This window comes from Sorghum bicolor, chromosome 10 (assembly GCF_000003195.3).
Source record: "Sorghum bicolor cultivar BTx623 chromosome 10, Sorghum_bicolor_NCBIv3, whole genome shotgun sequence".
NCBI lineage: Eukaryota > Viridiplantae > Streptophyta > Magnoliopsida > Poales > Poaceae > Sorghum > Sorghum bicolor.
Window position 1 is genome coordinate 16,130,167 of NC_012879.2, and position 72,089 is coordinate 16,202,255.

Below are 72,089 nucleotides of genomic sequence, written 5' to 3' on the forward strand. Positions count from 1 at the left end.
ATCACAAGAAATTATTATACCCATCTGCCCAGGATGGGCAAAAAAAACTGGGTACAACACTAGAACTGTTAAAATGGAAGGCACAGAATGGTGTATCCGATAAGGCATTTGGGCAATTACTGAAGATCCAAAAAAAAATGCTGCCAAAGCCTAATGAACTGCCCACTACTACGTACGAAGCAAAACAGATCGTCTGTCCTTTGGGATTAGAAATCAAGAAGATACATGCATGTCCTAACGACTGCATCCTATACCGTGGCAAGGACTACGGGAATTTAGATGAATGCCCCGTATGTAAAGCATCACGGTATAAGATCAGGCGAGATGACCCTGGCGATGTTGAGGGGGAAGAACGTCCCAGAAAAAAAATCCCTACAAAGGTTATGTGGTATGCTCCTATAATACCACGTCTGTAACGTCTTTTTAGAAATAAGGACCATGCAAAATTATTGCGTTGGCACAAAGAAGACCGTAAAGTAGACAACATGTTGAGACACCCTACTGATGGGTCCCAGTGGAGAGCAATAGACAGGGAATTTCCAGAGTTTGCAAAAGACGCAAGAAACTTAAGGTTCGCTTTAAGTACGGACGGTATGAATCCTTTTGGTGAGCAAAGCAGTAGTCATAGCACTTGGCCTGTTACACTATGTATCTACAACCTTCCTCCATGGTTATGCATGAAGCGAAAGTTCATTATGATGCCGGTGCTCATCCAAGGCCCGGCAACCGGGCAATGACATTGATGTCTATCTAAGGCCATTAATTGAAGAACTCCTTCTTTTATGGAGTGAAACAGGTGTTCGTGTGTGGGATGAGTACAAACAGGAACACTTCGACCTACGAGCACTGTTGTTTGTGACAATCAATGATTGGCCTACTCTAAGTAATCTTTCAGGGCAGACAAACAAGGGATATAATGCATGCACACATTGTTTTGATGACCTTGATAGTATATATTTGAAAAAATGCAGAAAGGTCGTGTACCTTGGGTATCGTCGATTTCTTTTTATGAATCACCCAGTTAGAAAGAAAGGAAAGCATTTTAAAGGTAAGGCAGACCACCGATACAAGCCTCGCAATAGAACTGGAGAAGATGTATTTGAGATGGTTAAGGATGTGAAAGTAGTTTTTGGTAAGGGACAAGGCAGCCAACCAGTTCCAAAAGATGCAGCGGGTCATGCACCCATGTGGAAGAAGAAGTCAATATTTTGGGAGCTACCCTATTGGCAAGTCCTAGAGGTCCGGAATGCGATCGACGTCATGCACCTAACAAAGAATCTTTGTGTGAACCTTCTAGGATTCATGGGTGTATATGGTAAGCCTAAGGATTCACTTGAAGCACGACAAGACTTGCAACGCATGGAAGAACGAGACAACCTGCATCCAGAGAAGACAGATGATGGACGCCAATATTTAAGACCTGCTAGCTACACTCTTAGCAATGAAGAGAAAGAAATCATGTTTGAATGCTTAAGCAGCATCAAGGTCCCATCTGGATTCTCCTCTAATATAGAAGGTATAATTAATGTGCCTGAGAAGAAATTTCTGAACTTAAAGTCGCATGACTGCCATGTGCTTATGACGCAATTGCTTCTAGTTGCATTAAGAGGAATTCTACCTCCACATGTACGTCTGGCCACCGTAAAGCTATGTGCATTCCTCAATGCAATTTCTCAGAAGGCAATCAATCCACTAGAACTAGCTGCTCTACAGAATGATGTGGTTCAATGTCTTGTCAGCTTTGAGTTAGTGTTCCCACCATCCTTCTTTGATATCATGACACACCTCCTAGTTCATCTGGTCAAGGAGATCAATATTCTGGGTCCTGTGTTCCTACATAATATGTTTCCCTTTGAGAGGTTTATGGGAGTTCTGAAGAAATATGTTCACCAACGTGCTCGGCCAGAAGGAAGCATCGCCGAGGGCTATGGGACAGAGGAGGTCATTGAGTTCTGTGTTGAATTCATTCCTGAACTTGACCCAATTGGTGTTCCTGAATCGCGCCACGAGGGGAGACTGAGTGGAAAGGGAACACTAGGAAAGAAAACATACATCGGTACGGGGGACGATTCTTTTAATAAAGCACACTACACAGTTCTTCAAAACTTATCCGTGGTGGAGCCGTATGTCACGAAACACAAGGACTTCCTACGATCGCAATTCCTAGAGAAGAATGAAGGTTGGCTTATGCGTCAGCACATAGACACTTTCAGTGATTGGTTACGAAAAGAATGTCAGGGTAATGACCAGATTGATGAGCAACTGTATTTGTTGGCTAGGCAACCATCATGGCACATCTTCACGTACAAAGGGTACGAGATAAATGGAAATACATTTTACACCCTAGGCCAAGATAAAAGAAGCACGAACCAAAATAGTGGAGTTCGCGTAGACGCCATAGACCCGAATGGAAACAGACAAACATATTATGGTCGTATAGAGGAGATTTGGGAACTAGACTACGCACCTAATTTTAAAATCCCTTTGTTCCGGTGCCAATGGGTGAAGGTTACCGGAGGCGGGGTGACAGTTGACAAAGACTATGGAATGACAACAATGGACCTCAACAATGTTGGTTACAAAGATGAACCATTCGTCCTTGCTGCTGATGTGAATCAGGTGTTCTATGTGAAAGACATGTCTACAAAACAGAAGAGAGGGAAAAATGACAACAAATCAACAAACGAGCCAAAACGCCATATAGTTCTCTCAGGGAAAAGAAACATTGTGGGAATTGAGGACAAGTCAGATATTTCAGAAGATTATGAAAGGGATGACCGAATCACGCCTTTCAATGTGACCAAAGATCCGAGCATACTGATAAATGCTGAGGACACTCCATGGTTACGTCAAGATCATGACCAAGGAACATACGTCAAAAAGAAGATCACTATTGTGCCCGCCTAATAAATAGATTGCAATATAGTATGTGTATGTGACAATTGTAACTTAAGATGTTTATATTAGTTTTTCTTATTTTATATCATTTCAAATAATGAAATGACATTTAAGTTTGCTATTATAATAAATGTGTCATTTATTTGTCAAATGCAAAAATAGTCAAACTTGGTCAAATGACAAACTAAATTACTTAAAATGAAAAAATTTTGAATAACAATTTGTTAGATATCATCAAGATCTAAACTTTTTATATAGACAACTTTTCTATTTGAGAAAGTTTAAGTTCACAATACCCACCAATTCTTGAATCTCACACAAACTATATGAAACTACATGTGTCAATTGTGGATTTTGAACTACACCTTCGCAACACTTTGTCAAATGCAAAAATGGTCTATATATTAAATGTAGATTTTGATGAGTGGAACAATATTGGTATTCATGACTTTTCCGTTCGAGACCATCTAGGGTTCCGAAAACCCATGCGTGGCTATGAATTCTATCAAAATTCAAAATTGAGTGGTTCAAACTTTTCCAAAAGAAAAGTTGACCATTTGTGGCAGAACCCCCTAAGTGTTTGGGCCCACCGGCACCTGCCATTGTCCTAAGGACCTCTGACGGTGATGCCGGGAGTCCTCTCACTTTAGAAGTCCGATGAGCCTTACTGTGCGCTCATTCCACTGCTACCTGTGGCGTACCAAGCTGACTCGTCCTGACCACTGATAATGGTCAAACAACGAGAACTGCTTCTTCTCGCCCTTACAGAATAGCAAGTGGCCACCTTAACACCAGGATCATTCGTTGCGAAGATAAAGCAGTGACTCAACGACACAAGACCAAAATAGTATTTCAGAGTGAAACAGCGGAAGTATTACATAACATAATTTACAAAAGGAGTTCTTCCAAAAAGTAGAGTGTTATTACAAGCCTGGTCCAGCGGAGCAACTTAAACTTTAGTATAGACAGAACAAATTTACAGACCCTGCCCATGGGTCACGCTCACTCTTCTTCGTCGTCAACCTCGACGACGGTCACACAACAGGGTCCGAAACAAGTCGGCTCCTGAGCTTCACCTGCAACAGGGGTATTGAAACCCTGAGTACGGGAGTACTCAACAAGACTTATCCGACGGGAAAAGAGGAGAATTTAGGGATGCAGGCTTAGGGTAGACAAGGGGTGGCTGAGCAAGGATCCAAAGTGTTTTGCGGAAAAGCTTACTAGTAGTGCATCCTTATTTTCAAGTTTTACCCTGAATTCCTCCCTCGCAGAGGCAGAAGAATTCGAGGATAGTCTAACTAGTTGTTCCCCACAGACGAATCCGTGAGTTCCTAACCCTATCATTAAGTATTATTTATCGATGGTCATAGCTTCATGTCGCTATGAGTCCGGGAATTGGGATCCGAACCTCATGAGACATTTTCCCCTTTCTCATTATATCACTTAGTTGCATATTTAACTACGATGAGGGTCGGAGGAATTGAGTCTCCCAATCGGGGAGCAACGACGATTCGAATCGCTTAGCAATCCAGCTGGAGTTCCTAACCACCCGACATATGTAGAACCAAATCTTGCATATATCAACCCAAATCAAGCTCTCCCCAAATTTGACCAGGTTCGCGGCACCCGAGAGCACAGTACTCCACCATCCTACAGCCGATCTAGATGTTTCCCGGTCATCTCAGATCCGTAAGGTGGGTACACACTACTCTCGCCATCTTTCCACTCCCAGTGCGCGAGTAGCTGTTCGCGTCGAGGGATCACAAGACCGGGCTTACCCGTGGCAAGTGGCTAGTACTATAAATTCTCAACCCAGCAGGCCATCAACGGACCGGTCCTTAACCGACACAGTTGGAGACACTACTTTAAGACTCCATTCTTAAAGCAAGTCCACCGACCGGTCTCAAGTTGAAACATCATTGGCCATAAGTGTATCCCACAACAACCCTTCAAACTTTCTTGTTTGAAAACCTATCTAGTAGCAGGGCTAAGCATCGCTACGCAGTTTTAAAATAAAACAGGTGTCAAGGACAGGATATAGATATCAAGGTAGTAAATGCAGCAAGTAGGTTAACCCAATTCTCAACTACTTAATGCAGCATTTTCAATTCATAAGTGATAAAAGATTTAAAACATCCAAGGAGGGGTTAATGCATCCGGGGCTTGCCTTGGTTGCAGGGCAGAGAGGGACCCTCGAAGACTTCCCAAGTCTCGGATCCTATTTCCTCGAACGGAGCACCGACCTCGGGGTTCGGTTCAACGGGCGCTCCTTCGGTCACGGACACTATACGCAAAATGATGAATGCTTATGATATGCGTATGGCAATTATGCAAGATGGACCGAATTAAGTACAATTTGCCTATTTAATGCAATACAGAATTGTCACTAAATAAAGTTGTTTAATAACTTAATATTTTTACCCAAGAGGTTTCATCTGTAAATTAAGACTTTACTTACTTCATAATTATCTTACATTAAGTAATTATTAAACCTATTTACCTTAATTAATTCTTAATTAATTACTAATGACAGTAATTAAGCATTAAGGCTAAATAATAATTAAATGCCAAAGGTCATTAGGGTTAATGACCTCAGGTCATCACACAATCCCAAAATCACTCAACCCTAATTATGAGGATTTAAATAATCACTATATAATTATTTTGGAATTAATATTTAAGTATTAAATAAGGGTTTATTAGTATTCTAACCTAACAATATCCAAATGCCACCAAATTTTGTGTGGAGCCAGGGAATACCACTCAGAGGCTCTCCACAATTTTTGGTGATTTTTGGACCTCCTAATAAATTACTAAAATTCCTAGAAGTTTTATTCACTAATTAAGGAATCAATTTTTATAGACATGCAAACTATCAGAGAAATAAATTCTAATATTTTTCCTAGGCCCTATACCTTTCCTGGAACCTATCCAAAAAGTTTCACTATTTTTGGACCACTACACAATTCAATATGTAAATTCAAATATCAAACATTTTTAAACAAAAAGGAAAAAGAAAAAGTGCACTGTGCAGTGCTGGCGGCCTGCTCGGACCCGGCCCCAGACGGCCCGCGAGTCCTCCCGCGCGGACCGCGCGCTGCGGCCCACAACCGCGCTGCGCAGGCGGCCCACTGGCTCGGCCCACGCGGGCGTCGCGCGCGCTCTCCCCTCTCCGCACGGTCACTGACGAGCGGGTCCCGCTCGTCAGTTTCGCCTCCCTCGCTCACGGCGGTGCTGCCGCCGCTCCGGCGACCGCTAACGGGTTCCACGGCTCCCACGCGCGTGCGCACCAGCACCGCGCCAACCCTGCGACTCCAAAGCTACCACCCACGGACGCTCTCTCGCTCTCTTTCCACCTCAACTACGCAACTGGCGGACGGCCGCGTCGGTCGCCGAGGACCGGGCACGACGGTTCGGTAGAGCGTGAACCAGTAGGTCCGGGAGGTCCGGGAAGGAGTGGGGATCATGGTGCTCACATCACCACGGCGGGAGAAGCAGTAGAGAGGCTTGGCGACGGTGGCCGTGCGGTCGGGCTGATGCTCCGGCTCCGGCGAGGTTGCTCCGGCGATCCTGTTGGCGTCCAGTGAGAAATAGCGAGCGCATGAGTATCGGGGAAACAAGAAGAATTCAAAACGGCCGCCTTCAGGGCGTGGTACCGACTGGAGCAGCGTGCTCACGTGAAGGTTTCCACGGCGGTGACGCCGGCCGGACTTAGAAAAGAAGGAGGAGCTCCGGCGCTTAAGGGGGTTAGAGCGTGAGCTCGGGGGTGCTCTGGGTCCGCAAGGAGGTGGCGAAGACGCTGGGTTGCTCAATTTGGCTCGGGAAGGAGTGGTTATGGCGAATTGAAGAGGGGAGCTCGTCGGGGTTCTCTGGCTTAGGATGGAGGAAACGCGCGGCGGCGTCCACGCTGGTGCTCAAAGGGGAGAAGGGAACGAGCCTGGGGCGTCCACGTCGCCTGGCGACGCAGGCAAGCAGGCAGCTGCGTGCCTGCGCGCGCGCACGCGGCGCTGCGCGCACGGCGGCCGCGCTGGACAGGGAGCCGGTGATCCCTATCGGGTCACTGTAGCAACCCTTATCCCCTCTTTTCTGGATTTTGTGAAATTCAGCCGAAATTTGAACTGGAGTCAAATTTGTGTCAAAACAAAAGTTGTTCCAAATTTTGTAAGCTACAAATCATATTTAGGTGTCCCAAGCTGATTCCCAATGGAAATAGGTTAATTTTGCCGGACAGTTTGAAAATCAAACTCAATTCAAAAGAAATTGAAATTTTTGATTTGGGGACAAAACAGAGTTTCCAAAATTACTTTTGTTTTTCCTAAACAACTTGAAAAACTCCCAACATGAAAGTTGCTCAACTTTTTGTGCTCTACAACTTTCATGTTGACCACTTTTCCAAATTCCAAATGGATTTTGAATTGGGGGTTTAATTTGGAAAAGGGGACACTTTTCGGAAATCTGTATTTTCAAAATTACTTTGAATTTTGTATTGAAACTTCAAAAACTCAAAACACCAAAGTTGTACATCTTGCCAAGAGCTACAACTTTGCTTTTGAACTCAACCTCAAATTTGGCTTAGTTTTTGAATTACACAAAAGGGGGCAGTTCTAGGGTTCAAAAATCAGGGTTTTCCCCCCTTAGCTCTTCGGAAATCTTTCGCCCTAGGGTTTTAGCATCCAACACAAGCATCCAAACACAATGTAAGCACACTTTAATTCCCTAAGCACAAGCACTCAAAGTAAACTTATTTTAAGTTGATGCATACTAATGTGCTTTAACAATTATGATTTGCAATGCTCATGATGACATGATCCGTTTTTAGTAACCGTAACATCAGGGATGTTACACCATTAGACAAAATGTAGAACTTGATGTGTGCAACAAACTTTGTATTCATTACTTTTCCATTTGGGACCATATAGGGTTCGGTCAAAGTGTGTGTTTCTAAAAACCAATGCTTTGACTTTGGTCAAACTTGGTCAAATGACCCATTTGATGACTTGAAATGAAAAAAATTTGAATACAAAGTTGTTAGAGATCATCAAGATGTACATTTGATATATTGTCCATTTTTCTATTTGGATAAATTTGAGCCAATCCTAAGCACATTTGTTCAAAATCCAAGACGGGTATTGGTCAAACTTGGTCAAATGACAAACTAAATTACTTAAAATGAAAAAATTTTGAATAACAATTTGTTAGATATCATCAAGATCTAAACTTTTTATATAGACAACTTTTCTATTTGAGAAAGTTTAAGTTCACAATACCCACCAATTCTTGAATCTCACACAAACTATATGAAACTAAATGTGTCAATTGTGGATTTTGAACTACACCTTCGCAACACTTTGTCAAATGCAAAAATGGTCTATATATTAAATGTAGATTTTAATGAGTGGAACAATATTGGTATTCATGACTTTTCCGTTCGAGACCATCTAGGGTTCCGAAAACCCATGCGTGGCTATGAATTCTATCAAAATTCAAAATTGAGTGGTTCAAACTTTTCCAAAAGAAAAGTTGACCATTAGACAAAATGTAGAACTTGATGTGTGCAACAAACTTCATATTCATTACTTTTCCATTTGGAACCATATAGGGTTCGGTCAAAGTGTGGGTTTCTAAAAACCAATGCTTTGACTTTGGTCAAACTTGGTCAAATGACCCATTTGATGACTTGAAATGAAAAAAATTTGAATACAAAGTTGTTAGAGATAATCTGATGTAATGGTCAATATTGTTGTAAGCATAAATAAATAAGAAATAGAGAAAAAAATTTAAAAAATAATTCGATGCATTGGTGAATATCACGTATATCATGATTTTGGAGATAAATGATGATAAATAAACAAAATTTACGTTTAAATATTGCACAAACAAATTTTTGTATCAAAAACATCTGCTTTAAGATATTAAAATTAAATAATACATTTTTGCTTTAACAAAATACTAATTATTTTTCATATTTAAGTTTGTTAATATAAGTGATGAAAAGATTTTATGTTTCCAAATTTATTATGTAACCAATTAGACAAAATGAAATGAAACTATTATTTTTTAACAAATTAATACCTATTATTCTATTTACTATGCAGTTAACAACATTAATCTAATTATTGTATGCATAAATAAATAAGAAACTGAAAATACATTTAGTCTCGGTTCCTGGCTAGAACCGGGACTAAAGGTCCCCCTGGGTATTTAATCGAGCAGTCGTCTTCCTCTTGGATCTCGTTGCCCTAATTCTTCAACCGCCGCGCGCCGCTCCTCCCCGCCGTCGCCTCGCCCTCGTCCCCGGCCGAGCGCCGTCGTCTGGAGCCCAGGAGCGTCGCCGCCGCCACTGCAGCCGAGGAGCGCCCCCACCGCCACCGCCACCGAGCCGAGGAGCGCCCCCACCACCACTTCTTCTCCGGCGCCGACGCTTCTTTCTCCGACGACTGTACCGGCGCCGACGCTTCCTCGCCCTCGTCAGAGCGCCCACGGCCGCCTCCTCGCCCTCGTCAGAGCGCCCCCGGCCGTCGCTCTCCTCCCCGGCCAGAGAACTCGCGCCGCCGTCGTTGAGGGTGAGCACGTACATAGAGAAAAAAATGATTATTGATGATGTGTTGTATGAATTGTTGATTTGTTGTATGAATGAGGTGTGATATGTTGTATGAATGAAATGATTTTAGGCCTTGTTTAGTTCCAAAATTTTTGGCAAAATGAGCACTGTAGCAATTTCGTTTGTATTTGACAAATATTGTTCAATCATGGACTAACTAGGCTCAAAAGATTCGTCTCGTCAATTCTGACTAAACTGTGCAAAACTATGAATCGGTTCCCAAACGCAGGCCCACGAGAAATACATACCTCTCGCCAAAACGTACTCCTACATCTACACTTGTTGTAAGCCGATCGACGAAACACATGCGCTCACGAAACGTACACTTTTTAAAAATCAAACAATTCAAAATTTTTATGACATTTCTATAAAAGATATAAATATTATTAGATTAATTATTTATATATTTTTATACTATAAATTGTCACACCCAATTTCAAGGAAGAAATTGAATGCATAAACTTATGTGCGCCCAGAGATCAATCACACACATAAGTCACAAATTAAATACCATCATCGCAGTGTTTACAACAAACGTAGTTATTACATCACAAAGTCTGGTATAACAGCGGAAATATAAATATGATAATCTAAGATAACTATCTCAAGGCCCTCACACAGGGAAGGTCGACTGGTGAAGCACAAGCCAAATAGTGCTCAGGGTAGTCCTCATAGCCACCACCATCTGTTACCCATCCGGAATTTTTATCCAAAGAAAAGAAATATACAAGCGTGAGTACATCTCGTACTCCACAAGCATGGCATGAGGATTTATGAGGCTCAAACAGGCTAAACTAGGTTCACTGCATCAGCTTTTAGTAGGTCAGTGTTTTATCATTAATTATTATAGTTTATGCTTAAGCTCCCAAATATCCCATATGATCAGTTATTAGAACCATAGAAAGTCATTAAGTCACATTAAAGCATAATTATACATCATCAAGTACCATATAGCCATCAGTAACCAGTTATTCTGTGAGTTTTCCGGACCGCTCGTGACCGTGAGCACGGCTGTTATAACAGTTTCACACTCTGCAGAGGTTGTGCACTTTCACCGTGAGTCGTGTTGCCCATACGCCCGGGGTCCGTCGACCCCCAAACACTACCAAGGTGAGCGGGCAGGGTACACTATGAAGCCTTCCATAGGCCTATTCTAACCAGTTAGGGCCGCGAGGTTTCCTCGGCAGGCAGATGTAGAAAACCCCCCTTTCCTATGGCACATTTCCATCGCGGCTATACTCATAGAAACAGGGGCAGCCGTACACCCAAAGTGGCAAGCGCCTCTTGCGCCCTTTCGGGTAACCTCTAACGAGTTAGAAAAGGTCCTATTACTGAGCTAAAGTCAGAGCCATATGACTCTCCCGGTTGCACTGTAAGTCCCAGCTTTTGCCGACAGATAAGTCCTTACGGAGGGTCTAGGACAACCTGACCAACAGTCATTTGTACCATAGCCCTATGTTGCATTTATCATAATCATGTTTAATCAATTAACCATAGTTCCATTACTGATTTCAGATTATATATAATTGGAGTTAGAGCACTAGCACTTCTACCCATATGCAATAAAAACCCTTAGGAACAAGGTAATTGTCATCAACAGCTAGGATGTCCTTATAGTTTGCAATATTATACACATGCAGGGTGAAATGCTTAAAAATGAGTAGGACAACAAGGTAGGCCCATGCTATACTTGCCTTGGTTCACGTACTCCTGCTGGTCTTGCTGGTCCTGCTGATCCCCAAAGAGCTCCGGACTCCCGAAAAACTCCTCACCGTCTGGGCTCGATCAATACATCACAATCATCACGCATACCAAGACAAACATGCAGGAGAACAATTTCTAAAGTTAGAACAGTACACCAGCAGTAAATAAATTAAATAAAAGTTTTCCAAAATCACCTACGTGCTGCTACGATCACGTCAACGCGAAATTCACGAAAAACGGAACTAAAATGACCAAATTACGACTTTTCGGCGATTTCCTATAGGCAATTAATTAATTAAACCTAGCCCTGAAAATAAAAAGTTGCAACTACACATGCAAATACAAAAATTTTAGGAGACTCTTTAACAAGATATCATATGAAGGGGTATCAAGTGTTTCTGGCCGTTGGATCAAGATTGAACGCGCTGGATTAAAAGATAAATAATAATAAAAAAAAATAAAATAAAAAAAAGAGAGAGAGGAAGGGGACGGCGCACAGGCCGCTCCGGCCAGAAACACGGTGGCCACCATTGACGGCCGGCCCGAGCTCGCCGGAGTTGAGCGGAGGAGGTGCTACGGTGCACGGTTTTCGATTCCGATTGAACTGGGAGAAAGAGGAGAGCGATGCGAGTCCATTCCACCCCATAAACGCGGTCGAGGAGGCGGTTTTCGAGAAGGTTCACGGCGGCGCCATAAACGTCCCCACCGAAGCTCGTGGAACTCGGACTCCGAGCCACGATTGACCAAACCGAGCACACAGGGAGGAAGAGGGAGGCAAGGCGAACTCGCTAGAACACTTGGCGCGGCTGTGGAAGGTCCTACGCGGCACGCGCCATGGCCGGCGGCCATGGAGCTCGCCGGAGCTCCGCGGACAGCACTGAGGAGTGCGTCGTTTCGCGAGAGAAATAGACGGGGAGGAAGCGGGAGAGGAGAGGAAGCTCACCACGGCGCTAATTCAGAGCGAAAACGGCTTGGAACGGCGGCCTACGCGCGGTCGACGAAGAACTTCCCGGCGACGGTTCAAACGAGTGGGGCGCGGGCAAGGAGAAGAGAGAATGGGGGAGGGGTAGTGCTCAGGTGCGCGAGGGGCTCTCCAACTTGAAGACCAAGACGCGGGGGAAGCTGGAGAACGTGGGAGCGGGGCTTCGGCCTGGGCGGTTGCTACTGAGAGAGAGGATTCGGAAGCGACGGTTGGAGGAAGGAGGTGGTCCTGATGGGTGGGCCCCACCCGTCAGCCGCGAGAGAGAAAAGCTTTTCCTTTTTATTTTCCAAACAAATTTTCCAAACTCTTTTCCAAATGAATTTTTGAATTCAAAATTCTTTTCATCAAAACCACTCATCACATAAAAGAAATGCACCAGCATGTATGCAACAAAATATTAGCCTAACTTATATTTAATTTTATTTTCTCCAAATTTATTTATTTTTCCTATATTGAAAATGCTCACAAAATTATTTAATAAAGCCAAATTCATCTATTTTTAAAAGAGCCAAATTTTGGGTGTTACAATTCTACCCCCTTAAAAAATAATCTCGTCCTCGAGATTGGGTGATGCTTACTCAAACAGATGTGGATGCGACTTTCTCAAGTCCTCTTCTCTTTCCTAGGTAGCTTCATCTTCGGTATAACGATTCCATTGCACGTTACACATCTTTATAGTTCTGCTTCTTGTAACTCTGTCTGCAGTTTCCAAAATCTTTATCGGGTACTCTTCATATGTGAGATCTTCTTTAACGGTCAACTCTTCTATAGGAATCTGCTCTTCGGGTACCCTCAAACACTTCTTCAACTGAGAAACATGGAATACATCATGTACACCTGACAAACTCTCAGGAAGTTCTAACTGATAGGCTACTTCTCCACGTCTTGCAAGAATCCTGAAAGGTCCGACGTATCTCGGTGCTAACTTACCCTTCACATTGAATCTCTTCACACTCCTCATTGGAGATACCTTCAGATATACAAAATCACCCTCTTTGAAGCTCAAGTCCCTTCTTTGGGTGTCGGCATAACTTTTCTGCCTCGATTGTGCCACTCTTAGATTGTCCCTAATCATCCTCACTTGTTCTTCAGCACTTCTTAGGACGTCTGGCCCAAACACCTGTGTTTCACCAGTTTGATTCCAGAATAAAGGTGTCCTACACTTGCGACCATACAAAGCTTCAAATGGTGCCATCTTGAGACTCTTCTGGTAGGTGTTGTTATAGGAAAACTCAGCATACGGCAGACTTTTGTCCCAACTAGTGCCATACTGCAGAACACAAGCTCTCAGCATGTCCTCCAAGATTTGATTAATTCTCTCTGTCTGTCCATCAGTCTGGGGATGATAAGCAGAACTGAAGTTCAGCTTAGTTCCCAAGGATCTATGTACTTTGTGCCAAAAGTGCGATGTAAACTGAGTTCCTCGGTCGGACACGATCTTCTTTGGAACTCCGTGTAAGCACACAATCCTTTCCATGTATAGCTCGGCTAACCTTGCCCCTTTGTAGTTGGTTTTGACTGGTAAGAAATGTGCAACCTTAGTGAGTCGGTCTACTATTACCCAAATCGAGTCATACCCACGTTGAGTACGTGGCAACCCGGTAATAAAGTCCATACCGACTTCTTTCCATTTCCATTCGGGTATCTGCATTGGTTGCAGCAACCCTGCAGGTCGTTGGTGGTCAGCTTTCACCCTCTGACAGGTGTCACACAAAGCAACATACTCTGCTACATCCCTTTTCAATCCATACCACCAATATCTCTCCTTTAGATCCAAATACATCTTGGTACTCCCAGGGTGTATTGAATAAGCAGAGTCATGCGCCTCACGCAGAATTGTTTCTCGGATAGCCTTCACTTCAGGCACACATATCCTTTTCCCAAACCATAGGGTACCATTCTCATCTATCCTGAAGCCTGGTGCCTTTCCAAGCACTACATTATCTGCTATCTCTTTCAATTTCTCATCCTCCAACTGACTCTTACGTATCTCTTGTTCCAATGTTGGCTCTATCTCTAGACCCATGGTATGATTCACAAAGCCTATGTTGAGGTGTTCTATTTCGGCTCACAACTCAGCTGGAATAAATGTCAGCTGAAGTCTGTTGACATAGCTTTTCCTACTAAGTGCATCTGCAACTACATTTGCTTTCCCAGGGTGATAATGTACTTGCAGGTCATAATCCTTGATCAACTCTAACCAACGACGTTGCCTCAGATTCAGGTCTGACTGGGTGAAGATATACTTTAGGCTCTTATGGTCTGTGTAAATATCACACTTGTGACCAATCAAGTAATGCCTCCAAATTTTTAAAGCATGGACCACTGCAGCTAGCTCTAGATCATGAGTAGGGTAATTCAACTCATGTTTTCTCAACTGCCTAGATGCATAGGCCACTACTCTGCCTTCTTGCATGAGCACACAACCTAAACCTAAGCGAGAAGCATCACAATAGATGGAGAAGCTCTTGCTTAAATCAGGTAAGGTCAACACTGGAGCTGTGGTCAACCTCTTCTTTAACTCCTCAAAGTTAGCCTGGCATTTGTCTGACCAAACAAACTTAGCACTCTTCTCTAATAAGGCCGTCATGGGCTTAGCAAGTTTAGAGAATCCTTCAATGAATCTCCTATAATATCCGGCCAATCCCAGAAAACTACGAATTTCACTCACATTGGTCGGGGGTTTCCAATTCAACACATCTTGCACCTTGCTGGGGTCCACGGCTATCCCTCCATTAGAGACCACGTGTCCCAGAAAGGAGACCTCCTTTAGCCAAAACTCACACTTACTTCTTTTGGCATATAGCTTATGTTCTCTAAGCTTCTGCAAGACTAGCCTCAGATGCTCAGCATGCTCCTCTTTAGTTTTGGAAAAGATGAGTATGTCATCAATGAACACCACTACAAACTTATCCAAGAACTCCATGAACACCTTGTTCATGAGATACATGAAATATGCGGGTGCATTGGTTAGCCCAAAAGACATAACTGTGTACTCATACAGGCCATACCTAGTAGTGAAGGCTGTCTTAGGAACATCCGAGGCACGGATTTTCAGTTGGTGATAACCGGATCGAAGGTCTATTTTTGAGAACACACAAGCACCTTTTAACTGATCAAACAGGTCATCAATTCTAGGCAAAGGGTACTTGTTTTTGATGGTTACTTCATTTAGTGACCGGTAATCCACACACATTCTCCTGGTACCATGTTTCTTATCGACAAAGATAACGGGTGCTCCCCAAGGTGATGAACTAGGACGAATAAAGCCCTTCTCTAGCAACTCCTTAATTTGTTTCTTAAGTTCCTCTAGTTCATTCACTCCCATTCTATAAGGTCTTTTAGCTATAGGTGCAGTTCCAGGTAAAAGTTCAATAAGGAATTCGATGTCTCGGTCAGGTGGCATACCTGGCAATTCATCAGGGAACACATCAGGGAAGTCATCCACCACTTGGTTCTCCTCATTGACCTCATCAGTCAACTGGTTCACGGTAGCAGTTGGAGGTGCTTGCACTGCCACTTCTACACAAATTCTATCCCCTTTAGGTGATGTTACTACCACAGACTTCTCCTGGCACTGAATCACTGCCCGATGTTGCTTCATCCAATCCATCCCAAGGATAAGGTCAATACCAGAAGTTCTTAGCACAATGGGGTTTACTTTAAACTCTACCCCCCTTAGAGAAACACTAGTGGAGGGACTCCAATAGTTCGCTGGCATAGTACCCCCCGGTGAATTCACTAGCATTGAGTTTTTCATGGCACATAAAGCTATGCTATGTACTCTAACAAAAGCTTGCGAGATGAAAGAATGTGAAGCTCCGGAATCAAAAAGTACAGTAGCAGGGATGGAGTTGATACTGAACGTACCCAGCATGACCTCGGGTGCCTCCTGAGCTGATTCAGTAGACACATGGTTCACACTTCCAGTGTGGGGTGGTCGAGCATTGGCCCTCTGATTGTTGTTCTGATTCTGTGGAGCTGAGGGGTTCTGCTTCTTCGGGCACTGATAGGCATAGTGACCCACTTCACCACAACGGTAGCAAGCATTGGGGTTGTTTGCCACTGCTGTCTTCACTGGAGCATTGTTGGGCACACCTGGACGTGGTGCCTGGAGGTTAGCTTGCTGCTGAGGGCGCTGATTACCAAACTGCTGCTGGTACTGGGGACGCTGCTGGTTCTGGTTTTGGTTGCGCGGAGGGTACTGGCCCTGATTCCACTGACTAGGGGGCCTCTGGTTCCTGGGAGGAAAGCCCTGCTGAGGAAACACGCGCGGACGAGTGTTGCTGCTAGATGCCTGCCCCTGAATCTTCCTCTTCTTAGCATCCATCTCTTTGCGCTTATTGTCAATCACAATAGCGCGGTTCACAAGTTCCTGGAAGCTGGGGTAAACATTGGACATCAACTGCAGTTGCAGGCCATCATACAGTCCTTTCAGGAAGCGACGTTGCTTGTCAGAATCCTTGGCCACTTCATCCGGAGCGTAACGTGACAATTGAGCGAACTTGTCACGGTACTCAGCGACAGTCATGGAGCCTTGCTTGAGAGCACGGAACTCCTCTTGTTTGAGCTCGATGAGCCCCTCTGGAATGTGGTAAGACCGGAAACTCTCTGTGAATTTCCTCCAAGTGACAGGCGGTGCGTTGTCTGGGCGTCCATATTGGCAGGACTCCCACCACTCTTGTGCAGCCCCTTGCAGTTGTCCGGAGGCATACAACACCTTTTCCATGTCATTGCACTGAGCAATGTTCAGCTGCTTCTCCACAGCTCTTAACCAATCATCAGCTTCTAAAGGGTCACTAGCATGTGTAAAAATAGGGGGACGTCCCTTCATGAACTCTCCCCTCTTATCTCGAACCTGGACCGGTGGTGGTACGACGGCGAGCTGGTGATCCAGGCGATCCATCATAGTTTGCATCAATTGAGTTTGCATCAACATGAGCTGCTCCATTGTCACAGGCTGTGGTGGTGGCGGTGGGTCCACCGGTGCGCCACGGCCACGTCCACGTCCACGGCCTCGACCTCGACCACGGCCTCTTCCTCCTTCATCAGCCATCTGTTTCCAACAAAGGAATAAGCTTTTAGAGGTCTTTCCATAATTAATAACTGATTATAATATCGAAAAGACTGCTGAAATTTTTCTGGACAGGATGCAAAATCAGCAGTGCAGTATTTAACTCATAACTCGAGTTTCTGAGATCCAACAGAGGCGTGCCATACATGTTTGGAAAGCTTATAAAATTTGATACAACTTTTGTTCAGACCACTCTTACAGATTCTGAAATTATATTGATCAAAAACAGGGGTAAAGCGAATCTGTTCTGTGCTCTAGTCTGCGCAATAGTCCCAGATTGTAACAAGGATATCTCCCAGATCCGAGCAGGTTTTAACGTGGTTCTAGTTGCAAATGAGAGATACAGCAGTCTAGTTTCCTCCACAAAATTTTCAAAGTTTTTGGACGTACCACTTCAGAGATAAAAGTTAAACATCACAGGCTGCTCTAGAAAAACAGCACAGCAACAGCAGAATATACCAACCCAACTAAGCATTCGATAATTAAACTTAAGGTAACAGAAGTTTGTAGATAAATCCACAACCTTCCAGCAGTCATTACAAAGATTCGAATCATGCAAAAACACAAACAAATTCAACGGACACATCAATTGTTCACAAGCACTTCAAACTCAACTGACACAACGGGACTACGAAATAAAACAACTATGGCATCCTAGGCCTATGGTGCGTCGCCGGAGATGCTAGGAGGTGCGGTCTTCTTCTTGTAGAGCGGTGGCAACTCAAGCTGCTCTCTAAGGCTGTCCACCATCTCCTGGAAGCGATCTATGGAATCCTGCTGATCACGTAGCTCCTCCTGTAGGTCATCATTGGCCATCTGCAGGACATGCATATGCCTAACAGTTGCATCCAATGGCGTGTCAACCTCCTGCGGGTTCTCGATAGACCAAGTACCAATAGTAGAATCATGGCGAGGGAGAAACTTGTACTGGTCTGCTCTCATGGCCTCATAACGAAGGCCATGGTAGTGAGTGTAAGCCATCTGGGCGGCGTCCTCCATGTTGTCCTGTGCCTCAGCTCGCCTAGCAACGTGACCATGGATGCTCTCTACCATATAGCTGTCATGTGCCTCATTCCCCACAGTGATGGTAAGATCCGACCTCCAGTATGTGGCCTCATAGGGGTGTGTGTACTCTGCACAGCAGTACCTAATGCCAATCTCCTTATCAGCATAGTAAGTATCCAGCATCTCCCTAAGCAAGTTGTGGAAGTAGGCTGTCATTGAAGGATACTTGTAGTGGATGGTGGTAGTCCATCCTGGGTTTTCTTCCTCAGGACCAGCTGGAGGCACCACCTCTGGTACAGCAGGGGCAGCAGGTGCAACTGGTGGAGCTGGTGGTGCAGGTGCAGCAGGTGGAGCAGGTGCTGTGGGTGGAGCAGGTGCAGCTGCTACAGGGGAGTCCATCCAGTTCTCATCATCATCATCCACCTCTGTCACCATCGCTGGGTCCTCTTCCTCCATGGGGACGGTCTCGTTGTCGGAGATGTCCACCACTGGCTGGGACGACTGGGGCGTGAACTGAGAGATGTAGCTCCTGGTGCTGGCACGGCGAGACCTCGTGACAGGCGGCATCTATAAATTTTATTTTAAGATTAGATCAACATTTTGGCAATAGAATAAGTGATATAAGCATGATAAATTTTATAAAATAACAAAAAGTAAGGTAGAAAGCATTAAATAAATAAAACAAAAACTCTATATCGACCATTGCTACCTAGGCTTGCGTCCTACAGTCAACCTGGCTTTGATACCAATTTGTCACACCCAATTTCAAGGAAGAAATTGAATGCATAAACTTATGTGCGCCCAGAGATCAATCACACACATAAGTCACAAATTAAATACCATCGTCGCAGTGTTTACAACAAACGTAGTTATTACATCACAAAGTCTGATATAACAGCGGAAATATAAATATGATAATCTAAGATAACTATCTCAAGGCCCTCACACAGGGAAGGTCGACTGGTGAAGCACAAGCCTAATAGTCCTCAGGGTAGTCCTCATAGCCACCACCATCTGTTACCCATCCGGGATTTTTATCCAAAGAAAAGAAATATACAAGCGTGAGTACATCTCGTACTCCACAAGCATGGCATGAGGATTTATGAGGCTCAAACAGGCTAAACTAGGTTCACTGCATCAGCTTTTAGTAGGTCAGTGTTTTATCATTAATTATTATAGTTTATGCTTAAGCTCCCAAATATCCCATATGATCAGTTATTAGAACCATAGAAAGTCATTAAGTCACATTAAAGCATAATTATACATCATCAAGTACCATATAGCCATCAGTAACCAGTTATTCTGTGAGTTTTCCGGGCCGCTCGTGACCGTGAGCACGGCTGTTATAACAGTTTTACACTCTGCAGAGGTTGTGCACTTTCACCGTGAGTCGTCTTGCCCATATGCCCGGGGTCCGTCGACCCCAAAACACTACCAAGGTGAGCGGGCAGGGTACACTATGAAGCCTTCCATAGGCCTATTCTAACCAGTTAGGGCCGCGAGGTTTTCTCGGCAGGCAGATGTAGAAAACCCCCCTTTCCTATGGCACATTTCCATCGCGGCTATACTCATAGAAACAGGGGCAGCCCTACACCCAAAGTGGCAAGCGCCTCTTGCGCCCTTTCGGGTAACCTCTAACGAGTTAGAAAAGGTCCTATTACTGAGCTAAAGTCAGAGCCATATGACTCTCCCGGTTGCACTGTAAGTCCCAGCTTTTGCCGACAGATAAGTCCTTACGGAGGGTCTAGGACAACCTGACCAACAGTCATTTGTACCATAGCCCTATGTTCCATTTATCATAATCATGTTTAATCAATTAACCATAGTTCCATCACTGATTTCAGATTATATATAATTGGAGTTAGAGCACTAGCACTTCTACCCATATGCAATAAAAACCCTTGGGAACATGGTAATTGTCATCAACAGCTAGGATGTCCTTATAGTTTGCAATATTATACACATGCAGGGTGAAATGCTTAAAAATGAGTAGGACAACAAGGTAGGCCCATGCTATACTTGCCTTGGTTCACGTACTCCTGCTGGTCTTGCTGGTCCTGCTGATCCCCAAAGAGCTCCGGACTCCCGAAAAACTCCTCACCGTCTGGGCTCGATCAATACATCACAATCATCACGCATACCAAGACAAACATGCAAGAGAACAATTCCTAAAGTTAGAACAGTACACCAGCAGTAAATAAATTAAATAAAAGTTTTCCAAAATCATCTACGTGCTGCTACGATCACGTCAACGCGAAATTCACGAAAAACGGAACTAAAATGACCAAATTACGACTTTTCGGCGATTTCCTATAGGCAATTAATTAATTAAACCTAACCCTGAAAATAAAAAGTTGCAACTACAGAAACAGTAGTACTAACATGTAGAGAATTTAATTACAAACCTAACGCAATTCAAACGGGTCAAATCGGAGCTATAACGAATATTTTATGGCCAAAACACTGCAGTGGCAATTCTGTAAATAACACAGAGTCTAAACGAATTTAAATAAACGAAATAAATCCTGGAAATTCCTATGGCCGAGGACTGCGGTGCAAATACAAAAATTTTGGGGGACTCTTTAACAAGATATCATATGAAGGGGTATCAAGTGTTTCTGGCCGTTGGATCAAGATTGAACGCGCTGGATTAAAAGATAAATAATAATAAAAAAAAATAAAAAAAAAAGAGAGAGGAAGGGGACGGCGCACAGGCAGCTCCGGCCAGAAACACGGTGGCCACCATTGACGGCCGGCCCGAGCTCGCCGGAGTTGAGCGGAGGAGGTGCTACGGTGCACGGTTTTCGATTCCGATTGAACTGGAAGAAAGAGGAGAGCGATGCGAGTCCATTCCACCCCATAAACGCGGTCGAGGAGGCGGTTTTCGAGAAGGTTCACGGCGGCGCCATAAACGTCCCCGCCGGAGCTCGTGGAACTCGGACTTCGAGCCACGATTGACCAAACCGAGCACACAGGGAGGAAGAGGGAGGCAAGGCGAACTCCCTACAACACTTGGCGCGGCTGTGGAAGGTCCTACGCGGCACGCGCCATGGCCGGCGGCCATGGAGCTCGCCGGAGCTCCGCGGACAGCACTGAGGAGTGCGCCGTTTCGCGAGAGAAATAGACGGGGAGGAAGCGGGAGAGGAGAGGAAGCTCACCACGGCGCTAATTCGGAGCGAAAACGGCTTGGAACGGCGGCCTACGCGCGGTCGACGAAGAACTTCCCGGCGACGGTTCTCTGCGCAGAAACGAGTGGGGCGCGGGCAAGGAGAAGAGAGAATGGGGGAGGGGTAGTGCTCGGGTGCGCGAGGGGCTCTCCAACTTGAAGACCGAGACGCGGGGGAAGCTGGAGAACGTGGGAGCGGGGCTTCGGCCTGGGCGGTTGCTGCTGAGAGAGAGGATTCGGGAGCGACGGTTGGAAGAAGGAGGTGGTCCTGACGGGTGGGCCCCACCCGTCAGCCGCCAGAGAGAAAAGCTTTTCCTTTTTATTTTCCAAACAAATTTTCCAAACTCTTTTCCAAATGAATTTTTGAATTCAAAATTCTTTTCATCAAAACCACTCATCACATAAAAGAAATGCACAAGCATGTATGCAACAAAATATTAGCCTAACTTATATTTAATTTTATTTTCTCCAAATTTATTTATTTTTCCTATATTGAAAATGCTCACAAAATTATTTAATAAAGCCAAATTCATCTATTTTTAAAAGAGCCAAATTTTGGGTGTTACATAAATTTACTTGAGACAATGAAAAACCTTGTTTTGTATCCAGTGTTGTAATTAGTTAGTAGGGATAGATATTGAGATGAGATGTATAATTTCTATTTTATAATTTATATTTTGTATTATATAATTTATATGATATAATTTATCCTATGTTGTAATTAGTTAGGTGGGATAGATATTGAGATGAGATGTATAATTTCTATTTTATAATTTATCTTTTGTATTATATAATTTATATGATATAATTTATCCTATGTTGTAATTAGTTTGTGGGGATAGATATTGAGATGAGATGTATAATTTCTATTTTATAATTTATCTTTTGTATTATATAATTTATATGATATAATTTATCCTATGTTGTAATTAGTTTGTGGGGATAGATATTGAGATGAGATGTATAATTTCTATTTTATAATTTATCTTTTGTATTATATAATTTATATGATATAATTTATCCGATGTTGTAATTAGTTTGTGGGGATAGATATTGAGATGAGATGTATAATTTCTATTTTATAATTTATCTTTTGTATTATATAATTTATATGATATAATTTATCCTATGTTGTAATTAGTTTGTGGGGATAGATATTGAGATGAGATGTATAATTTCTATTTTATAATTTATCTTTTGTATTATATAATTTATATGATATAAATTATCATGTGTTGTAATTAGTTAGTAGGGATAGATATTGAGATGAGATGTATAATTTGTATTTTATAAATTATCTTTTGTATTATATAATTTATATGATATAATTTATCCTATGTTGTAATTAGTTAGTAGGGATAGATATTGAGATGAGATGTATAATTTCTATTTTATAATTTATCTTTTGTATTATATAATTTATATGATATAAATTATCATGTGTTGTAATTAGTTTGTGGGGATAGATATTGAGATGAGATGTATCATTTCTATTTTATAATTTATCTTTTGTATTATATAATTTATATGATATAATTTATCATGTGTTGTAATTAGTTAGTAGGGATAGATATTGAGATGAGATGTATAATTTGTATTTTATAATTTATCTTTTGTATTATATAATTTATATGATATAATTTATCCTATGTTGTAATTAGTTAGTAGGGATAGATATTGAGATGAGATGTATAATTTGTATTTTATAATTTATCTTTTGTATTATATAATTTATATGATATAATTTATCTTAGTTGTTGTATCGAATATTTTCTAAGTTTTAAGACTTGATTAAATTTGGAGAAATGGCCAATCCGAATGACAACATGGATGATGCAATGATGAACCTAATCAACAGCGGTGCCAATCCAGATCCCCAACGCGAAGATGATGGGAGTCAATACTTTGTTGATTATGAAGAACTTGTGGGAGACAATCCTGATCAGGTCTATCTACAATCTAGTATATATGTATATATATGAAATTAAAATAAATGACATTTATACTAATATATTTATACTTGTTTGTGTAGCCCTCTAAATCGGCGACAACTTCTGAGAAGAGTAGAAAAGTGCGCGGCCCGAAGAAGCCGTTGGAGGGTCGGTACATTCTGTCGGAATTCGATGAGGGTACAGGACAAGTACTTGGAGCTAATTCTAAAAAATTTGTTGCGCACTGTGGCTACCTTGTAAGGGACAGGCTCTCGGTCAGTGCTCGTGAATGGAGGCAACGGAAAGATAACCCTAATATTAGTTTTGTCTCAGATCGTGACAATGAATTGATTTGGCAAGATATCCTTCAACATTTCACGCTCGATACACAGGATGAAGCTTTGAAGGAGAAGGTTAAAATCTGGGCTATGCAGAAGATGGCCAAACAATTTCAGGCTTGGAAGAAGACATTATACAAGACTTTTGTTGCACAAGGCCGGACACCAGATTTCACCAACAAGGCCTACGTCAAGTTGAGGCCTTTTTGGGATGAGTTCGTAGAGTTTAAGAACTCAGAAGAGGGTCAGGCACGGATGATCAAGAATCAAGAAAATGCTAAACAAAAGCAATACCACCATCACTTGGGTTCAGGTGGCTACAGGACTGCTATTCCTAAGTGGCAAAAGCTGGAACAGGAGATTCTTGGGAGAGGGATCGAACCAGAATCAATGCACTGGCCCGAGCGCGCCAAGTATTGGTTCTTTGGTCATGGGGAACCATAGACCTAGAGACCGGAAAGATAGTGTACGGCGAAAAGCTCGGGAGAGTAGGATAGAGAATGGCCTATGCTAGAGGATTAGTTGAAAGCGGCACCTGGCAGCCAAATAGAGAAAAGGATGAGCTGACATACGCCCTGGAGACTGCTGAACATGGTGGGCGAACCAGAGGCTATGGGGAGATATCATGGGAGCATGGCTTCCCTAAAGATAGACCGACTTATAGAAGCCGCCAACGAAAGAAGGAAGAGGAAGCAGAGCGGTTGCATAGGTTAGAGGCAATGGTGATTGAGTCACGCGAAGCAGCTCGTGAAGCGATAGCGCGAGAGAAAGCGCTTGAAGAGACAATGAACGAGGAGATCAAAAGACAAGTGCAGATTGCAGTAAGTTCTATACAAGGGCAAACTGCATCAGAGCCTAGAGTCAACATTAGCCCCCCCCGGTCAGTTGAAAAGTAGTTGCGCTTCCACAGAGATGCCAACTATTCAAGACGACGTGGGGCTGCACTTTCCGGTGGATGACATCACTGAGCCTCTGACAACATGTGAGCTGCACATTCCACAGGGGACTGCCACAGTCATGGTTGCTGTCGCTGTTGTAACTCCTGTCGACCCTACAAGGACACCAAGAATCCATGGGGCGATAATTCCACCTGGATATGCTAGCGTCTCGGTGGATAGAGTTGTCAAAGGCTTCAGTAATGTGCAGCTTGAGATAGAAGGAGGTGATGGAGAGAAGACTCTAGGAGAAGCAGAGAAGACTTTTATTTGTTGGCGCAAGCGCTACATCATTATTCCTAGGGCATCACCTAGTAGTCTACCACCACCTCCTCGTCATGAATCTAATCCTAGGTGCGGATAAAAATTGACTATACATTTGTTCACTAAATTTATTTTGCATTCTCTTAGTTAGCGGTTTACTCATATACCTTTTATTTTCACAGGTGGTCACCGACATGTCATAGTGCTGCGGGTGATGACGAGGGAGTGCAAGACACGGCTGCATCGCCTCGGTCTCCAACGCCACCACCTAGGGCTCCAACACCGCCACCTCGGGCTCCAACACCGCCACCTCAGGCTCTAACACCGCCACCTAGAGCTCCAACGCCACCTAGGGCTCCAACGCCGCCTCCTCGGGCTCCAACACCGCCACCGGCCGCACCATCGCCTCCACACGTGGCTCCAGCACGAAAGAAGAGGCCGGCCACAAAATCAAATGTGTCGGCCGCCCCGCCGCCAAAAAAGAAAGCCTCCGAAAAGAAACAAGCTATCATTCCTAAGAAGCTGTCCTATGATCAGATGACTGATGCAGAAATAAATGCTTCAGTTAAATCAGATGTGGATAGTTTCTTCAAGAAACTTAAGACTGAAAGAGAAGCCAAGCGAAACCCTGAGAAGCTGTACCTGTTACTACGGCCAGAAGATCTACGACAAAGGGTTGAGGCTGAACAAAAAAAGAGGCGTGAAGCTCAGAAAGAATCATCATCTTTATCAGACTATGATCGCACTTTAAGAAAATCCATAGAAAAAGAGAAGAAGAAAGAGAAAAGAGCACGCAAGGGTGTAGCACAGCTTGAGGAACAATCAAAGCAATCAGTGCCCCCGCTAGTCATTGGAAATGAATATGGTTCAAACATTGACGTGCTAGACCAGCAGATACCGACAGATTTAAAAATTGAAGAGCTTGAAAATTTTTTTGCGGAAACTGGTCTTAGCTTAGCCCAAATGATAGCGGGGGCACCAATTGAAAGTGCTCCACAAATTGATCATTGGCAGAAGGAATATACATATGGCAAGAGTTTATACAACCCTGCGGCCCTCAACAAGCTTGGAACGCAAATGTACATGCTAAACAAATGGTACATGGAAGCGTGTGCCAGAAAAGCAGATGACTATATTTGTGTCCGAATTAGAAACTATCATTACTTCCGTGGTGATGATATTATTTATGTTCAATTTAATGAGCTACACCAACTATGCCACATGGACGCTCTTGACAAATCTCTAATGAGTTGCTTCTGTCTGTAAGTGATTCTTCCTTTCAATAATGTCTCTGTAACTTATCATGTATATATATAACTAATTACAGAAACCCACTATACATATGCAGAAACATGATGAGGGACCTCAGAGTTAGAAATGACAAGGAGATTGGATTTGTGGATCCAAATGTTGTATTCAAAGACCACAAGACCCCGTATGTTTTATGGAGAACTCAAACGGAGAGAAATCTACGGAGGTTCTTGATCAACCAAAAAGATAAAAGATATATACTCTTTCCCTACAACTTTAAGTAAGTGTCGTTATCGTGTGTACATTCTATTTAACTAATTAATCAGATCAATATGAAGATATATACTAATTTTGCCTACATATGCACACAAATGCAGCTTTCATTGGATACTAATTGTCATTGATCTCTGGCAATGTCAATTGGTAATCTATGACTCATTGAGAAAACCACAGGATGATTACCAAGAAATGATAGATATTATCCAAGGGTAACTCCGATCTCTATATATTAAATTCTGCTCTTTTAACTTGGTAATGGATAATTAATAATGATCGTTTTATTGCTAGAGTTTGGGCTGGGTTCGTGCAGAAACACCGTCCAGAGTTGAATGCATCACTTTCAAAGCCCATCTTACTTCAGTGGGTTCTACGGCAGACACCGGGCAACAATTTGTGTGGCTACTATGTGTGCGAGTTTATGACGGTGTATGCCAAAAGAACTAATCTTGAGCACCTAAAAGTATGTAACATGTATATATAATAAGTATATTTCATTTATTTGTTGCTATTTAATAAATCCTATTCATACCTCTAACTTTTTTCTTTAATGTCTATTAAAGGAGATGTGGCTGAAGGAGCAGGTGTTGGATGCGGTGCGCCTAAAAGGAATTCAGGAGACAATCGCAGGATTTCTTAACGACCAAGTCCTGGATTCTGGCGGCGAGTGCTACTTCAACCCTTAGGAGCAGATGAAACCAAATAATGATGATCATTTGTACGATGCTTGAGTGGTGGAGATAAATTGTGTTGTAAATACTTTGTCCGTGAAGCATATGTGTAAATATTTTATTATGGACCTATAGATACATATTATTTATATATATAGTGTTTTATAGTATATTTATATGTAATCCTTTAAATTATATAAATTATAGGTGCGCGTTCCATAAACTACCAGCAAACAATACGCATTCGAAAATAACAATAACATAATTGTAAACCCTAAATGGAAAACCAAATGAAAAGAAAAAGAAAAAACAAAAAAGAAAAAAGTCTTTAGTCCCGGTTGGTAGCAACAACCGGGACTAAAAGTGGAGGCCAGGTGGCACACCCTGGCGCACCTTTTAGTCCCGGTTGCCGTTACCAACCGGGACTAAAGGTGGGACATTTAGTCCCGAAACCTTAGCCCCGGTTCCGTAGCCGGGACTAAAGGCGCTTACGGCCCGGGGCTAAAGCCCTTCCCTGTACTAATCATGGTAGTGGCACTAGGATTGCCATGTTGGTATTTCTTAACAAGTCACTAGCTCGGCGCATGTCTAGCAACAGTGTTAAGTATATACCGGGGTGATAGTTCCTTAGGTTTGGAGTTTAAGTACCGCAAGCGGACGGGAATTATCGTGTAGCATTTCAACCCAGGGATTTACCGAGTGTCGTATTTATAGGTTCGCTCTAAGGAAGGCTTAATATGTTAAGGATTCTAAGATAAGCATAGATCAAAGTAATTATGATAGCAATAATGGAATCAAAGGTCATAGCAGGTGATAAACATTTATATGTAGAATAGTGATCCCTCACAATCTAGGCATGGCATATGGGCTAAGGAATAAAAAGAGACTAAAAGAATGAATTGAATAAAAGAATAAACAAACAACCTATTAGAGCAGGTGTGGTCCTAGATACAGATCATGTCATAGAACAAGTTAATCATGTAATTATACTACTTAGATCTAGTCCTGTGTTTAGATGGTTTGGGAGGTTACACGAGTACTGGTCTGCCAGCAACCTCCGCAACTATTTAGACTCCCACACCCTAGCCGAACGTGGGGGAATGCCAAGGACGGACAGGGCTGTCACCACCTGCCGCCGTCCCCTCAACCGTGGACTAGGACAATGCATTTACCTGGCCTCTACACCCAAGCACCATGCTTACATGCAAAGAACCTACTCGGACTCCCCCGGGTCCCCGACCCTACGGATCGACAGGTAAGAAGCCCGAGCCTACTCAAAAGAGCATGATAAACTCCCATCTTCACACAAAGCTATTTCTAGGCAATTAATTAACATGAAGCAATTAGACTAAAGTCCTAAGTGAGAATAATACAACATACACTTAGCACTAGTTCATATAGTACACTACTAGCCCTAGGGTAGCATTATACTATAAGAACTATATACTAAAATGTATGTCATATCATTTTCACTAGAACTATATTCTAGTTCATATGTTGGCATCATAAAATAGGGCCTATGATCTATGTCATATACCATAGGAGAAGAACTATACTCTAGTTCATATGAAGAACTATATCGGACATGATAAGGCATGGACTTGGAGTAAAGATATTCTTTATTCATACCCAAGTTTCTCTCCAAGGAGCCAAGCCCTCCTTGATAGCTCACCCAACTCTCTCTCTAAAAGCTAAAAGGAAAAACTAAGAAGTGGTAGTGCCCAAGTGCCTTGAAGGTGGAGTGTTGATTGTGAATGGGATGAGATGAATGGAGCCTCCCTCTCCCCCTCCTTAAATAGGTGGGGAAGGTCGGTTTCCCAGGGTGTAAACTGCAATTTGCATGCGGGGACTGTGGGAGGATAGGATCAGCACCGCCTCTGCGAAAGGCGGTGCTGAGATGGGCTGGGTCAGGGTCGGCCGACCCTAGGAGGCGGCCGCCCCCTGGTGGGCCCCGCTGGTCCCAGCCCGAAGCCCGTTGCCTTCCTCTCGGGCCCCTGAGTCTAGATCTACCTGCAAATTGATGCACTTCTATATTGGGCTTTTGGGTACTTGTTTATTTGCGCATTTTTTGACGTGTCGGATTGCGCCTTTTTATTTGCTTTCCACCTGTATGCCTGTATATGATCTGTAAAACACAACTTGCATGACATGTGGAACTTGGTAAGCATTTAATAAGTATATGTGAGTAAAATACATGCTTTTCTTCCTTTGCATGGACTATGTTGGCGGGATAAATATGTCATTAAGAACCGCCAACAGTGACTATTTGAGATCATTTGGTAGAAAGAGAATGACTTAAACATGTAGAAAGAAAAGTACTTAAAAAAAGGGGGATTCATGGTTACTCATCACATTAAGTCCATCACTTGAGTCAATCAATCAAAGGCAATTCAAGTGGGTATCAAAAATAGTTCTTTGGAGAGAGGTCACTTCTCCCTATGTGAGGGGCGTGCCGCCCGAGGAGTGGGTAAACCAAGTGTGGTGCTTGGAAGGCTAGCATGGAAGTTGTGATCTAAAGGACATTTGAGATGCTTAGTTGAAGCAATCAAAAGGATTGATCAAGAAAGCAAGCAAGAACCCAAAAGAGAGCTAGTCATGCTATTTCAAGTGATATTCTTAGTAGTTCTCTCATGCAAGCAAAGATCAAGAAAAGATGAAGCAAGCCAACCACAACGAAAGATAGTGCACTTGATCATAAGTGGTTTTTATTTCATATGGGTGAAGATTTGATCTATCAATTGGCATTTATAATTGGTCTTCACCAAGCTTATAAATTGGACTTCACCTTGCTATCTGGAGCACAAATTTGGAATCTTATTGACTATCCTCTACTCCAACATAGCAAAGGTATCATTGTAATGTGTATGATCATTTCATCTCTTACTAGTATGTGGTTAGTGCATATAGTACATGCTTATTAGGATCATGCATTACAAATAAAAAGTTTTAAATTCATAGCCTACCACTATTGCTTGAATGATTAATTGATCTAGTGGTATGTATTGAGTTTGTTCATGAGCTAGTGAACCCAAGTACCTGATCTTTTTTGGATTGTTAATAAGTGACAAGTACAACATTGGCAAGATAACCCTGAATGTGAGGTGTGAAAAAGCTTGCCATTGGTTCAAACCGGACTTGGAAGCTTTAGCAAATCAACTTAGTTCAAGTCAACAATTAGAAGCTCATAGTGATTAGAGTACAAGAACAAGACAACAATGCAAGTGGATATCTAGACTTAAATGTTTCTCCAATTGGTATCCAACAAATAGTACTCATGATGATAGAAAATGTTTAAGATAGCAAACAAGTGGTTCCATACTAGAAGACCTTAATTGGTAGAAGAATCCCATATGGTATCAGACAAGATATTTCAAATGATATCATATTTATACTTATGGTATCTATCATACAAGAAGGTGGTTCCAGAAGTGATCCTCAACTTTAAGTGATCATCAAGCAAAGAAAAGTTCCCTCACCAACAAGATTGACAAGTGAATGACCCATGCTATGACATAGGGGGAGTGCCCCACCAAATGGTATCAAGGTCAAAGATCCTATGTGGTATCTCAAGAGCAATTCAAGTAATGTCATTCCAACACATATGGTGATGTCCATAAAAAATGTAAGATTCAAGCCTCAACCATCTATCCCAATGCAATCCTTTGTCACAATGAGGTTCACACTTTTTCAAATGATATCAAGTGATTTGATTGGTATCACATACCTTTTATGGAAATTGATGACAAAGGGGGAGAAGTTGGAACAAAGATATGATCATGGGATAAGTTGGACAACAAAAGATATGTTTCAAGGGGGAGAGATCAAAGATAGACATGGACAAGGGAGCAACATTAAAAGGAAAGATGATGATCAAAATTCTTAGACAAAAGAGAAGCACACAAGTAGGGGGAGCAAGCTCATGAACATTGTTTGTTTGCATTTGATTTGTGCATATTCATGTGCTTGCTTGCATTGCATAAGTTTTTATATTCAATCTGCATGCTTGTGTGGTGTATGCTAGTAATAGAACTTGATTGATGATATGATAACTAGCATGCATAGGTTGGTAGCTAGACTTGTGTTCTTCAAGTAAAAACTAGACCCTTGCTTATAATGTGGATCTCACGGGGTTTCTAGTGCTTTTGTTGTCTAGCTACTCATGGTGCTAGCGATGGTGTGCACTGAATACTTCAAATGATATCGAATTTGGTATCGAGCTACAAAGGTTTATTCTATACACCTTAGCACTTAGTAGGTTTTTATGGTGCTTATCCAATTCTTGACATAGAGCTTAAATGTTGGATAAGTAGCATAAAATCCAAAACAAGTTAGCAACTTCCACTTGTGTGAAGTGCTAGCATGAAAAAGCTTAATTTCCATATCTTTGTAGAGTTGTCATCAATTACCAAAAAGGGGGAGATTGAAAGATCCTTGTTTGGTTTTGGTAATTGAGTGACAACTTAGGTGGATTAATAGTGTTTATGTGAGATACACAGGAGATTAGTCCATAGGTGATTATGTGATGATGAAGGAGCTCATTGCATATGAGACATGACATGGAGTCATGTGACCAAGGTGGAGAAGATCAAGATGAGGCTTGGCTTGATGGACCGGTTGCAAGAGTGAAGGGCAAGTCGGAGGCTTTAAAGCGAGGGACCGCGTGTGATGGTGAAGCTTGAGCAAGACTTGGCGCCGATGGACCGAGGCAATGGTGAAGAGCAAGTGAGGTCAAGATCGGTGAACCAATACGGTCACGTGATGATATGAAGTGGATCATATCATTTGGTGATTGGTTGGTGCATGTGTTGCATCAACATTGGAGGAGATGGAATGGAATGCACAAGGCAAAGGTATAACCTAGGGCATTTCCATTTCACCGGTCATAGGTGTGTAGAGAAGTTTATGACCGAATTTAGGATAGATGGCCGTACTATCAAGAGGGGCAAACTTGTTTGCATATCGGTCATCTAGTGCCACTTGAGTGATCTAACTTTGCATACGTATTAGGATCGAGTGGCGTGGCAAGTTGAGAGGCTAACTCCTTTGGGAAAATGTTTGTGAAAATGCTAACACACTTGGACATGGTGGTTTACACTTGGTGGTGTTGGCACATTTGCAAAGGTGGTGGAGTTCCTAGGGTTGAGAGGGGTGTGGGTTCCTCTCTCCCTCCCGCCGAGCTTATTCGGCGCTTTTGAGAAAAGTTAGTGCTTATTTTCTATTGCGTCGATGGGAAATTTGGAGAAGTTGCGGGAGTGTTTCTCGGACGCTGGTGTTGGCAGCACCGGACGGTGGTCCAGAGCGTCCGGTGTGGTGTCTATGGCGCAGGTGTGCAGAGTGCACCGGACGCACCGGAGTGAGTCCGGTGCTCAGCGTCCAATGTGCGGGTGGTTTGGCGACCCTCTCTGCGCATGAGTCCGGTGAGCACCGGACGCTCAGGATGCGTCTGGTGGCTCACGTCCGGTGACCTTGCGGGTTTACGGAGCTCTCTACGCACGAGTCCGGTGTGACGCAGTAGAGCGTCCGGTGGTGCTGTGTAGGCGCGCGTGCGCAGTAGCTGTTGGCGGCAACGGTCGAGTTCAAATGGCTAGTGACACGTGGCTGATGCCTGAGCACCAGACGCTGGGTGTTGAGCGTCCGGTGGCTCCCTGTGAGCGTCCGGTGCCCACGTGTTTTGCCCAGTGAAGGGGAAACGGCTAGTTTAGCCCTTGGGGCTATAAATAGAAGTGGTGGCCGGCCTTGGCAGTTGCTGAGCACCCTTGGGACTTAGTGTCCATGCTTGGGGAGTGCTAGTAAAGCATCTAACTCACATATGCTTGATAGTGATCATCCAATTGTGTGAGTGAGCGATTCTAGTGCGTTGCTTTAAGAGATTGCATCGAGTGGCACTAGGTGTTCGTGTTGCAAGCCAGTGGTGCTTGTTACTCTTGGAGGTTGCCACCTCCTAGATGGCTTGGTGGCTTGTGAATCCGTCGAAGCACGCAAGGAGATTGTGCGGTGCTCCGGAGAAGAGATTGTGAGGGATACGGTGCTCACCCCGCGGGGATCGCAAAGAGCAACTCTAGTTGAGCGAGACGTGAAGAGTGACAAGTGGTCCGGTCGGGTCAAGTGCTAGAGCTTATGGTAAGCACTCCACGTGGGAGAGTGTGACTTGCGGGTCACCACTAGCAAGAGGACCGGCGGTAACCTTGGAGCTTGTCTCAACGGAGACGTAGCTTGGTGGCAACCAAGTGAACCTCGGGAGAAAATCATCGTGTCAACATTGTTCTTCCCGTTGGTTTGAAAGTCCCTAACACAAGCTTGTATTTACATTCATATATTTGTGCTTGTGTAGTTGCTCTTGTAACTAGTTAGCTTGTGTAGCTTGCTAGTTACCTTCTTGCTTGTGTAGCTAGAAGTAGTTACCTTGCGTGACTAATTTGGTTTATGTAACCTTGTTAGTCACATTGCTTAGTTTGTGTAGCTAAGTAATTTGCGCTCTATAATTTGGCATTGGTTGCCTTGTTATTGAGCATTGCTAGTGAGCTTAGGAGCTTTGTGCTTTTTGCTTACTAGTTGTGCAGGAGCTCCCCGGTCTTGCAAAGTACTAGTGGCATAGGTTTGTGTGACCTTGCTACTAGAATTGGTTAGGTGAGCTCTTGCTAAGGTAGCATCTTGCTTGCTTGTTTAGGACCTTTTTAAGGTACTAGAGAACTTAGATAGAGGGGTGTAGTCTTGGCTAGACCGATAGTTTGAATTCCGCATTTGTTTCGGTTAGCCGGCGTAATAAGTTTTAGAAAGGACTATTCACCCACCCTCTAGTCCGCCATCTCGACCCTTCACCGAGCCAGGCTCCCAAAGAACGCTCGAATCGGCCGGTTTTCTTCAGCCTAGCTCGCTCCGTGCTCACGCGAGCTCGCACGCTTGGCGATTCTGTGCGCGAGGAGATGGCGCGAAGTTCCTAGGGTTACCTCCCACATTCCCGCCATTCACCGCCTATATATATCTCCCTTCCCGCTTCCTCCGTGTCTTCTCGTTGCTCCACGTCTGCGCTGCCGGTTCCTAGGGTTCGTGGTCTTCTCCCTCTCCGCCTTTGCTCTTGGTTCGATTCGTGTCATGCTAATGATTTCTCTCTAACTGGATTTGTGGCAGGTGCCATGGATCTAACGATTTTTGAAGCCAGTGAGTTCTCCCTCATTTTCCCTCTTTTGTTACCAATTTGTAAACCGTGGTTGTGATTTTTGTTCACCTGGTTGCAGGCACGGCATATCTGATTTCTTGACTAATTTAGAGGTATGGATCTAGGGTCGTGTGCGTTTCTTTGTTTTTCTTTATGTTTTGATTTTAAAACCCTAACTTGTGTTAAATGTTTGTTCTGGATCTGTGCATGCATATCTGACCTCCCCTCAACTGCTGTTGTGCTTTGCTAGGTCTTGTGCCCTTTGACGTGGGTATTTTGTTCATCTCCTCCCCCCTCCCTCTCCTCCCTCTAATCTGCACCGTGTGATACAGAGTTTTGCCTTCTTTGATTTGGATGCATGTCGTACTTTTGAGATTAAGAGCAATTATATGAAGATCCCTTTTTTGCTAAGCTATTGCTGAAGTCGATGATTACATTGTTATGTCTGAGCATTTGTTCAAGTCTATGATGATTTTTCATTATGTCTGAGCTATTGCCCAAGTCTATGATGATTTTCAGTTAGTCTGAGCTTATGTCCTAGTCTGTGTTGATCCTAAATTTTGCCTGAGCCGTTGTTCCATGTTTTATCTTCTAGATGGATTTGCAAGAGAAGAGGCGCATGCTTTTTGCTTGTGCTGCAGCTCTTGTTGCTGCTATGTATGCCCTACTTTTTGCTAGGATTAGAATGATTCAGTCCTCAAGGCCTCAGATCAGTTATGGTCCTTTGAGTAAGTGGGGTGAGGAAAGGCAAAAGAACCTAGACGTAATTTATAACTACAATGATGTTGAGTGTGTGAACATGCTTCGCATGAGAAGGGCACCCTTCTTTAGGTTGTGTAACTTGCTTAGGGAGAGAAAATTGTTAGCAGACAACATTAATTATTGTGTAGAAGAGCATGTTGCAATGTTTCTACATATTGTGGGGCATAACCAACGTTTTAGAGTGATTAGGCAAAACTGGAGAAGGTCTATAGAGACTGTCCATCGCCATTTCGAAGAGGTGTTATATGTAATTGGTGAACTTAGGCAAGACATGATTAGACCTCCATCCATTGAGACGCCCCTTAAGGTTAGCAACAGCCCAAGGTGGTATCCTTATTTGAAGGTAAATAAATTGTCATGTATAATTTAGGATGTTGCTGCATGAGTTCATGTCAATTCACTATGTACTTTTGCATGCCATGTAGGACTGTGTTGGGGAAATAGATGGTACACATATCTATGCTAAAGTTCCAGCCAAGATCCAAGCTGCATTTAGGGGTAGGAAGAACCACCCCACACAAAATGTCCTTGCTGCAGTCGACTTTGACTTGAAATTCACCTATGTGTTGGCTGGCTGGGAGGGATCAGCACATGATGCAACCATTCTAGCTGATGCACTAGAGAGACATGATGGGTTAAAAGTTGCACCAGGTAACTAAAGCCCTTAGTAACATTTTTAAAACATGTAAGGATGGAGTGTCTCATGGCCCCATGATACTCATGAAACAGTTCTTTGGGATCATGAAAGTTGCCACCAGGGATGATTGTCTTAAGTAAATTTTGTGCAAAAAATTAAGATATGAGGTCCCTATTATTTGCCACTGATGTTACTTTTCTGATAATATTTATAACTCAGCAGATTCTACCTATTTTTCTTGCTACTCTTTTCTTGAACAGCTATGGCTTGGTATGTGGTTCACGTTGGCAAGAAACCTGGTGCGTATTCTAGCTAGGAAGAACCACATGAGCATGTGAATGACTTCAAGGGTAACTGCTATAAGAAATACAACACCAGAAACCAAGCTGTGCAAGCCTTCTATGGTCATTCCCTTGAGAATCCTCCTCTTCTACAACCTATCAATCCACCTCATGTCCACAATGATGGAGACGATGGTAGCTTCGCCTCGTGGCTTGCAGTTTTTAAAATTGTAATAGTGCTAGTTGTAGTTTTGCTAATAGATTTTCTTATTTGGAAGCTGCTGTAACAACATGTGTGTGTGGGTAGTGGTAACCTTACCAAAGGTGCAAACCGGTGACAACACCACCTTGTATGCAAGCAACCAAACACCACCTTGTATGTCCAGGATTTGAATTCCATGCGGACGCAGGTAACCAAACAGCGGCTAATGCTGGCCACGCTGAGCTGATGCAGGTAACCAAACAAGTGCCTGTTGCATGTGTTCATCCTGGCCAATCCTAGACTGGCTAGTGCGACCCAGGATCCGCTGGGAAGTGAACCAAACACGCCCTAAGATTTCTCATTGTCGTTTGCGTTGCTGCTTTGCCACGTACCGCCTCCATCCCAAAAAAAAATAATATTTTTGACTTTTAGACATCGTGTTTAACCGATCGTCTTATTTAAAAATTTTCTATAAATTATAATATAAATAAATAATTATTAAAGTATACCTAATGATAAAATAAGCTATAAGAAAAAGAATGATATTTAGATAAAAAATTTAAATAAGACGTATGGTCAAAAGTAAAACACGACACTCTTTTTGGTTCGGAGGGGGTACACCACATCTTTTTTTGTTGTAATTGACATGCAACTTTGATTCCTAAATCACCGCCATTGAGGACTTTGAGTATAGGTGTCTTCGCCGCCGGGTGAATAGCTTGACTCGAATTTTCTAAATCTTACACTTAAGCATTAGTTGTTAATAAATCATTGTCGGCTTGAGCACAACCATATTTGGATAATAATCAGCTTGTTCGCTTGAGTTTATCATTATGTATGTGTTCTGTAAAATCTAAAATGATTTGACTAAAGACAATTATAGAAATTGGTTTATTTTGGCATAGAGAGTACGTTTTGCTTATAGCTCCGGTCGGTCATGCGACTTCTCCTTGCATCCGCTGGCCCGGCCGGTCGATAAAATTAAAGGAAACCAACCTTTGCATGGATTGCATCGTGGTGTTGTTCTGGTCGCCGTCGGGGTGACGGGTAGATACAAAAATGTATCTTAGTTTCCTCAGCCAAACCAAAGTATTAATTAACCTTGCGAGGCATAGCGCCGCTATTTAGTGACCGGATCACGAGTCCACCCTCCATCAGCTCCACGGAGCCGAGCCCCCCGAAACCGGCCGGAGCATTATCGATCGCTGCTGCACACAGAGATCTGAGATGCACGCAATGGCCTCGCAACGTTTGCTGCTTGTGCGGCTGCTCGTGCTCTGCCTTGTATGCGGCGCTTGTGCAGCGGCGAAGCGGCGATACCTCTCCGTCAGCATGGACCAAGTGCTGAGGTCCAAGGCTCACCTCGACTGCCCTCCCTGGAACAAGAAGTCAGGTACGGACCACGATCGAACCATCATGTACCTGAACCTACCGCTACCCCACCCCAGCGCAAGAATCATGGTCATGTGTAACGTTGTTAATAACTTATAACGTCATAATTCAAAAAAAAAACTTATAACCTCTGATAACGTACGCCTTGCGGCACAAAATTCGTTGTACGACCAACTTAAAAGCTTGCAGCACTGTAGCAGCATTTGTTTTTTTGAGAGGCTGTAGCAGCATGTTAGTGCTACACATGCTACCCGTCAGACCAAGCTAGAAATTATGTATAGTATGGTTATTTCATTTTGAGTCGCAAACGGCTATTCTAGTCGGGTTATGGAGCTTCAACAGGGGCGAGAGACCGGACGCAGTTTTTTTTCTCCGTCAACAGCATATTCAACTTTCCTGCGGGAGACCATCTACTGATTTTGCCCTGAAACAAAAAAACAAGACCGTCTATTTATTTTTGAAAAAATGTCAGCATTTTGTAGTGGCAATTTTATTAGTATACTGTTTTACTAGTGATGTCATCTATCTTAATACAGGTAGAGTAATATCTAATTTGTTTACCCCCTAAACTTATCACTGTCGATAAAAGCATCATCCTCGCACAGAAGTATCGGATAATTTGCCACCTCAGATTTCAAAATCTGATAAAATCCCGTGGCTATTTCAATGTGTTTTCAGGTTGGTTTTACTTACACGGTGGTGTGGGACACATGTTGGGTGGTATCTCTTTATTTTATATCAAAAAGTCTTAAATTTTTCATATTGTGTTGGATGAAACACAATATGAAACTGTAGAACTCAATGCGACCTACAATATTATCGTAGATAACTTTTTTATTTGAGACATTTTAGAGGCTTAGATATATATTCATGAAAGCTATTGGATTTTGAGATTCATAATTTTAAATTCTAGTTTTTTAATCTTTTAAATGACCTCCAACATTGATGTGGTCTATAAGTCTCCATATGATCTGTAACTTTATAGTTGATAACTCTTTCATTTGAGATTATTTAGGGGCATAAATATTTATTTTTATTTATCTAGATATTAAATTCAAAATTATGAATTTTCTAAACAATCTCGGTTGGATGCACGCATTGAACCAAATTTGTAGGGCTTGAAGACGTGTAAAAGTTTCTATTTGATTTTTTATTTGAGATCATTTAGGCATGTGAGAAAACAACGATCGAAATGACTCTGAACTATCGAAATCACTTTCCGCATCTACTTGGCGCATGTGAGATCTCTTGATGTTTTAATATGGCATGAGAAAAAAAATAAGGACATGTGAGATCTACTATTGGGTAATTTTCCTATTTCAAAAGTCAATATAGGCTTGAGAATGTACTTTAACACAATTGCTAGAATTGAGTCACCTGAGATCTCAGGAGATGAATTCATGCTTTGTCAGCTGAGCTGACGTAAGCAACAAGACAAGCCTGACCAATGGCCAGCAACTCCAATCATTTGCAAAAAAGGTGCTTGTATAATAGCAATTCCTTTTCTTAATTCAACAAAAAGTTTAAGATGAAAATCGACTTTACACATTAAAATATATATACTGCTAGAAATCTTGTGATATAATTACATGTTGAATATAGATTTTATGAAAAATTATTGGAATTAGCAACCTGACACTTTTATTTGAAAATATCTAGACACTACAAATTATATGAATAAATAACCAGATGTGATATCTCCACATTTAAGCTATATACTCTCTCCGTTCTTAACTATAAAACGTTTTGGCTTTTTTAAATTTATAGCTTTTGTTATGCATCTAGATATATATTATGTCTAGATATATAGCAAATGCTATGAATCTAGAAATGTTAAAATATTTTATAATTTAGGACAGAGGATTCATCTATCTTGTGATATTTTATCATTTAAGATCACGACTAGAAACCAAGATTCCTCTATCTGTTTGTCTGGAACCAACAGGAAGATTGTTATTTCGGTTCGAAACCGACAAGGAAAATTAAAAACCGGCAGAACAATTCTGTTTTCCAGTCATTTGACACAAATGAACAGTTTACTCATCGTTCAAAAGCAGTAGCTGCCTACTAGTACATGCTAATAATAGACACCTCTACAGTCTATAATGCATCCTAAAACTGGCAAATGTTTTTTTTTTTTTTTGCAAGAACAAAGCAATACGCAGGTCCTTTGGAACCAAGTTTCAGCTCAATGTGAAGAACCATTGTTCCAGGCTTGCAATATATACAAATACATCTGATCGATAATATTCATGCTTTACATGTACCTGACTCCGTTTACTGTATGCCAATGACCCACAGTGACAACGACTTCCGGCAACAAGCTCACGATCCCAGCAGTCTGCGGGCTTCCACGTTCTCCATCGAAATGTTGCGGCGCATTTGAGCGCCACGTCCTCAACCACGACATGAACCGTCTGAGCAAACTCCTCCAGAGGTCCTCCGTCTCATCAGCAGCTGCCGCACCAGCTCCGTCGCCTCTCCCTCGAGGAATTCCGTTTTTTCCTCCGGTGGCGCCGCCAGCTGAGGCGCCGGCCGTGACGATCCCGGACAGCACCGGGACGTCCCTCGACACGCTGGAGTTCGTGGTCACCGTCGGCTTCGGCTCGCCGGCCCAGAATTACACGCTGAGCATCGACACCGGCAGCGACGTGTCGTGGATCCAGTGCCTACCGTGCTCCGGGCACTGCTACAAGCAGCACGACCCTGTCTTCGACCCGACCAAGTCCGCCACCTACTCCGCCGTCCCCTGCGGCCACCCGCAGTGCGCGGCCGCCGGCGGGAAGTGCAGCAACAGTGGCACTTGCCTCTACAAGGTCACGTACGGCGATGGCTCGTCCACCGCTGGTGTCCTGTCCCACGAGACGCTGTCGCTCTCCTCCACACGGGATCTCCCCGGGTTCGCGTTCGGATGCGGCCAGACAAACCTCGGTGAGTTCGGCGGCGTTGATGGGCTGGTCGGCCTCGGCCGCGGCGCGCTGTCGCTGCCCTCGCAAGCCGCCGCGACGTTCGGCGCCACCTTCTCCTACTGCCTGCCGTCGTACGACACCACGCATGGGTACCTCACCATGGGCTCCACCACTCCGGCGGCCTCCAACGACGACGACGACGTGCAGTACACGGCGATGATACAGAAGGAAGATTACCCGTCCTTGTACTTCGTCGAGGTCGTCTCCATCGACATCGGCGGCTACATCCTGCCGGTGCCACCGACGGTGTTCACGAGAGACGGCACGCTCTTCGACTCCGGCACCATCCTCACCTACCTCCCACCGGAGGCGTACGCTTCGCTCCGGGACCGGTTCAAGTTCACCATGACGCAGTACAAGCCGGCGCCGGCGTACGACCCCTTCGACACGTGCTACGACTTCACGGGCCATAATGCAATCTTCATGCCGGCTGTGGCTTTCAAGTTCAGCGACGGCGCCGTGTTCGACCTCAGCCCCGTCGCGATCTTGATATACCCCGATGACACGGCGCCCGCCACCGGCTGCCTCGCGTTCGTGCCGAGACCTTCCACGATGCCGTTCAACATCATCGGCAACACGCAGCAGCGGGGCACCGAGGTGATCTACGACGTTGCCGCGGAGAAGATCGGATTTGGCCAGTTCACTTGCTGATTTTTAATATAATAATTCCTCGATGATAAATACCTACCAGCACGGCGTGGGCGCGCCCCACGCTGTGGCTGCTTACGCTTTGCGTGTCAATGGCACTTGGGCAATGTTAGAGCAATAAATGGACTTAGCATTTACCAAAATGCATAAAACTCCAAAAAAACCTCCTCCAATCGTTATGCATTTGGACTTTGCATTTTACATAGCTATGTATTTGCAGGGGAAAACTTGGCATATATGCCAAAGGAGTCCGGCTATGCAAATAGAGATCACGGGATTCTCGGTTCCACCTCGCGGGCTTTTTTCTTCCCTTCGCGCGATTTCTCTTCGCGCCGCCACCACTTCGCGCGATAGGAGAAGCATCATGCGTCCTCCTTCGCCAGCTTCGCGCACGCGTTTGGACGAAGCAGCGCACCATAGGACGACGCAGCGCGCGATAGGACGAATCTACGACGCCTTCCTCATCAACGCCGGCTAGGTACGCCTTCTTCATCAATGCGATATCTAGGGTTTTGCTGTTGGCGGCTTGGGGGTTTGGGCTGCTTTTGGCGGCTTGGGGATTGGATCATGGGATTGGGTACTGCTGTTGGCGGCTTGGGGATTGGATCATGGATTGGGTGCTGCACAGCTCACGATCGTTACTGCGCGGCTGTTTGGTGCGGGAATTTATGAATGGGAGACGACGGCGGGCTGTTTGGCGCGGGATCGATTGGCCGCGCGGGAAGGAGTGCCGCGAAACAAAATTTCCGGAAAAAAAAAAGATGATGGACGTGACATTTTGCATAACGGTTGGAGATCACCCGATTTTAGGCTTGCCATTTTCTTTTGGGGGTTTGCAATTTGCCTAAAATGCATAACTTCAAATACATAATTGTTGGAGATGCTCTTAGGTAAGAAAAATGAGTCACAGATTAAGAGTTGTGCTGTACTGTAGCAGATAGAGAATCGTACACAATCTCATATATCTGTACGACTGTACCAACAACAGAAGCAAATTGATCCTCTTCCATGCGTCATAAGTTGAATGGCACGAATACACTAATCATGTTAGTTCAGTAATCATCCTACGAAAGAAGTCGCACAGTTCCTACTTCTACAAAGCGATTACAGTTCCCTGATTCCCATTATAATAACGTAGAAGAATGAGTAATATAAGTACATCAACAGAAGATGTATACACTGGGCACTAAGGAACAGGGTTGATCAGGGAGCACATGAAAGTTAGTTTGATCAGTCAGCACATCAAAGGAGTCTTTCAAGCAACAAAAAACAAATACTAATAAGGTTCATGTTATGAAGTCTTTCGTGTTCGTAGTAAGCACTCATGCAGTAGATTTTTATCTGTTGTCCATAAGTTATCCTTTTATTGTCTGTCAACATTTGATATTTTGTAAACTATGGTATTTCCTTGGGAAATAAGGTGTGAAGTTTTATAGGATATGCAAGTATTAAAGGTGTGTTAGCTATAACACATTATATCCTATTTTCAGATATGGAATTAGGTTGGCATCTATACCTTTGTACCAAATATAAACACAATTCATGGCAAAATCAAGGATCAAAGTTCGAACTATTGGAAAAAACACACGGAAGTCAGTCACGATCAGAATACGGAAGAGGTCACTTGTTCTATTTAGGAAGCATGGCTCTCCAGTACGACTTGGTAAAATCCAATACATGGGGTCCTCACCCTGCATCGAAACCAAATGTGCATAAACATAGCATACCAGAAATCCAGAACTGAACGGAAGTATGTAGAGAAAGGGACTCAGTGAATTACTTTTTATATTGAACTCATAGTAATCATGTGTACAGATGAAATACACATCAAACAACCGTTATTGCATAGTCAATCCAAAATTTTTCATTTAAAGCAAAATCAATCATGATTCGCAATCAAATTTTAGTTACTATTTTGATATCTTCTGCGAACACAAGGTCGAGAAGTACCATTGTGGTGCGTTTTATGATGAGTGATTGTCAACGTGATCCACGAATATGTTGAACTTGTGACTAACATTACCATGACGAAAGCTATGTGTGCGACATGTCTCTTGACTTGTGGTGTGCAGGTGTGGAGCTCGAAGACGGTGGTCGATGGCGAGGAGAAGGTCAAGTTGAGACGTGTCGTGCCGATGAACTGAAGGGCGGACCTAAGGCTTACACCGAGGGACCAAGAGGTCGGGTGACCAGACGCGGTGGCTGACATCTGGGAAATCGACGAGCGCAAGTGTACATGGGACTGTAGCGGACTGTGCAGTACTGTAGCGGACAGTCCGCGGCGCTGTAGTGGACAGTCCGCGAGTTCTGTTTTGTGCGCAGTTTGTTCATTCGAATTCCAAATCGCGTTCTGTCTGTTGCGTTGGGTTTCTACCTTGCCAATGACTCTTTTTTAACTCTTGTCATGAGTTGGCTTGGGTAACTTTGCTTCGGAAATTTCATTTGCACTTGAGGTGATTTTAGGACAGCGGTCGAATATTTTGAAAAAAAATTTGAGGCTCCCATTCACCCCTCTCAGAAGTTGTTTCTAAAAAAAATCACAGGAGATGAAAGGCCAAAACGATGGAGAATATCACCAAAATAGGTATAACAGTGCAGCATTTCCTTTTTTTTTACTTATTTGGCATATTGGAACCAAGAATCTAAAGAAAAGTGCATCCTCTGTCTTCGTGTCGTTGCTCCTTCTACATCTCATACTCGTCAGCAAGTATTTGCAGCAGGTGAAGGATCAAAAACGGTGCCAAAGGGGGTGAATGGGAAATTTCTTATGAAATATTTGGACGCTGTTCTAAAATCATCACCAAACACAATCAACTTGCCAAGATTAAAATACTCCAGCCAACTTGTGACAACAGTATCTAAAATAATTTTCGAAATGGCAGAAAAACAACACAACCGACCGAACACAATTCAGAGTTCAAACGACCAAACTAGATGTAAAACAAGAAATCAAAGCTAGAAAAATTAGACAAAAAATCTCCTGAAAATTCAATCATCACAAATTGAAAAGCAAGCACAAGAGAGCAAGAAACACAGAACTACACTGTCCAAACCGTGAGTACTACTCCAAGCAGACTAAAGTAAACTAAAACTCTACTAATGAGCCAATGATTGCCTGAAGTAAATTACGTACAAGAACAAAGCCTCTAATCAAAACAGACTCTGAATGAGGCAGACACGGATTGCAGCACTTGCCGATCAAAAAGCTATCGGGCGAACTGCATACAAATCGGCTTGCCCGGCTGCCTGCTGCACGGCAACAAGAGAGATGAGGAAGCTCGTGCCTTGGGATTGAGATTAACCGATTAGCAGGGAGGCAAGAACGAGCGTCCCTCAGAGAGGACGCACGGCATCAGAGTACCGCCGCTGGTAGCGCTACTTGCCTGCAACCTCCATCAGTGAACTGCAAAGACGAGCAACAACCAAACAAGCGGACAGGCAGGCAGCAGAACTGCTGGATATTCCTGGGCCAATCAAAAATCAAGCAAAAACAAAGCACACAAAGATGCAGCTGCTCCACGATTTAACTTGACTGAAAAAGCCGAGCAGTCTTACTGAACACAGAGGAAAATCAAGCGAGGATGAGAGCGTTGCTGACCAGAATCGGCTCTTGAAGCTAGGTCCCAAAGGTGAGCACTTGCTCACGGTCGTTCTCGACCTGGTGCCGCACGCTACAAGTGGAACCACGGGCGGCAGGCACCTGGAGCCACGGGCGAGCGCCGGCTCCGACGGGGCTGCTGGCCGTGCTGGCGAACTGCCTAGGACTGAGGCAAGCGCTGCTCAAACGAGTACACACGGCGCTGAGCGCTCGGCGTTGATAGCGTTGCTGCTCGATTCCATGAACTACCAAACCGCGAGCAGAAGAACAGGCAGACAACCAAAAGAACAAACGTGAAGAGGCACAGTCATAAAATCGATGAAATCCAACTCAAATCAAAAGGAACCGAACCCAAACTTTGCACAAATCAAATTCGACTTAGTACGAACTCAATCCAAGAAATCACTCCGGAAAATTTAGATCGTAGCAAGAATAAAAATGGAGAAAAACTCAAAAACACAGTGACGAAAATCACAAACAAAATAAGTGAATCCTAGATGACAACTGGAGGATTCGGGCCGCCATTCTCCACTCAAAATTTCCACTTGCTTACATAAATTTTGACATTTGGAGCACTCTCTCAGGAAAACCTAAAGGAAGAAGAAAAACTACGGAAAGAGAGAGAGGTGGAAAATGACCGTGGGAGTGGTGAGGGAGATAGGCGACTTCAATTCAACTCATTATTTATCAGGCATATTATACATTTTCTAAATATTCTTAAATATTTTTGAGCGAACTAGCTAACCACAGGATCATTCTGGTCTAAATCTACATAATTCATGAGGTAGCATTCTGGTCCAAATCTACATAATTTATGAGGTAGCTTAGCCTTGACGCTAACTCCTCGATGCCGCCACATGTCATTCGTTCCTCGGAACCTCCACACAGGTTTTGAGGCCCAAACCCACCGCGAGTAGCGTACTCCATACATCCCCGTAGACCGACACATGTCACCTCCGTCCTCGACCGGTCAGCTCACCAAGTCATCCTGAGCCTCGCTCGACTCGCGTCCACCGTCTTGACTTGGTCAACACGATCACTCCTATGTATACTTACATTTGTTGATGTCCTAGATGTCAGCCACTACAGCTGGTCACCCAGCCTCCTGGTCTGTCAGTCCAATCCTTATGTCCGCCCTTCACCGCTCCAGGTCCATCGGCATGACACGTCTCTACTTGACCATCTCCTCGCCGTCGACCACCGCGTCGGAGCTCCACACCTAAACACCACAAGCCAAGATACATGTCGCACACATAGCTTTCGTCATGGTAATGTTAGTTGCCAACTCAACCTATTCGTATATCACGTTGACAATTACTCATCATAAAAACGAACCATAAGGGTACTTATCGACTTTATCGACTTTATGTTCACAACAGGTCGGCCTTCTAATCAAACAGAGCAGAAATCAAGAGTTGAGAGAAGAAGGAGGTAGCATTTTACCAGCACGGGAAGGAGGTGAGGCATTTCAGTTTATTTCCTTACCTGTAGGTTTGACTGGCTCCCCGATGGGCACCAGGTCCCATGCATGCTATCCTCATCGACCTCGTTTAATGGGTCACAGTGTGGCACCTGCGCGGTCTCTGCGTGGATGGCAGCGGCAAGCCATCTTGCCACATCTCATCCATGTCCTTATGGCCCTCCTCTAGCTTCAGGTCGTCATGCTCCTATTGTCATTGCCGATGGCAGTCCAGATCATGGTTTGGGACCTGTCCTGGGAGAGAAGAGAATAATGTCAGGTCGAGGATCTTGTAGATGTTTCCACTACAGTATAATAGAAGTGATCGGAAGCATTGATGATGGAGGATAGGTAAAGCTACCACTAGAAGACCTGTTAAAGAAGTCCCAAAAAATGAGTCTATGTATGGTTTCTAAAGTGACCACATCAGCGAAAAATCATTCATAGAAACTATCATATGCAATGGGAGTTTCTTAACTTAATAAATGTGGCTTTTTTTACTGCTTTTTTTCTTTCCAACTCGATGGTCTTCCCCTAGACACCAGACACCAGGCATGAGCTCATGTTCACCATGGACGAGCCTTGTGCGGATGAAGAGACTGGAGGAGCCTCACAGTTAGCCTGACCGTCCTCTAGATCCGTGGTTGGTGCCAGGCAACCATGGAGGCAATCGACGAGCTCGTCGAGCAGATAGAAGAGCTTGCGCTGGTGGTCCCACAGTAGATGGAAGCAAGTCCGCCAGTGTTGTAGGCAGCGCGGCCAACGAGTGTGGTCGGCGCAGATAAGAATGGGTTCCTGGATCACTATTAAAAGGATTTGTCACCACAGTTACAATGAACGATTCAGTTTCTCAATGAAAAACTAAAGTCTAATCAAAATCCAAGTCTAAACAGCAGTGGCTGCGTGAAATATAAAAGAGAGACGCCCTATGGTTGGAGGCGACCAGGAAGAGACCCCCACAACTTGCGCTTAAGGCCTGACTGATACATGGCCAAGTTAGCCAAAAATAGGTGACACAATACCTTGTCGTGGTCATACAGATTAATCCACTGATAATCTGGAGCTGGGGACCACGTCCAAAATGACGGCGTCGTCGTTCCCTTTCCAATGAGTCTAAGATCACCCCGTTTCAATGTCGTATGAAGAAGTTATGATCGAAACACTAACGATGTGTCTGCTGAATCCGAGAGTAACGTGGTAGCTGAGTTGAAAATAAATTGCAACTTGAGAAAGACGATGGTGTCGACGTGTCTAGCGTAGCGATGTCCTCATCAATAGCCATCGTGCACCAACAAGGTATGGATTGTGCTGCAGTTTTCTAAAGCACGCTCGCTGCTAGGGTTCCCCGCACGAGTGACACGACCTACCTCAGGTGGCGGACTGCAACACGACTTCCCGTGTTCACCTCCCTCCTCGCCGGTGGCCTCCGACGGTGTGGGGACAATACGGATTTATGGCATCACGGCTGCAGCTCGAGTCAAAAGGTCTTAGTTCTAGATCTAGATCGATTATTTGGATCCGTCCTCCGTGAAATTCATCCGCCGTCTCCTAGCACTTGCAGTCATGCAGCGAATGCCCCATTTGCGAAAATGACAGGCCGGTTTCCAACGAGATGACGCAACACCCAAAACACACCACGGAAGAGGACGATCTGGAGCATGGAGCATCATCGTGCCAGCAGCCTGAGCGCCTGGCCGGCGACTGCATCATCAGGTGCTCATCATAATCAGCCCTCATCCTTTTCATGTATATTGTGGCCAGCGATGGCTGCTGAGGTATCTTGCACTTCAGTTCTTGTATATGATTTCAGTCTCTAGGCAAGCACCATCAATGCGTGTGGGTGATTTATTTATTTATTTATTTATTTATTTATTTATTTATTTATTTATTTATATAGCATATTATATACGTTTTGATTTTTCAACTATTGTGCATCTATTTAAATTTTAGGATTGTGCAATGCATTGATAGAATCACGGAGAGGAGCTATTACTAGATTTTTTAAAGAGCAATATATATGGTTGCTTCGACGAACCTTGATGAGCATATAAAATGATGTAAGTGCCAAAGTAAGTATTATATTCTTACATTTGTTTATTTTATGAACTTTGAGATATTCTATTGAACTTATTTTAATGGATTGAGTATTACCTTCTTAATACTAGATGATGTATGAGAAGATAGATTAGACCTCCATATTAGTTCTCCACCTAGGCCAAAAAATAGGAACAACCCTATCCCGATGGCCTGATGAGTAGGTACCCGCATGGCATAGTGAGCGTGCTAGGTGGCAACAAGCCAGCAGGTGCTGACGCAGAGGGGTAGACGATGAGCGCACGTCCTGGCCTGCGAGGAGCTGGGCCTGCATGCTTCAGTTTTGCACCTAGCTGTAGTTACCAAATTTATAAGTTTAAGAGAATCAACTTCACACCTGGTTTATCTGACCACTTGTCTTCGTGACATATGAACAACTGTTCATTTGGCCTTGCTGTTCTGAGATGTTAGTCTGTGTTGTTACAGGATCGCTTGAAGAAGCTTGAACTCAGAGCATAGAAAAGTCCACCCAGCTATCAACTGTGTATGGATAGTTCTGTTGCTTTTCTAGAGCATATATTAAAGTGCAATGTGACATTCCAGGATATAATGTAGATATATATGAGATTGAGTAGCAAGTTTTTTTTTTGGTGGTTTTGTATTTTTTTATTTTAGGGTGTTTTACTGATTTATTCTTCTAATTTTCCTATTGCGGGGTTCATTAATGACATGGGATGAGATCCAGTAGCTACTCGGAGTCTTAGGACACTAATTTGCCATAGTTAATAATATAATTGTTAAAGCCATTTTCTTTTAGCATGATGGTTGTATTTCTTGTTTCTTTATTGGGTTTGATTTTGAGCTTGTCAAACCTGAATTTGTGCACTATGTTTTTGAAGGGACAGACTGGAATTGATATGATTGTCTATTGGTGTCTTATTGATTGTAATGAAAAGCTAGACCTTCTAGGCTGAAGAGTTTTCAATGTAAGTTTGCATCTGTACGATGAGTTCAGGCAACTTGACTGTGAACATGTCTAAAGAAAGCAGAGTTAACATCAATAATCGTTTTCACCATCAGAATTCGGATGCGCAATGTGCTTCGTAACTAGATCCCTGGCCTATCTTATTTTCTGAGAAACGAATGCGATTGAGCAATCACCTATAATAGATCGCTATCCAATATATATATCTGAACTCATTTATTGAAGACAACTTTTTTTCCTTTTTGCAGAACTGTAAGGCCTTTGCTTCAGTGGACTTCGAGATGGAACTTGGATGGTAGTTTTTGTTTTCAAATCATGACAACATGTAGGTGGCATTTTGTATGTCAGATTATATCTTATGCTAGGCCTTCCTTCTGCTGTTATTTTGTAACATTTATTTTTCAGTTTTGAATATTACAGAAATCTACAATGTCATTTTTGGCGCTATGCTCCTTGATTCAATACATGACTGGACTAAAGAGCCTGACATTAGTGTGCCCAATAAGAATGACCCCAATCAATTTTGCTCCAAGAAGAATTGGCGACTACTTAGATGCCAAAATGTCAAGTCTTTTAATTTTCACTTTTAGGATTATTTAATGAAGCTATCACTGGTTATATACTATCACTGGTAAAAAAAATCCCTATCCATCGATCTGGGCAATCGACGCCCGTTCCCCACCCCCTCTCACTTCTTGGTCTCAGCGTCTAGCTCATACGTCACGGCGACAGAAGGCGCGACACATGGAGGCGAGGGCGAGTGGCAGGTGGCCAATGGGCCAGATGTGGTTGCACGTTTGAAAGCCCTAGTTTGGTTTTGGATAATTGATGAAATCCTAATACTAACCTCTATACTGAGTGTGTGTAGAATTAATGAGGTTGGTACATGCCAAGTGATGGAGCAAGTGATGATCATGGTGATAATGGTGATGACCACAAGATGATCAATTGCTCAATTTGGAAAAGAAGAAAGAGAAAAACAAAACCCTATGGAGACCAAGGCAAAGGTATTGCTCAGAGTTTTGGTTTTGGTGATCAAGACACCATAGAGGGTGTGATCACATTTAGGATAGATAGTCGTACTATAAAGAGGGAAATTCTTTGGCTAAGCGGTTATCAAGTGCCACTAAGTGTCATTGTTTATGTGCATGCATTAATTTAGAACCTAGTGAGATAACTTAACTCCTTCGAAGAAACTGATTGTGAAAATGCTAACACACGTGCACACTTATTGGTACACACTTTGTGGTGTTGGCACACTTTGAGAAGGAGGTGTAGTTTGAAGGGTAAAGAGAGGATGGTTCTTTGGAGAAAATGAAGTGCATATTTTCTATTGCGCCGGTGGGAACTTTGGAGAAGTCGCGGGAGTGTTCCTCGCTAAGAAACACTCACCGGACGCTGGTCGTTGAGGCACCGGACACAGAGACTGTGCGTCCGGTGTGCTGTGGTGCTAGGGTTAAGCACCGGACGGTGAGCACCGGACGCGGGGTAGCTCCTATTCCTACGTCCGGTGCTATCTGACTTCTGCGAGTAAACCTATCTGGAAGCACCGGACGCTCAGGGAGCGTCCGGTGGTGTGCGTCCGGTGGCCTGCGCGTTTTGCATACCTCTCTGTGTTTAAGACCGGTGTGCACCGGACACTTGACTGCGTCCGGTGCTCTGCAGGTGACCGTTAGGGATCGACGTGCAAAAGTGAAAAAGGCAACACGTGGCAGTTTTCAGGGCACCGGACGAAGGGCTTGAGCGTCCGGTGGTTCCCTGCGGTGCGTCCGGTGACCCCGTATTTCGCCCAGAGAAAGAGCCAACGGCTCTATTTGTTTGAGGGGCTTATAAATACGTGTTGGCCGGCTCGGGGATCACTCCCTTGTCATTCTAACATACTTGACATCCTTGTGAGCCTAAGCAAACACCTCCCACTCATCTCCTTCATAGATTATTCATCTTTGTGAGATTGGGAGTGATTTCAAGTCCATTTTCTTGAGTGATTGCATCTAGTGGCACTTGGGGATCGATTTGGCTACGGTTATCAAGTGCCACTAAGTGTCATTGTTCATGTGCATGCATTAATTTAGAACCTAGTGAGCTAACTTAACTCCTTCGAAGAAAATGATTTTGAAAATGCTAACACACATGCACACTTGTTGGTACACACTTTGTGGTGTTGGCACACTTTGAGAAGGAGGTGGAGTTTGAAGGGTAGAGAGAGGATGGGTTCCTCTCTCCCTCCTGTCGAGCTTGCGAGGTGGGATTCAGCGCTTTTTTGAGAAAATGAAGTGCATATTTTCTATTGCGCTGGTGGGAACTTTGGAGAAGTCGCAGGAGTGTTCCTCGCTAAGAAACACTCACCGGACGCTGGTCGTTGAGGCACCGGACGCAGAGACTGTGCGTTCGGTGTGCTACGGTGCTAGGGTTAAGCACCGGACGGTGAGCACCGGACGCAGGGTAGCTCCTGTTCCTACGTCCGGTGCTATCTGACTTCTGCGAGCAAACCTATGGCCTGCGCGTTTTGCAGACCTCTCTGTGTTTAAGACCTGTGTGCACCGGACGCGTCCGGTGCCAACTTGACTGCGTCCGGTGCTCTGCAGGTGACCGTTAGAGATCGACGCGCAAAAGTGAAAAAGGCAACACGTGGCAGTTTTCAGGGCACCGGACGCAGGGCTTGAGCGTCCGGTGACCCCGTATTTCGCCCAGTGAAAGAGCCAACGGCTCTATTTGTTTGAGGGGCTTATAAATACGTGTTGGTCGGCTTGGGGCTCACTCCCTTGTCATTCTAACATACTTGACATCCTTGTGAGCCTAAGCAAACACCTCCCACTCATCTCCTTCATAGATTATTCATCTTTGTGAGATTGGGAGTGATTCCAAGTGCATTTGCTTGAGTGATTGCATCTAGTGGCAGTTGGGGATCGATTTGGCTGCGGTTTTCTTGTTACTCTTGGTGGTTGCCGCCACCTAGACGGCTTGGAGCAGCGGAGGAGCATTGGCACAAGTTGGTGTTTGTTTGTGGCTATCTCTCAGTGATTGTTAGGGGTCTTGTACCTTCCCCGGTGGAGAGCCGAAAGGTAACTCTAGTGGATTGCTCGTGTCATTGAGTTACCTCACTTGTGGGTAGGTTCTTGTGGTGTACTAGTGAGGACGAGGTTCGTGCTACACCTCTTAGGCACTGAACCACCAAGTGTTGGTCGACACAACGAGGACGTAGCGTGCCGGCAAGCACGTGAACCTCGGGAGAAAATCATGTATCTCCATTGTGATTGTACTTTGGATTTCTCCCGGTGATTGGACTTCATAATATTGATTGGTTCATCCCCTCTACGCAGTGGTATAAAGATCAAACCATCTCTCTTACTTTCTTGCAAACTAGAGTAGCTTACATACTTCTATAGAAACTTTAGGTAGCTCTCTAGTGTAAGTAGAGACATAGCTCTTGTGTGCCTAGTGATCATATCAACTAGAATTGTTGGATAGGTGGCTTGCAAACACCCCTTTAGAGCTAGAGCAAAAAGCTTTGCTTTGTTATTTACTAACCTCTTGCTCTAGTGATTTTGTAGAATTTTTAAATAGGCTATTCACCCCCCTCTAGCCATATTAGGACCTTTCAAGTGGTATCAGAGCAGTGGTCACCGTTTTGTGCAGGCTTAACAACCACGGTGCTCAAATTATGGCTCAAATAGTGTTCAACCATGTTGGGGGCAAACCACCATTCTTTGATGGCACAAGTTCTTTTGACTATTGGAGAAGAAAGATGAAAATGTACCTTGGATCAATAAATGATAGTGTGGGAAGTCACAGAGAATGATTTTGTTATCCTTGACCCCGCTAACCCCACCGACAACGAGAGAGCAAACAAGCAATGCAATACAATGGCTCTCAATACAATCTATAATGGCATTGATTCAAAGGTATTTGAACAAGTCAAAGATCTTGAGAGAGCAAGTGAAGTGTGGACAAGGCTAGAAGAAACATATGAGGGCACTACAACGGTAAAAAGTGCCAAGTTGTATATGCTCAAGGACAAGCTATCCAATTTCAAGATGAAGGATGATGAGTCTATACCAGAGATGTTCTATAGGCTCCAAGTCATCATCAGTGATCTCAAGGGCCTTGGTGAGAAAGTGAAAGATGAGGACTTCATTCACAAGTTCTTGATGTGCTTGCCCAAGAGGTTCAAGACATTGAGAACAATCATCTTTAGAGGTGGATTGACGGGTGTATCTCCCAATGAGGTACTTGGAGATGTTATGACCAAAGATCAATACAATGACAATGATGATGATGAGGTCATGAAGAAGGATGATGATGAAAAGAAGAAGAAGAGCGTAGCATTCAAAGCTAGCTCTTCATCCAAGAGCAAGAACAAGGGCAAGGCCAAGAAGGAAGAATCAAGTGATGAGGAGTGCTCCAATGATCATAGTGATGATGAAGGACTAGCACTCTTTGTCCGCAAATTTGGCAAGATGATGAAGAAGAAAGGCTCCGTACAAGAAAAAGTAGGGACAACTCCAAGAACAAAGAACATGTGAGACTATGCTACAAGTGCAAGAGCCCCGATCATATTGTGGCAGATTGTCCATACAATAGTGATCATGATGAGCATGAGAAGAAGAACAAGAAGGAGAAGAATGAAAAGAAAGAGAAGAAGATGGTTTTCAAGAAGAAGAAGAAGGGTGGATCCTATGTTGTGACATGGGATAGTGATGCTTCTTCAGATGATGATTCTAGTGATGACGACAAGGCATCCAAGAAGAAGGTGCTTGCAAGCATTGCTATCGACAAGCCATCACTCTTCGATACTCCTTCATGCTTCATGACCAAGGGCCACAAGGTACAATATGATGAGAGTGAAAGTGAAAGTGAACATGAACATGATAGTGATAGTGATGATGAAAATGAATTCACTAATGAACAACTCATGGACATGCTAGAACAAGCCGATTCACTTATTCAATCTAAAAACAAGAAGTGCAAAGAATTGGCCAAGAAGTTAAAAGCTCTTGAGCAATCCTTTGATGAGCTCAATGCTAATCATGAGAGGCTAGTGGAAGCCCATGAGAAGCTTGGCAAGGCTCACACCAAGCTTGAGAAAGCTCACTCCTTGTTGTTAGAAGAGAACAAGGAAAAGGTTGTTGTATCATGTGATGTGGGCACAACATGTGACTTAATTAAAGAATCACCCAACCCACTTATTATTGTTGCCACTAACTCTTCTTGTAGGTCTTCATCCACCACCACCAACTCTACCTCCACTTCTAGTGTTAGTGTCACTTGTGACACCTCACTAAAGGTTGAGAATGAGACTCTCAAGAGAGAGGTGGATGAGCTCACTCACGCCCTAGGCAAAGCCTATGGTGGTGAGGCCCGCTTGCTAAAGTGCTTGGGTAGCCAAAGGTTTTCTCTCAACAAAGAGGGATTAGGCTATACTCCCAAGAATGGCAAGAAGGCCTTTGCAACTCACAAAACTAGTTTTGTGAAGAGCAATGGTCGGTTTTGCAACAAATGCAAGTAAGTTGGGCACCTAGAGCATAATTGTAATAAAATGAACATGAACAAGAAATTTGCTAATGTACCTTACATTCCTTTTGATTCTTGTTATGTGCTTACCAAGGGTGAGAAGGGTGTGCATGCTAAGTTTGTTGGTACACCAATTGTGGGTCCAAAGAAGAAGGCCATTTGGGTACCAAAAAGCTTAGTCACTAACCTCCGAGGACCCAAACAAGTATGGGTACCTAAGAAACATTGATTTGTTTTGTAGGTAAACTATAAAGCCGGAGGAAGGCATTGGGTGCTTGATAGTGGGTGCACACAACACATGACCAGTGATTCAAGAATGTTCAATTCAATCAATCCAAATGATGACAATGGTGTTGATAGTATCACATTTGGTGACAATGGCAAAGGCAAGGTCAAAGGGCTTGGTAAAATTGCTATATCCAATGACTTGAGCATTTCCAATGTGCTACTAGTATGGAGCTTGAACTTCAACTTGCTATCCGTAGCTCAACTTTGTGATCTTGGTTTCAAATGCATATTTGGAGTTGATGATGTAGAGATCATAAGTGTAGATGGCTCAAACTTGATATTCAAAGGCTTTAGATATGAGAATCTATACTTCGTTGATTTCAATGCTAGTGAAGCTCAATTATCAACATGCTTGCTCACTAAATCTAGCATGGGTTGGTTATGGAATAGAAGGCTTGGTCATGTTGGTATGAAACAATTGAACAAGCTAGTCAAGCATGATCTTGTTAGAGGCTTGAGAGATGTCACATTTGAGAAAGACAAGCTTTGTAGTGCTTGTCAAGCCGGAAAGCAAGTTGGCAACACTCATCCAAAGAAGAGCATTATGAGTACATGCAAGACATTTGAGTTGTTGCACATGGACTTATTTGGACCAACCACATACACAAGCATTGGTGGAAACAAATATGGATTTGTGATAGTGGATGATTTCACAAGATACACATGGGTATTCTTTCTTAGTGACAAAAGTGATGCTTTTGCAACCTTCAAATCTTTTGTCAAGAGAATACATAATGAGTTTGAAACAACCATCAAGAAAGTGAGAAGTGACAATGGAAGTGAATTCAAGAATACAAGAGTTGATGAGCTTTGTGATGAATTTGGCATTAGGCATCAATTCTCGGCCAAGTACACTCCACAATCAAATGGTCTTGTTGAGAGGAAGAATAGAACCTAGATTGACATGGAAAGATCAATGTTTAGTGAGTACAATGTGAGTCATTCCTTTTGGGCCGAAGCAATCAACACGGCTTGCTACTATAGCAACCGACTCTATTGTCACCCAATGATGGAGAAGACACCATATGAGCTCTTGAATGGAAGAAAGCCCAACATTGCATACTTTCGGGTTTTTGGTTCTAAATGCTACATATTGAAGAAAGGCAGTAGATTGAGTAAATTTGAAAAGAAATGTGATGAAGGATTCTTGCTTGGTTACTCCACTACTAGCAAAGCTTATAGAGTTTGGAACTTGGCTAGTGGTACTCTTGAAGAGGTGCATGATGTTGAATTTGATGAAACCAACGGCTCTCAAGAGGAAGATGAGAATCTAGATGATGTGAGAGGCACTCAATTGGCCGATGCAATGAAGAACATGGATATTGGTGATTTAAGGCCTAGAGAGGTGATTGATGTTGAAGATGACAAAGATCAAGTGCTTGCTACCTCTAATGTGCAAGCTAGTGGTTCTCATGATCAAAATCAAGCTAATACAAGTGGTACACAAGTGCAAGATCAACAAACTAGTACATCATCTCATGATCAACCAAGTACAAGCAATCAAGTGCAAATACTCCATCCAAAAAATATTGCAAGAGATCATCCATTGGATCATATCATTGGTGATATTCAAAGAGGGGGTGCAAACTAGATCAAGATTAGCATCATTTTGTGAGCATTTCGCCTTTGTGTCTCACGTTGAGCCAAAGAAGATTGATGAAGCATTGAGAGATGTTGATTGGGTTAATGCTATGCATGAAGAGCTCAACAACTTCAAGAGAAATCAAGTATGGGAATTAGTTGAGAGGCCTAGTGATCACAATGTCATTGGTACTAGATGGGTCTTTCGCAACAAACAAGATCAAGATGGGATAGTTGTAAGAAACAAAGCAAGATTGGTAGCACAAGGCTATACTCAAGTTGAAGGTCTTGACTTTGGTGAAACATATGCCCCGGTTGCAAGATTGGAAGCAATTATGATCTTGTTGGCCTATGCTTGTGCTCATAACATCAAGCTATACCAAATGGATGTCAAGAGTGCATTTCTCAATGGCTACATCAATGAAGAAGTTTATGTTGAGCAACCTCCCGGTTTTGAAGATGACAAGAAACCCAACCATGTTTACAAGCTAAGAAAGGCATTGTATGGATTGAAGAAAGCACCTAGAGGATGGTATGAGAGATTGAGAGATTTCTTACTCTCTAAAAGTTTCAAGATGGGCTAGGTTGACACCACTCTCTTTACCAAGAAGATTGGCAAAGACTTGTTTGTGTTGCAAGTCTATGTTGATGATATCATATTTGGATCAACCAATCAAGAATTTTGTGAGGAGTTTGGAAACATGATGGCTAATGAGTTTGAGATGTCAATGATTGGAGAGCTTAGCTACATCCTTGGTCTTCAAATCAAGCAATTGAGGAATGGCACATTTGTGAGTCAAGGCAAGTACATAAAAGACATGCTCAAGAAATTTGGTATGGATGATGCAAAATCAATTAGTACTCCAATGGGAACAAATGGAAGCTTAGATAGTGATACAAGTGGAAATATGGTGGATCAAAAGTTATATCGGTCTATGAATGGAAGCCTACTCTATGTGACTGCATCAAGACCAGATGTCATGTTTAGTGTATGCATGTGTGCAAGATTTCAAGCCTCACCAAGAGAAAGTCATTTGAAAGCAACAAAGAGAATATTGTGGTACTTGAAGCATACACAAAATGTTGGTTTATGGTATCCTAAAGTGCAAAGTCTGAACTTGTTGGATATTTCGACTCGGACTATGCGGGATGCAAAGTTGAGAGAAGAAGCACATCGGGCACATGTCAACTATTGGGAAGATCACTTGTCTCATGGTCATCCAAGAAACAAAATAGTGTTGCACTATCAACCGCTGAAGCGGAATACATTGCGGCCGACAGTTGTTGTGCACAAATCCTATGGATGAAGGCAACATTGAAGGACTTTGGAATCAATTTCAAACAAGTGCCCTTGCTATGTGACAATGAAAGTGCCGTGAAGCTCACCAACAATCCGGTTCAACACTCAAGAACAAAGCATATAGACGTCCACCATCATTTTATAAGAGATCACCAACAAAAAGGGGTCATTTGCATTGAGAGTATAGGCACCGATGATCAACTTGCCGATATATTCACCAAGCCACTTGATGAGAAGAGGTTTTGCAAGCTAAGGAATGAATTGAACATACTTGACTTCTCAAATATGTGTTGATGCACCCCCATTATATGACATGCCTCTCCTTCGAGCAAAGCAAGGTAAAATTGTTTGACATGTCATCCATCCTATGTTAAGGACTTGCTTAGTGCATCTAGTCACTCTTTACATGTCTTAGGCTCATTCATGAAAATCAAATGAATTTGATGCTTGTATGGTACCACTATTGCTTCTATGCTTGACTTGATCTAGTGGTAGCATATGACATGTTTGTGGGCTTGCAATCCTAAGTGTTTGATCTAGAATATGAGCTATAAGTGTTTAACTCAACATGGTACAAGATAACCCTTATTTGGAGGTGTGAAGAAGCTTGTCCTTGGATCAAACTGAGTTAGATATCTTAGACAAGTAATCTAGATCGGACCAATTTGGGAAAATGATCTCACTTCACATGGTTTCACACTAACCTATCTAAAATTTGATCTCACCTTTGTGGCCATTGATGACAAAGGGGGAGAGAATTTCCCAAAGATTTGCTTCAGGGGAGAGGAATACAAAGATAGGAAGTAACATGATAAAACAAGGGGATCAATTAAAATTTGAAGCACACAAGTAGGGGGAGCAAGCTCATAAACTTGTATGTTGCATTTGAATGTGCATCACATATGGTTGCTTGCATTTGCATTAGCTTTAGAAGCTTTCTCTCTTATGTCTTGCTTGTGTGGTGTATGCTAGTTGTAGGCTTGATTGATGAAATGAAGAACTAGCATGCATAGGTAGTGTAACTAGACTTTTAGTTGTTTCACAAGTGGTACTAGAACCTTGTTTATAATGTTGATCTCATGGGGTGTTCTAGTTTTGTGAATGTCTAGTTACTAATGGTGCTAAGGATGGTATACTTTGGCAACTCCGATTGGTATCACGCTTCAAAGGTCCATTCTTTACACCTTAGCATCATTTGGTAGAAATTGACTCCTATATTTCCTATTCAAGCATATGTGGAAGTTTTCAAATCCAAACTCTTAGCACATATGTATGGGGAGCAATTGCTACCAATTTGGGTTTATGAAACTTGTCCATAACCTTTGCACATGGTAAAATGCTTGGGCAAGCAACATGAATCTAAGAAAATTTTTATTTTAATTCTTTGTAAAAAGGGTTGTCATCAATTACCAAAAAGGGGGAGATTGAAAGCCCTAGTTTAGTTTTGGATAATTGATGAAACCCTAGTACTAACCTCTATACTAAGTGTGTGTAGAATTAATGAGGTTGGTACATGCCAAGTGATGGAGCAAGTGATGTTCATGGTGATGATGGTGATGACCACAAGATGATCAAGTGCTCAATTTGGAAAAGAAGAAAGAGAAAAACAAAACCCTATGGAGATCAAGGGAAAGGTATTACTTAGGGTTTTGGTTTTGGTGATCAAGACACCATAGAGGGTGTGATCACATTTAGGATAGATAGTCGTACTATAAAGAGGGGAATTCTTTGGCTAAGCGGTTATCAAGTGCCACTAAGTGTCATTGTTCATGTGCATGCATTAATTTAGAACCTAGTGAGCTAACTTAACTCCTTCGAAGAAAATGATTTTGAAAATGCTAACACACATGCACACTTGTTGGTACACACTTTGTGGTGTTGGCACACTTTGAGAAGGAGGTGGAGTTTGAAGGGTAGAGAGAGGATGGGTTCCTCTCTCCCTCCTGTCGAGCTTGCGAGGTGGGATTCAGCGCTTTTTTGAGAAAATGAAGTGCATATTTTCTATTGCGCTGGTGGGAACTTTGGAGAAGTCGCAGGAGTGTTCCTCGCTAAGAAACACTCACCGGACGCTGGTCGTTGAGGCACCGGACGCAGAGACTGTGCGTTCGGTGTGCTACGGTGCTAGGGTTAAGCACCGGACGGTGAGCACCGGACGCAGGGTAGCTCCTGTTCCTACGTCCGGTGCTATCTGACTTCTGCGAGCAAACCTATGGCCTGCGCGTTTTGCAGACCTCTCTGTGTTTAAGACCTGTGTGCACCGGACGCGTCCGGTGCCAACTTGACTGCGTCCGGTGCTCTGCAGGTGACCGTTAGAGATCGACGCGCAAAAGTGAAAAAGACAGCACGTGGCAGTTTTCAGGGCACCGGACGCAGGGCTTGAGCGTCCGGTGACCCCGTATTTCGCCCAGTGAAAGAGCCAACGGCTCTATTTGTTTGAGGGGCTTATAAATACGTGTTGGTCGGCTTGGGGCTCACTCCCTTGTCATTCTAACATACTTGACATCCTTGTGAGCCTAAGCAAACACCTCCCACTCATCTCCTTCATAGATTATTCATCTTTGTGAGATTGGGAGTGATTTCAAGTCCATTTTCTTGAGTGATTGCATCTAGTGGCACTTGGGGATCGATTTGGCTACGGTTTTCTTGTTACTCTTGGTGGTTGCCGCCACCTAGACGGCTTGGAGCAGCGGAGGAGCATTGGCACGAGTTGGTGATTGTTCGTGGCTATCTCCCGGTGATTGTGAGGGGTCTTGTACCTTCCCCGACGGAGAGCCGAAAGGTAACGCTAGTGGATTGCTCGTGTCATTGAGTTACCTCACTTGTGGGTAGGTTCTTCTGGTGTCCTAGTGAGGACGAGGTTCGTGCTACACCTCTTAGCCACCGAACCACCAAGTGTTGGTCGACACAACGAGGACGTAGCGTGCCGGCAAGCACGTGAACCTCGGGAGAAAATCATGTATCTCCATTGTGATTGTACTTTGGATTTCTCCCGGTGATTGGACTTCATAATATTGGTTGGTTCATCCCCTCTACACGGTGGTATAAAGATCAAACCATCTCTCTTACTTTCTTGCAAACTAGAGTAGCTTACATACTTGTATAGAAACTTTAGGTAGCTCTCTAGTGTAAGTAGAGACATAGCCCTTGTGTGCCTAGTGATCATATCAACTAGAATTGTTGGATAGGTGGCTTGCAAACACCCCTTTAGAGCTAGAGCAAAAAGCTTCGCTTTGTTATTTACTAACCTCTTGCTCTAGTGATTTTGTAGAATTTTTAAATAGGCTATTCACCCCCCTCTAGCTATATTAGGACCTTTCAACGTTTAGGTGTCCAGGCGAGGCGGTGGGCGAGCGGCTCACAGCTAGTGGGAGCGGGGTAGCCGGCACCTGGGTGTTGTTGGGTAGAAAATTAGTGGAACTAAGCACGGAGGAAGAAAAACTATATGAGATACATTTAACATCTTCTTTAGATGTTGCAAGACTTTTCATATCAATAGGGGATGCTTTTCGTGGACATGATGAGACTTTTTCTTCCCTCAACAAGGGAAACTATAGAGAGATGGTTGAATGGTACAAAGATAAGGTTGAGGTAGTGAAGGAGCCATATGACAAAGGTTCTAAAAATTGTCATCTCGTTATTTGCGCACATACAGAAAGGCCATACAAAAGGTTGTGCACAGGAAGTCATAGCTATCATTATGGATGAGATTCGAGGAAGAAAATTCTTGATGCTTAATGATAAGGGTCTTAAATATCATATCAAACTGTTTGCGATCTTTTGATGAACCTATGATACTTTGCTAAATGGATTCAAAGAAAGTTTATTCGTAGGAGTACATATCAAAGCACACAAATAAAACTTCAAGTATCCATAAATGTGTTGAAATTCAAGACTTACGAGTCTCGTTTAGTCACGAAATATTAGTTCTAGTACACAAGTATCTGAAATTCGAAGTATAAAGTGAAAAAAAGAAATGCTCAAAAAATATTGGAACAAATTGAAAGACATTGCATTGCATTGCATTTGAAACTGAGTCAAGCAACAACAATAAAATGTTTAGCAACCTTTAAACAAGTTGGTATACAACCTTGACAAACCTCATTTAATGTTTGTGTTATAATCTTCAAATTGTAGATTTGTAGTAAAATCAGTCTTACAACTTAGGTGAAAACAAAAGTTTTTTGGGCCTCCTTGATGTAAGTACCACATCATGTGTGGTGTCATGGACATGCTCGAACTATCAGTTCAAAGATTTCTATACATTAATTATTGTTTTCTCTGTGATCAAGTCCCATTTTTGTACTTGTTATAGACTATATTTTTGAAACGCATTGTTATAGACTATATTACTAAATATGTTTGAACAATAACATGTTCAATTAATAAGGCTTTTATTAAATTTTATTTTTACTGTGTCAAAGGTTTTCGGAAGGCAACCCTCTCCATTGGTCTCGCCAACTGGAAGAGGTACCTATGTGTGTTGGTGGCGATAGCGGAGCTATCTATCCTGGTCACACACACTGTGTCACACACACACACACACACACACTCTCTCTCTCTCTCTCTCTCTCTCTCTCTCTCTCTCTCTCCTTCCAAGATTGACAAGGGATTCTGCAGTGAACCCCACCACACTTCTTAGCAAGTAATATTATTGGACATAGCTATCGATGGCATAGGATGCAGCCGCTGCTACAAGGATGACGAGGTCTTCTTTGTCCCCTTGCTGTTTCTCATGGCTTCGGTTTCCTCGCCCTATCCCCTCTCGGACGCAGCTCATGGTGCTAAGTTTGCCGCTTTCATTTTCGCCACCTCCGGCAGGCCCATTACTACACCTTCACTGGGTCCGGACTCCTTCTCGCTTCATGTTGCTGTTAGCAGGTGCCGCTATCACCTAGATGAGCATTTTGTGGCGCATTCTCTTAGTGTTATCTTGGGTGGCTGTGAGGACTCCTTTAATGTCAGTACTATTGAGGGATAGAATGTTTCTTTTCTCTGTCTCTTGCAAACGAGTTGGTTTTGAGATTTACAAGCTCAGGGGTTTTAGTTGCTTGGAGTTTGAGTTCTTTCAATTGTTTGATGACGCTGGCCCGGGGTTGCTCGTAATCACAACAATCCTTCCCCTGCATCTCCTCAGATTGAGGTTGGTAAGAATCCTTCATATGTTGAGATTGTGCAGCGCCCATTGCTCTCTCAGGAGCCAACAAGGTTCCAATTGGGTTTAAATCTGCTGCGAATCTAGTGCTAGCCTATATATGGCCAAATAGGCCACCTAGCACGGCACTAGCACTAGCACTATTCAACACGACACTATCAGACACGGCACTACAGTGGTATGGTGACTCACCGTGCTATGCCTGTTAGTGCCGCCGTGCTGCAACAGTAGCCTAGGCATGGCCTATATAGGCTTAAACGTGTCAGGGCCGTGCCAGCACTATGCTGGCACACCAGTGTCGTGCCAGCACTGGCACTGTACTCTTAAAAAACTTCAAAATGTACATAATCAAAAACTGACCAAGACTTCAAGTTTCAACATACTTAAGCATAAAAACATAGAAATCAATAGAACCACATAACAGACAAGACAATTAACAAAATGGGAGCTTTAGTGCAATGGCTGCCTCATTAAAAACCCACCTAGGTAAAACTCACCCTTGTGAGAAACCCTAGGCAGGAAAAGAGTACAGCTGAGCTTCACTACAAGTTCATTCATTCATTCATCAAGTCCAGCCATGTCCAAGTTCTCAAAATATTACAGCCTCACATTACATCAATGACAATGATACTTAATAAATATAAAGGTTATCAAATTGTTCTTCAAGTTCCTTGTCCTCCACCTGGTGTTATAGTTTTGCTTCTGCTGCCTCCTACTCCTTGATGCAGGTCAACATCTCCACCATCTCAGTCTTTAGCTTCCTTTGCGGCTCCTCGATGATCCTACCAGTCATGCTAAAGGTAGATTATGAAGATATGGTAGACATAGGAACATTAAGAATATATTTAGCCATGATAGAGAGAATAGGATAAGTAAGCTTGTGCTGATGCCACTAGTTACATATGTTGAACTCATCATCTAGTTGGGTCATAGTTTCACAGTCCAAGTAGGAAACCAGTTCAGAAGCATTAGAAGCTGATGAACTTGCAGCCTGCAGCAGTGCAGTTGCAGAAGTATCTCTAGACTTGGTTAGAGTAGATAAAGGATGTATCATACCATCTGCAAAAACCCCACCACCACCACCATCATCATCATCGTCATATATTTCATCCCAAGCAGACCTTTTCTTATCAGATAGGTTAGTAGGGGCAGTCCTCCTCAACCCAACATCACTATATTTTTTTCATACTTGTTATAAACATAAGTAAGATGAGCTCTAGTGATAACCATGTAAGCACTGTAATCTATATTAGTGAGAGTGGATAACTTCCTAGGAACTCAAGTAAAACCTTTCATTTTAGCTCTAGGATCAAATATAAATGCAAAAGACTAAAACAAAGGTATCTTCCTCCAATACTTGTTATATTTCTCTACCATAGATTGAACGACATATCCAATGTGAGCATCATTAGCATATTTCTTGAAGTGTATAGCAATCTTAACAAGATAATGAAGCATGAGTGGAGCAGTAGGATAGTACACACTAGATAAAGCAATAGTTGAATCATAAAACAACACAAGAAATTGTAAAACCTTTTCAGCCATTAACCAATGCTCATCAGTCACAAGCAGCTAGCTAGTGAATGTCTCCTTATGGGGAAACAAATTCTTAAGCATCAGATAAGTTGAATTCTATCTCACATCCATGTTCAACTAAAACATTCTAGGCCTAACATTTGTAGCAGTATAGAAACTACAATAACCAACAATCCTTCGATTAGATGAGTTCAACCAAGATATAGCAAGTCTAAACAATTCAATCAAAGGCTTAAGATCTGTAAGGGCTTCCTAAACAATCAGATTAATGATATGACATGCACAACGCTGATGCAGGAACACAGAGTTAACTAGATCCTCTATCTCATCTGAGTTATTTGGATTCTCAGGACAAACTTTAATACCAAGGTATTTAGACAATAGAGGCCTAAGCTTTTGCATTGCTTTAACATTAGATGATACATTGTCTAAAGTAACAACAAACACCTTTTCAGTTAAACCATACTCAGCAAGAATAGTTGCAACACGCTCAATAATGTTTTGTCCACTGTGGGAACAATCAATTAGCCTAAGACCTAGTACTCTTTTTTCCATTTGCCAATCAGAATTAATATAGTGATCAACAACCAAAAGATAATCTTGTTTAGCATTACCAGACCAAATATCAGATGTGATAGAAATAGAGTTAATAGTAGATGAACTCAGTAAAGTAACAAGCTTAGCCCTACTATTAGCAACATACTTCTGAATGTCTCTAGTTGTAGTTTGTCTAGAAACGGGCACAAATTTAGGGTTATGAGCATCTCTAGTGTATTTTCAAAAACATCATATTCACCCATATAGATAGGCACATCAAGTCGTAGTACGAGCACAAATAGGACAGTACACCCAATAACACATAGAACCATCAGGGTTAAAAGAGATCTAAGACTGAGACATGCGGCATTTTTCACGCCTCCACACACATTTGTCTCTATGCCAAGCCAGGTGACCAGTACTGTTTGTTGCAGTGGATACACTTAGTAGCATACCTGACCTTCTTACCATTGACGACCTTGAAGAGTTTCTTGTAGTCCTCCCAAACAATAGAGGTAGAAGGATGTTTGCGCTTGACGCTGTTGTCGTCCCCCTCCTCTACCTCTAGTTTAGGGTTTGCATCCTGATCTTCGCCATTGTCGATAACCATGGGAGCTTGAAAGCTATGACCAAACAGGGCCTCTATGTCTTCATGCAGGTCACCCTTGTCGTCATCTTCCACCTGCCTGTAACATCCCGGCTCAGGGCTTAATAGGATTAATAGGATACTTATACCAACAAGTTGCAACTTCTTTTCTAGAAGCCCATCTCCAAAGAACTAAGTTAAGCGTGCTTGGCCTAGAAAAATTTAAGAATGGGTGATTGACCGGGAAGTACTTCCTGGGTGCACATGAGTGAGGAAAAAGTGTTTAGAAAAGATTGATGTTGGTCTGTGAGGACTGACTATGTCCTAGAAAAGCTGCCAGATGTAAGTGGGCCTGGCCTCGTGGAGGCGGGACGTTACAAAATGGTATCAGAGCTGACTCTCGCGGTTTCACAGGCACGTGGGTCGCAGTTGCGCAGGCATGGTGCGCATGGTTGGTGTGGACCTGAAGTGGTCACACAACATGGCACATGTGCTAGCACTGAACACATGTACATGGCCAAGAGGGACCATTCCTGTCTTGGGATTGACTGATGAGGACGTCAGTCTCTTAAGGGTGTGAGGATGTAATATCTCGGCTCAGGGCTTAATAGGATTAATAGGATACTAATATCAACAAGTTACAACTTATTTTCTGGAAGCCCATCTCTAAAGAACTCCAAAGTTAAGTGTGCTTGGCCTAGAGAAATTTAGGGATGGGTGACCAACCAAGAAGTACTTCCCGAGTGCACATGAGTGAGGATAAAGTGTGCAAAAAGGACTGATGTTGGTCTATGAGGACTATGTCCTAGAAAAGCTACCAGATGTAAGTGGGCCTAGCCTCGTGGAGGCAGGACATTACAGCCCACACATCCGCCTCTCCTCATTTGTGCCCACCTTGCCACACACTTCATCGGAGTTAGCCATGCATCAGTGGTCGATGGCGCTCTGGTCCCTCAGCGGCTACATAGAACAAGAGTAGACGGAGCACACAATTAGGGTTAGGGTTATATAGAACAAAGAGCAACAATTAGGTTTAGTGTTAGGGTTAGGGTTGATGCTTACCTTCACAATCGGAGCACCAGAATTGCCGGTGACAACAACAAAGCACTAAACTCCACCGCTGGTTCCTCGACGAACTCAGATAAGTGCTAGATCTACAACAATAAGGCGTGAGAATGAAATTAGAAACATTAGAGCGAGAGGGAGAGATAAAACTTACCTGATCCAGAGCACCAGACCTACGGCGAGGTGGATGTTGATGGTAGATAAGTCCTCTTTTTAACCATCAAAATAACATGAGAAAGGACTAAAACATGAATATCATCTAGGTATAGGGGTTTATATTAACAAAATTTCATGAGTTTTGGTGATTGTCTATTTCTGTAGGGGGTTATCGGAATAAGAACAAAAGGAGGTCCATATGTCGGAATTACATTGAGAAAAGACCACGTTGGTAACTCAAGAATACTCCAAAAGACTCGAGAAGGCAACCCTTCAAAGTGGAGCCTGTTGACGGTCCTTGAGTATCAAATTTAATTATCAAATAAACAAAGAAAAGGATCCAAATGAAATCAACATCCAGACTTAGGGTTTTATCTGATAGAATTCCACGAGTTTTGGTGTTTGTCTATTTCTGCAGGGGGTTATCAGGAAATATGGAAGAAAGGCCCACAAGTTGGGATTACATAGAGATATCAACGTGCCGCGCAATTATCTTACAGCTAGAAGACTCCAGAAGCCATGGGAAGGAAGCGGAGGCCGAACGGGGCCTGGCCCTGGGCGCCCGCCCAGGAGACCAGGGCGCCCGCCCCCTCCTGGAGTCCAAACAGGACTCTCTTTCGGGATCGATCTCCACCGACCTAAAGGATCAAGGATAACCGTTCAATAAAAATCGGTTTGATCCGACGGCCCATATTCACTTGGAAGGACTATAAAACCAGACCCCCTGGCCCCTGGAGGAGAGAGCCTCTCAACCCTAATTCATTATTCTCAAGGGAGAAGAAGCCTCTGATCAAGCCTAGAGCCACCACATCAATTAGACATCTAGATTAGCATAGCTACATAGGATTAGAACTAGAAGGAGTTAATCATCGATTGGTTTCCGGATCTGTCAAGAGGATTCTTGGTAATTCTCTAATTATTCTTCTAATATATTCAAGATTATTAATATTATGAATATAGGATTCTTGGTAGTTCATCTTGTTCTACAATATTATGAATATGACTTTGTTCTACTTCAATATATTGCTTATGACTTTGCTCTACTTGTTTATATTCAAGATTATATTGTTCTTAGTCTATCATAGTTATATACTTGGCTTAGTTAGATTGGATTTATATACATGTTTAGGACCGTATAGCGTTTATCCATCGGATCCATGGGTAAATGATAGATATTGTGTAGGCGTGGTGCTTATACCGTATTTATCTGTGATTGTACCCAATATGCCAGATCGCAGGGTAGTTCGTGATAGTGACAACTTCATTGATTCTTATATAGTCCCCCTCTCGTGTATTGGGCTGGACAACTTCATTATTACAGGGGAGTGATTACGATGTTTCTCATATTCCTTGCTAATATGACTATGCATGGGCGTAGTCTTGTCTTGCAATGATGGCTAAGTATACTTGCGCTAACTATGATATGCTAGACTATATAGTTGAGAATAACTTAGGAAATATTCTTGTAGTTCGTTCTAATACCATGCTAATGACTTGCTAGAATATCTAATTGAGGTGCTTATCATATTTATATGTGGCTAAGTTATGCTGATCAGATTAATTATCTTTGTTACCACTCATTACTTTATATATCCTTTATGTGACACTGTTGGTGCAAAGCTGATCTGCAAACACAAAGGGCTAATACCCGATTCAAACGTTAAGGCGTGCCAGCCGATTTGACCTTACTATCGGCAAAGGTGATAACTTGAATACTTTAGTCCTGACAACAGCGATGCGCCCGGATGTCACGGCTAAGAGGTACTCACGCAGAACTTGAGAACACGCCGAGCTTAAGTCGACGAATTCCTAAGAACTCGTAATAAAAAGGGAAAAAGTATGACGAAGTCGTCGAAAAGTAGATACTGGAATATGAGTAAAAACGTGTGTTTGATTGATTGATAGATAGAAGTCTCTTTACAAGGTCCTAGGGTCTATATTTATACCCTGCTCAAAGAGCTTCAACCAGAACGACTTAAATAAATAAGGAAATAACAAAGCTATCCCCCGTGACGAACTGAAATTCTTCCACAAACCGACCGGCAGCTTCCGGACTCCCCCTTTGTATCATCGGCAGACTCCCTTGCCATAATCATCGGCAGACTTCCTCATCATAGCCATCGGCATAAACACACCATCGCCCGTAAACTTAGTCACGTTCAACCTCTCCTTTATCGGCAACCATTCTCATCGGCAACTCATCCTGTAAACCACACACTGCCGTCTTATCCTACCATCCTGGACACGTGCCCAAAAACGGTGTCAACACATGCCCCCCAATTTCGGAGTATGAAACTATTAATGCTCCGAAATTCTCTGCAGTAATGATGCATTTTCCCGCAATTAATGCTCCTAATCTGGTAACCGACAACCTCAATCTGAACAACTCCGATCCTATTCTCCTGCAGATTCCTCGAAATGCTCAACTTCTTGAACGGGCATTTCCTTTTCATCCGCATATCGGCAATATTACCGTTACGAAGCCCTACCGATGGACTAATCAGGATGTTCGTACAAACGGTTACCTTTACTTTATCCGCCCATCGGCAATATGACCGTTACAGTACGCTGCCGATGGACCGACTAGAAAATCCCGCACAGTAAAATATCTCCAGGTAATGACCGCTTCCCGTCAAATCACCTGCACAATCCCTTGATTATCGTGCGAACAGTTACCATATCTACCTGAGCACCCTCGGGTTTCTCGGATGCGGCAAAGAGATAAGTCAGATTTGCCCTTGCCCGTTTTGTTCTATAAATAGTTCCTTCTCGGGTACTCCTTCTCCATCACATCATTCCACCATCCCAACTTTTACTTTTCCAGCAGCGGCGCCATTCAAAATCTTCAATACCTCCGACAATCACTCCTCCTCATCAACTCCGGTGCCCTCAAACGCTCTCCTCGTGGCAAGATGGCCATTAGCTTCGTCGTCCCTGAGGTCAGATCTCCATCCTGTCTCCTGTATTTTTCTTCATCCGTAATTCATTTTACTGAATATTTTCCTTTTCTTCCCCCTTTTTTATATTTCTTTTACTCCCAAAACCACTAGGAGCTGTCTAACAAAATTGTCATCCCCACCGATCAACCACACCTTCAATGCCTCGGCCCTCTAGGGGACCCAGATCCAACTGATCTTATTAACGCAGAAACCAACAGGATCCCCTTCAGAGCCGAAAACTTTTCTTTAGATCTGTGGAAAGATACCTTCCGCTCTTGGCCCAACCCTACCGTAGGGTGGAAAGATTGGTTCCTGAGGGTCAGCAACTCCAATGAAGTCCAGTGGGGTGAGAGAAAGCTAGATCAATGCATTAGGTTATCCATTGCCGATATGCACAGGAATGAGTCACTGTTGATAGCTGCGTCTTACTTTTGGTCAGACTCCCTCAATGCTTTTGTCTTTGGCCACGGCCCTGCTTCTCCTACCCTTGCCGACGTAGCCATGCTCACCGGTCTAGATGTATCTTCTGCCGATAGCACCCACTTTTTTGATACTGCTCCTAGTGCCAAAGTGGAGACTCGCGCTATCGGCGGCTGGTCAGGGTACATTCAGAAGTATCGTGGGAAAGGGCCTGTCACTATAAAGGAACAAACCACCTTTCTGAACATGTGGCTGGACAAGTTTGTATTCTGTGGTCGATCGGCAGGACTGACTTCCGTCTATCTATCGGCAGCAGAGAGACTGGCTAACGGTGGCCGATTTCCTCTCGGCCGATACTTGCTTGGCGCTGCTTACCATCTTATCCATCAGGTGACCCAGAAACTCCTGCTCGGCCAGTCTATCGGCAACTTGGGAGGCCCCTGGTGGTTTATTAATATGTGGCTCAATCTGCATCTGCATAAGCGCCTCGACTTTAACTTGTTCACACAGCGTTTCCCAAGAGATATAGCTGAAAATCATGTGTTGGGTGAAGATGAATCGGCAACACGCGCCCCCTTGAACTTTGGCGAAGCTGTCATAGTTCTACCTGGTTCAGGGGGTAATCCAGATCAGATCGGCCGATTCTTCCAGATTCTGTATGAGGGCTTGGCCAGAGATGAACGACCATGGTTGGCCTATGATGACCCAGACAGTATGCTCCCCCTGGCCTTCAATCCATTTGATGAAGATCTTGACAGGGATAATGAGGTGATGATGGCAATTATGACTCCTAGAGCCATACCAGTGAATTTCTTTGGTAGCACAAAAACCTCTCCCCAAACTTATGAATTTTACAATCCATCGGCATTAGCTCGTCAGTTAGCTTTCGGCCAGTTGCCGATTGCGCTTTGTTATGCCGATGTGATAAAACCCAGAGAGCCCATCACCAACTTTCTTGAGTGGATTCGAGTAGCCCAACTACCGCCAAATGCCGATACAGATGCAGATCTATCAGAATGGGTTCCAGCTGCTTTTATTACTCAGGCATACAAGCTATGGTGGGCAGAATGGAAAGAGCATCTATTCTGCAGATCAGCCCTTTCGTACCGCGGCATGATTGACCACGAATACCAAGTCCCCGACGACGCTGTAAGTATTTCAAACTGATGTTCCAATTTTTAATCCTGTTTCCATCGGTAGCTCACCCATTTTTTTTCTTTTGCAGGTTGACAACACCCCCCCATCGGTTAGTAGAAGTGGTAAGCCGATTGACTTGTTTCCACCAGGCCCGATCTCCTCAATCGGCCACAATGCTCCCACTCTGGCTTCCATCGTGCATCGGGGTGTACGCCTCAAGAAAGTTACCACCAGGAGAACTCAGACATCACCAACGGTAGCTGCTTCCACTCTGGCACAGGCTTTCAAGGCAATTTGTCAAACCTTTTTATTCACACTGACCATCTTTATATCGGTTATATCTGTGCTCATAAACTCCTTTTTGTTATTGCAGCAAACCGGTGAATCGACAAAAATCAAACGCCAAGGTGCCGATGCCCCCCAGTCTAGCCAACCAAAGAGGAAGGGCACCAAAGGTACTAAAGCTGGAACAAAGCGCCAGAAAGTGGCAACTCCCCCTCCTCCTCCGGTATCTCCAATCCCGGTGGAGTCTTCCCCTTCTTCTCCAGAAGTCCAGACGCAGCAAGCACCATCTCCCCAACCAATGCAGGAAGCACCACAGATGGAAGAACTCCAGCAAGAAGAACCTCAGTTTGAAGCACCCCAACCAGAAGACGTGTCAG

The 72,089-nt window shown here is 43.4% G+C and overlaps 2 protein-coding genes across 2 annotated transcripts; one reads left to right on the plus strand and one right to left on the minus strand.

Moving 5' to 3' along the window:
* Positions 17,920–18,831, minus strand: LOC110431106. Its single transcript, XM_021449808.1, has one exon. The coding sequence runs from the start codon at positions 18,829–18,831 to the stop codon at positions 17,920–17,922; it is 912 nt and encodes a 303-aa protein (XP_021305483.1).
* LOC8072836 (aspartyl protease family protein At5g10770) lies at positions 39,593–45,381 on the plus strand. Its single transcript, XM_021449110.1, has 2 exons — positions 39,593–41,621; positions 43,216–45,381. Exon 1 carries the CDS (start codon positions 39,935–39,937, stop codon positions 41,144–41,146), a length of 1,212 nt encoding a protein of 403 aa, XP_021304785.1. The 5' UTR covers positions 39,593–39,934; the 3' UTR covers positions 41,147–41,621; positions 43,216–45,381.

Coding starts and splice junctions, on each gene's coding strand:
- LOC110431106 (XM_021449808.1), bottom strand. CDS start 18,831: ATGCCGCCTGTCACGAGGTCTCGCCGTGCCAGCACCAGGAGCTACATC.
- LOC8072836 (XM_021449110.1), top strand. CDS start 39,935: ATGAACCGTCTGAGCAAACTCCTCCAGAGGTCCTCCGTCTCATCAGCA.